The 72,089-nt window shown below is 37.0% G+C and overlaps 2 protein-coding genes and 1 pseudogene across 3 annotated transcripts; 1 reads left to right on the forward strand and 2 right to left on the reverse strand.

Moving 5' to 3' along the window:
• The first annotated feature begins 664 nt into the window (after positions 1-664).
• LOC143882310 (ribosomal RNA small subunit methyltransferase G) lies at positions 665-17,606 on the forward strand. 2 transcript variants are annotated; one of them, XM_077385837.1, is made up of 10 exons: positions 665-861; positions 980-1,060; positions 6,764-6,853; positions 7,271-7,437; positions 15,518-15,587; positions 16,102-16,181; positions 16,307-16,369; positions 16,497-16,573; positions 16,734-16,817; positions 17,312-17,606. In XM_077385837.1, the coding sequence occupies exons 1-10, from the start codon at positions 784-786 to the stop codon at positions 17,317-17,319; spliced, it is 798 nt and encodes a 265-aa protein (XP_077241952.1). In that variant the 5' UTR covers positions 665-783; the 3' UTR covers positions 17,320-17,606. The 2 variants fall into 2 exon arrangements, with proteins under 2 accessions (XP_077241952.1, XP_077241951.1); XM_077385836.1 differs by lacking the exon at positions 17,312-17,606 and having other exon boundaries at positions 16,734-17,084.
• A 2,811-nt stretch (positions 17,607-20,417) lies between these two features.
• Positions 20,418-23,645, reverse strand: LOC143881156 (LDL receptor wingless signaling/trafficking chaperone). Its single transcript, XM_077384145.1, has 3 exons — positions 23,303-23,645; positions 21,527-21,655; positions 20,418-20,789 (listed from the first exon to the last, which is right to left on the reverse strand). The coding sequence occupies exons 1-3, from the start codon at positions 23,579-23,581 to the stop codon at positions 20,610-20,612; spliced, it is 588 nt and encodes a 195-aa protein (XP_077240260.1). The 5' UTR covers positions 23,582-23,645; the 3' UTR covers positions 20,418-20,609.
• A 2,115-nt stretch (positions 23,646-25,760) lies between these two features.
• On the reverse strand, positions 25,761-35,510 carry LOC143880677 (AP2/ERF and B3 domain-containing transcription factor At1g50680 pseudogene; annotated as a pseudogene).
• Between the last annotated feature and the right edge of the window lie 36,579 nt (positions 35,511-72,089).

Raw genomic sequence — 72,089 nt, forward strand, 5'->3', positions numbered from 1 at the left:
TTGATACTTCCCATTCCATTTTACTAGGAATGTTATATTCTCCCATGTTGATATTTCCCATATCAAACATCAAATAACATCAACAGGGGCACATTATCCTCCCGGGGGGGGGGGGTGAAAAAATATCCTCGTTCGCTTCATTTTATTCTTTATTTTTCTTTGTTTTCCGTTCCCGTGCAACGCGCGTGTCTGCAATCAGTATAAGATAAAAACAGCATACATTCTTTTTGTCCTTGCTGGTCATTCTCCGCAAAGAAATAAAAGAATCATTCTTGAACGTGCGTTTGCCGAATTAGATTATGTTTTAAGGAATATTTAAAAAAATGCATTTTGATTTTTGAATCTAGAATGAGAATTAAGGGAATTGTTGCCGAACACAATCACTTAAAAAAAAGCTACCAATATTGGCACTACCATTTTTAATAATTGCTTTTTTTTTTTAAATTGGCTTATGAGAGTTTTTGGGAACTGAATTAACCTTTGACAGCTGTTCAAATAATAAAAGACAAGATGATTTAGTGTAATCATAAAAACATGGTAGTGCCAGTATCAGTACAGTAGCCTAAAAATGACTGGCTGGCCTGGGAGCTACTCTTTTAGAGATCCACGTGTCAGATGTTCATTAGCTGGTAATGTGAGACAACGTGTTCTCATTTCTCAATGATTTTCCATAAAAAAATCAGTGAAGAAGAAAAAGAAAGCAGAAGTGAAGGGAAAGAGATTCCCTGTTTTTTCTTTCTTCTGAAAAAGAGCAAAAAAACAGGAAGAATCCGTGGAAAAGGAATGGGAGAGTTGTATGCATTGGATTTTGATGGAGTTGTATGTGACAGCTGCGGAGAGAGCTCCCTCTCTGCACTCAAGGTCTGTTTAATGATTTAGAAATCAAAACCCTAATTACAGATTTAGATAAGAAAGTTCCCACTATTTGATACTGTTAATCTGAGTTCTTTTGATAAATATTCTCTCCTTCTATGTTTAGGCTTCTAAAATAAGATGGCCTGCCCTTTTCAACCAAGTGGATTCTGCCTTGGAAGAATGGATTATAGATCAAATGCATGTTGTAAGTTGTTAATATTTTTGTAAGTTTTATTTATTTACTATTACTGTTGTAGTTTTGTTGTTATTCTTCTTATTTTACTTGTTTTTATTAGGAAGTTATATCTGCACAGTTCTCTTTATTTGGCATTTGGGTGCCAGGTCTGCAAAACTCCCTGTTTGGTTTGGTTCGCAATATATAGCATTGAATTCCTGGAGACTCCTTGGGATGTCTCCTAGGTAATTATTGGATGTCGGCTTATGTGGCATTCTTGTCTCCTCCTTGTTGGGGGACCTGGGTAGAGGGTGCTCAAGTCCTTATAAGCCCATTCACATCTCTTTACTTTTCCAATATGGGATCTTAGCTTTTGCGAGGAACCCCCAACAATCTCCCCTTCCACGCAAAACCAACATTGACATTCTCGCCCCTACATGTAGGAGCAAAGTGGGAACTAGGAGATCTTCCCCGAGGGAATTTCACCGTCCTTGAGGGTACACAGGGTTATTGTGATCTTCCACGAGGGATTTTCCCCATCCTCAAGGGTACACCGGGGATACCACGCCCCAGCTCTCATACCAATTGTTTGGACCTGGGTAGAACTTACCCTTACAAGCTAGCATTTAGGGGCTGTTTGGATACGTGGATTTTAGAATCCAGGTTTTAGTTTGAAAGAGGTGTAAAATTCTTGATTTTACAATCCATTATCCTGGATTTTAAGTAAGAAATTCAGATTTTAGAAATCTCGGGTAAAACCTGGAAACATGGGATGATCTTCTACTATCTCGCTGGACGAAAAGAGGGGCGAGAAATCAGAAAACGACGGAAGGTCTCCTTCCTTCTCTCTCCTCCCATCCAAGATTTTGAGGAAAACCAATATTATCCAAACAGCCCCTTAAGGGGAGGGTGCCCAAGTCCTTATAAGCCCATCTACATCTCTTCACTTTTTCGATGTGGGATCCTTGCTTTTGTGTGGAACCCCCAACAATAACATCCAAGCTAGATATTGTACATTCCTAGCTTGCTACAAATATCATTCAACTTTGACTTAGGCAAGGGTTTCGTAAATATGTCAGCTAACTGGTCCACAGATCGAGTAAAAGAAACCTGTATCTCTCCTTTATGAATTTTCTGACGAATAAAGTGGCAATCCACCTCTATATGCTTGGTTCTCTCATGGAAAACAGGATTGGTGGCTATGTGAATTGCAGCTTTATTATCACAATAAAGCTGAGCTGACAAGGAAAACCAATCTCCGCCATGAGGGAACGCAACCAAAGGAGCTCCCCACTAGTATAGGACATAGCTTGATATTCTGCCTCAGCACTTGACTTCGAAACAACTTCTTGCTTTTTACTTTTCCACGACACCAGATTGCCCCCAACAAATGTACAGTAGCCAGTGGTTGATCTCCTATCTGCTAGAGATCCTGCCCAATCTGCATCACAATAGCTTTCTATTCTGACATGTCCATTTTTCTTGAATAGTACTCCTCTCCCTGGTGCTCCTTTCAAATAACGGAGAATTTGAACTATTGCTGCCCAGTGAGAAGTACGAGGAGCACTCACGAACTGACTGACTACTCCAACTGCATAGGAGATATCTGGGCGAGTAACTGTAAAATATATGAGCTTTCCAACTAGTCGTCTATATCTGCCAGGGTCTTCCAACATATCTCCTTCCTCTGGAATAAGCTTCACACTAGGATCCATAGGCACAGATATAGGCTTTACTCTAAGATTTTCTGTTTCTTCTAGTAGGTCTAACACATACTTTCTCTGTGATAGAGATATTCCTTGAGAAGAAAAGGCCACCTCTATCCCTAGAAAGTATCTAAGTCGACCCAAATCCTTTGTAGCAAACTCTGTCTGTAAGAACTCTTCAACCTTTGAATTCCTCCTGAGTTGTTTCCTGTAATAATGATGTCATCAACATACACAATCAGAAGGATGCACCCTGCAGATGATTTATGACTGAATACTTAATGGTCCACTGCTTGGGTTTGAGGGGGGGGCAAAACGTTGGACTGCTTGGGTTTGAGGGGGCGCGAGTGGGTTTGAGGGGGGGCAAAATGCGGAACGTGCTTGGGTTTCCAGGGGGCGCGAGTGGGTTTGACGTTTGTGGGGGGGGGGAGATGAAATCTGTTTTGGATATGGGGAAGGTTAGGGTTTAGGGCATGGGAGAGATGAAGATGAGAATGAGGAAGGGGTTAGGGAGAGATAAAGATGAGGATGAGGAAAGGGGTTAGGGTTAGGGTTGAGGAATGGAGAAGATGGAGGCTAAGGGGTTTTCCTAGGGATAAAACACCCTAGGGCTCTGATACCATGTTGAGAGAAATAATTAGAGAAGAGAAAGTGAGTTAGAGAGATGATCTCCCCCTCACTAATATATTTATTAATAATGGAGAAGCATAATTACATCTATGCCCTCAGGCTTATTACATTTATCCAACTATATCCAACAGTTTTAAATCTCCAATTTCCATCGAAACCGACACAAAATGACTGAAATGTTTCCATTTCCATCCCCACCAAAACCGAAATGACCGTGTTGACTTACCAACTTCTCCAAAAGCTAATAGTCGTATACTATATTAGTATTATAAATTTTAAAAATAAATAAATATTAGTATGTATTATATAATTATATTTATACGAAGTGAATGCAAAATGTGGTGCATGCACTATTTATAAATATATATATGAATTACAACTGAAATTTGGCAGGTACTAAATTGTCTAACATGAAAGACGGTGCATGTCATTAGGTGTTTGATGTTTTGAAACCATTATGGATGGTTGTCTTGCTTATATGATGATTTCTAAGTGTGTATTTGTGCTTATTCTAGCCTTTCCTGAAGTTTCATGTTTAAATTCTATCATTTGCATATGTTTTCATTCGTTTCCTTGATTTTACAGGATTTCCACCTAAAACAAAATGTTTCAGTTTCCGTAGCGACCGAAACCGAAACCGAAACCGAAACCGAAACCGAAACCAAAACCGAAACCGAAACCGAAACCAAAATTTAAAACCTTGTTGTCTCTTCATTTACTATGTGGAGATGTATTCTGGTTTCCTACTATTCAGTGGCCAATGTCTCCCCTTAGAACCAAGGTTAGAATCTTCTTAGAACCGTTACAACTTGTCTAAGTCATCAGTTTTGATCAAGAATAATCCAGAAACAAAGGGCTGCAACTGAATGGGGTCTTATTTTCATGGTTTAGGCGAAGTCAAACACCATTTTATTTTTTCCAGTCTAAACAGATAGAAAGGGAGATCTGAGAGCATAATCACCCATATTTTATTGATTATGATGGAAACCAAGGGATATCAACATTTGGACTCCATTGAGGATCAAAGATCAAAGTATCAAACACCAAAAGACCCAGACCATAGTGGATTAGTGGGGATCTATGTACTAGTAAGGGTACGAGTGTCAGAATCTGACCAGGGTATGAATTCGACAAACCTCAAAAAAGGAAGATTCGTGGATTCACTAAATTATTTTAATCAATTCTCAAATTTTAACTTTTTTACATAATAATATGGTTATAACTTATAACAACTAATATAATGAAAATTTTAATAGGTTAAGTAATATACTGTTTTATTTCCTTATAGAAACTTACTATTAGGATGGATAAAACCATAGTTACCAGGGTGGGAAACGGAAACGGGAAATGCATGAAAAAAATCAGGGTGACTATCACTTACCCAGTAATTCCATTGCATGTGGTACTTTTAGACCTGTTGATGAACAAATAGCAATGGAGACCTAACTTTGCATGGATTCTTATTGGGAAAGGTGACTTAGACGTGAATAATGACTACAATCAAGTTCAAAATCTCATGCAGCTTTGAAGTAGTGTTTACTTCACTCACGTCTTGGTCTTGTTGGTTAGTTAAGTCTTAACTTCTAGAACTACTAGTCTTGTCTCTTTTCTGAAAGCCCAAGGCCGAAGGCGATTCGGGATCAAGCCTTCCGATGCCTACTGAACCACCAGCTGTCCCACGACCTGCCAATTAAAGACACTCCCTTAAAAGCAGCTAATGCCCCACAGCGGGACTACCAGAGGAAAGCCCGACCCCACTAGCTAACATAGATATTTATTACCAATGATTATTAAATCTTGAATTCATGTCTATAAAAATTGATTAAATGCTACTTGATAGTTGATACTGGATAGTAGATATTTGAGGGTCGTTGTTTCCGACTTGCACCTTGTAAGTGTAGCCTAACCTGAATAACCTGCAATGTATAATCACTAGAAGAGACATACCCATATGTTTTTTCTTGAATGATAAAATATTAAGTGGACCGAGTTCGTCAAAAGATACGAAGAGAAAAACAGAGAGAGAGAGAGAGAGAGAGAGAGAGAGAGAGAGAGAGAGAGAGAGAGAGAGAGAGAGAGAGAGAGAGAGAGAGCTATATACAATCAAGAAAGGCGGACAGAAAAGTTAAGGAGGGAGAAAGTCATATTGCTCATGAGAATCCAAATGAACCCACGACTAGCTAACTTGTCCGCCTCTACATTTGCCGATCTCCTAATGTAGCGATAGGAGATACTGGAGAAGCCCACAATGTCTATAATCTCATTAAAGAAGTCCGCAAAGCGCCAAGGGAAAATCTGAGATCTGGATAGCCAACAAATAACATTGAGGGAATCGCCTTCCACCACCACTCGATTTAGGTCTTCCCCCACTAATAATTTGATACCTTGATGGGCCGCCCGAACTTCCGTCTCACTAGAGTCGGTAACTCCAATATGGCTCGCGAAAGCCCACCTCACCACTCCTTCCTTTTTTTTTTCTTGTTTTTGATGGGTACTCCTTCCTCATCCTTAAGTACTCCCCAAATACCGGCCTGGCCCGCATTACCAAGACTAGATCCATCAAAATTAAGCTTGAGACATACCCATATGTTGTAAATGCTAATATGACAAGTAGCACTCTAATGTTCACTAAAGAACAGAAATTGAAAATATTTTGTTTTTAAAAAATTACTGAAAATTTATTTTTTTATTGTTTCTGGTTTTTTTTCCATTTTTCCTATGATTTTCTTAAGCCCCTTAAAAATCACATGGTTCAGGGCCACATGATTTATATGCATAATCACTGTTATGAGTCTGAGTCCCTGTCTTCCAAGGACTTATAAATCTACTCGACCCCTAGAAAATCCCCACAAGAATATCAAGGATGCAACTTTCTTGCTCAAGTTGACTTGTTTAATTGTGATCCATTAATTGACCTTCTGTTGTTTTGCGTCGAACAGACTCCACTCTGATGGCATTTGTTACTCGGTACTCGATAATTGTTTAATTGAATTACTTAAATCACATCCGGTTCTTCTTCTCATTACTCTAACATGTCTTTCAACGACTTCTTAATCTTTTATTTCTTTATTAGTGACTCAATTACGACTGTATTTGTTCCCTATTTTGCATTTCAAATGAAAGCACATGTTGCTGTGTTTTGTTTAGAAATATTTGCATTCCTCAAATGAATTCTTGTACACATTTCCATCATGAAAAGCTACTGGAGTATTGCAGTGTCATTCTTGACTACCATGTTCAAGGATAATTTCAGTGTGCCACTGCTATTTGGTTGTAATATCTTCAATTAATTTTGAAAATGAAAGAACTCTAGACCGGTTCGGTACCTCCGGGTAAATAAATATGTTGGTGTATAACATAGTTTAATAGAACTAATTAAAGCCTTCTGCTGTTACAGCTCCGGCCAGTAGTGGAAACTGGATATGAAAATTTGTTGCTTGTGAGGTTACTCTTGGAGCTTCAGATACCATCCATTCAGAAGTCCTCTGTGAGTATTTTCACCTAATTTTGATAAAAATTTCCATGTATCTCTTTCTTTGCTTCCCCGTCTCCCATTTTAGAATTAGAAACCAAACCTATATTCATGGAGATCATTCCCATTACCAAAAGAAAGTTCATGTATTGATCTTAAATTGTTCATTAGTGTTTAAAAATTCGTACACAGACAAGAACCTGCCCAAGGTAAAACTGAGTTGGGTGAGAAAATAATTGACACACCTACATTTTTATTGACCTGAATGAGTCAAAGGATTTTTTATTTGACTCGGTGGTGCCGAAACTGAGTTGACTCGGTCGAGTCAATGATTGACATGTGTAGTTTCTAAACAGTGCTCTTCATGAGTCACGAACTTTTTCACTGCAGTTGAGATATGTGCACATCTGATGGCAAGGTTTACTGTGCAAGGTCGTGGCTGGGCTCACCATTGATGGGATATTGGAGAACTGGTCAAAGTTGAAGCCTGTTATTATGGAGGAATGGAATGAAAATAGGGATTCCCTAGTAGAACTTTTTGGAAAAGTCAGGGATGAATGGCTGGAGAATGATTTATCAGGTTGGATTGGTGCTAATAGGTAATATAATGGACATTTGCTTCAGTAGATGTATTCCAATGTCTAGTGACTCCTTAATGTGTATTAACTTTAGCATTCACGTATATCTTTATGTTGTGTTAATGATAATATATGAAGACCGAACTCAAGTGGAAACAATTGGTTTTCTTTCTGATTGTTAGCATTATTCATTTCTCAAATTGATTAATTAGACAAATGAGCCTAACGCTCTTACAATTAAACCAAAGACTTTGTAATGTTTAAGCTTATCTACCCTTCGTTTTTCATCACGATCCAACTGATTTTCTTCCCTTTTCACATGCAAAATTGTTACTGATTTGGAATAAAGTAAATGCAAATCTGTCAAATATAAAATAAGCACCAAGGATGGGGAGAGTTAGGCAGAGTTAGGCAACTGATTGGTTCATTTAATTACATTAAGGGGAAGGTTAAACTTTCCCCAGTAGCTTCGCTCTGGTAAGTGGGCTCACACATTGTGTAATAAAAAAAGAATAACTGAACATGTCTTGAACAATAAATGGTCAGACAAAGAACATGTCCTTGTTTTATATATTGTGCATTGTTCCATATCAAATTTTCGGGAGAATTCTAGCAATTGAGCACCTTTTCTATTAGCATTATGGTGCTAATCTCTTAGAATTTATAGCTTTCATTTATGCATGTGAGAAAGGTTTTGCTTAATGGGAGAGCACAGTTAAAATCGGTTTATACAAATACATGGACTGTTAAGGTGCAATAAACATAATTTTAAGGAACTAAGTGTGTTCCATTTACTCTTTTGTAGAGTTTTCTATACCCCTAGTTTTCCAACAGAAGGATTAGACCTGTCTTTAACACAATGCTGCACATTAACCCTCTCTGTCATGGGATACGTTGGAAATTATGTTATTATACCCTTTGTTGCCCAGGTACATCATCATTATGGCAGATGTGCATTGTTGATCTTGACATCTACTTTAAAACTGAAGTGTCACACGCAGACAAGTCATCTGTTTTGAACAGTTTGGGCAATATAGATTCTAACTTGGCATATAGGAAATGTAACTGTCATCAATAATAATGTGTGATGGAACAAGAGAGCCCTGCAATTACGATCTAGAGTTTAAAGAACCAAGGGAATATGATGGTAGATGGATAGGGAGTAAATAGGTGATGATTATATGTCAAGGAAAATGGATGTGAAGTTGAAAGGGTTTGGGGGCATAGTTTCAAAACTCCCTGGCTTCATCGTGGACTCCCCCGAGTTAACTCCCTTTTAACTTTGCCTCGTTCTTGTCTGAGTCTGCGTTTTGCCCTATAAAGTCGATCAAAACTCCTTTGTCCCTCCCCAGTTATGAGCGCGTCAACCAAGTATTTAGCCGCGTGAGTACTTGACCGTGTCGTGCCAAGTCGACTAGGATTTGCTTTGGCTGCATTTTGTTCCGCATCCACATTTTGAAACAGTGGTTTTTGGAGCCTTGGAGCTCAATAAAAATTCCTAGATGTTTAGAACCAGAAAGAAAGTTAAAAAGTGGGGATCTCCTTCTTGTTTATAGATGATTACTAGGCAGACATTGACATGGGCATAGATAAAGTGTTGGATATATGTTCACATATATAAGCCCATAGATAATGGACCAGGTGCTGGGCCCATATGGGCTGAAGCCCATAACCTCCTCTCTCCTTATCCCTTTAATATTTATATCCTTAAATAGGGGCTGGGGGCAGCTGTCCAAGCATTCCACTTTGATGCTTTGAGAGCAATGCTTCAAGCAACAAAAGAGCTTATCCGAACAATCCACCGACTCTCTGGTCTTCCCCATCGCCTTAACAATCTTGAAGCAAAATTGCTGTGGATGCTTGTGCTGCTGTCACAAAACCCACTTTGTGGATGTTCTGCCGTGGATGGATTTTCTGCCGTGGATTCCTCTCGCCGATTGAATTTCGGTTGAAGATCTCTACTCTGTTTGTGCGCCTATAATTTAGAGGGTTTTGACGTGATCTTTGTGACAAAGATTCTGAACGATTTTTCTCTGTGTGATATCTGTGTGATACCCAAAAGGGCTTTGCGAGCTCTGTGTGTGATATTCATCGATGGAGGCAAAGCAGCGGCAGAATAAAGGGTGAGAAATTTGGAGAATTATTTCTCACCAACTCATCTGGTCTGAGACAGAAAGCCTCGGTCTTCGCCTTGGCTGATTTTCTGCTGGTTGACCCGTAAACCCCAATAGCTGTTTGGGTTTAGGTTATTACCTTGGTGGTAATCTCTTGTGGCGGGTTTCATCTTAGCAATCTCGGATTCGGGTATTCGATTTGATTCGCGGTTTCTTGGCTTTGGGTTCTCGCGATTCACTAATCAGGTGCACTCTTTCTATTTTATTTTTATTTTGTGATTATAAAATGGAAAAGACTGCTATTCCCTTTGACATGGTCAAGCTTCAATCCTTTGGAGGATCTGAGTTTAGTTCCTGGAAGCGAAAGACTCAGTTCGGTTTGAAATATGTGAATGTTTTCTATACTGTTCTGAGTACCTTTGCTGATACGGGAGAAGATGTTGATGAATCTCAATGGAAAAAGGATGAGGATTTCTGCAAAGACTTCCTATTAAATTGTTTATCAGATCGTCTTGCAGAAACCTACAACAAATTTGGCACTGCTAAAGAAATCTGGGATCATTTAGATGCTCAATTCAAGAAAGAGGAAGAATTGTCCAAGACTCACCTTGTGGACAAATTCATGGATTTCAAGTTCCAAGAGAACCTGGAAATCACTCCTCAAGTATCTGATTTAGAAATTTTGAGATCTAAATTGGCCAATGAGAACATTCCTTTACCTGATGCTTTTCTGGTAGGTGCAATTATATACAAGTTACCATCTGCATGGCACTCTTTCAAAACAGAAATGTACAGAAAGAAAGTGCAAGTGGGACTGGATGATCTCAAACGGTTCATTCGAATCGAAGATGAGAATAAAGCTAGGAATAACTTGGAATTTGTTAGACAGCAACAGTCAGCTGCTAACACTGTGTTATATCCCAAGAAATTTCCTAAGTCATCCAAGTCAACCAAAAGTGATACCCTTAAGTTGGAGGCCAAAAAGCCTATCTTTAAGAAGAAGAAGGGCAAGTGTCACAACTGTGGGAAGTGGGGTCACTTTGCTGCAGATTGTAGGCAACCTAAAAAGATTAAATCTGACACACCACAGAAGCAAGCTACTATGATGGTAGATAAGACTGAGCCTAAAAGTTTTGTTGCCATGTTGGACAAAGGGAAGGCCAGTACTTCTTCTGAGTGGTGGTTAGATACAGGTGCCACTTGTCATGTTTGCAACTCAAAGAAACTTCTCACTGATATTACCCAAGTAAAGGAGACTGTTACAGTGGCTAGTGGAGCAGATGTAGAGGTCACTCACACTGGTACTGCGAACCTGGCCCTTTCTTCAGGTAAAATACTAACTTTAACAGCTGTTAAAGTAGTTCCTACTATTCAAAAGAATTTGATTTCCATTGGTTTGCTTGACAATGCTGGCATGTGTACATCCTTCTTGGGTGGTAGAGTAACTTTAACAGTTAACTCTTATTATTTTGGATGTGCTTTCTTGATAGATGGTATGTATAGATTGAGTTTAGCAAATGAGACTGTTAGTCAAGTGAGTTCACCTTTGATTGCTCCTAAGTTGTTACATAACAGACTGGGACATGTAAACTATAAGAAAATGGTCCAATTTGCTAAAACTTATGGTATACCTTTAGATATGTCAAATGATTTTGAAAAGTGTGAGGTTTGTGCTCAAACTAAGATCACTAGAAAACCTTTTCGTCAGGTTTCTAGGAGCACACAACTTCTTGAATTAATACATTCTGACCTCTGTGACTTTAAAAGTTTTACTACTAGAGGTGGTCGGAAGTATTTGATCACATTTATAGACGATATGTCAAGATATTGTCATATTTATTTGTTAAAATCAAAGGATGAAGCTTTTGCTAAGTTTAAAGTTTTCAAGAATCGAGTTGAATTGCAACTGAACCTGAAAATTAAGAGAGTTAGGAGTGATAGAGGAGGAGAATACACTTCGACAGAGTTCAAGGAATTCTGTGCCTCTCAGGGCATAATACTTGAAACTACGGCTCCTTACTCGCCTCAATCTAATGGTGTAGCTGAGCGTAAGAACAGGACGTTAACAGAAATGTTAAACTCCATGTTATTGACAGCCGGCATGCCTAATTGCTATTGGGGAGAAGCAACTTTGACTGCAAATCACATCCTGAATAAATTGCCACACTCAAACTGTTCCTCCACTCCTTATGAGTTATGGCATGGACATCCTTGTAGATATGATACTCTTAAGACTTGGGGCTGTATTGCTTATGTAAGGATACCAGATCCTAGGAGACCTAAAGTGGGATCTAAAACAAACACTTGTGTTTACCTAGGAGGTGCAGAAGATAGTGCTGCTGATCGATTTTTGGATCTATCAACCAATATGGTTATAGAATCTCGAGATGCAGTTTTCTTTGAGAATAAATTTCTCAGAGATCAGGGTTTGACCATACCAGGCGATATAGAGGTGGTTACAGAATTGCCAGTTGAGTCTGAACCAGTCACTTCTGACACTTGTCCCAAATTGATGTCTGAGTCAGTTCCTGTAAGAGTTTCTACAAGAATTAGAGTACCCAAAAATTTTGGTGAGGACTTTGTGACCTACCATTTGGAGAATGATCCATCATCCTATAAGGAAGCGATGAGATCTAGAGATTCTTTGTTGTGGGCAGAAGCCATTGATGATGAAATGAGCTCTCTGTTACAAAATCTAACTTGGCAGCTAGTCGATTTGCCAAAAGGGGCCACGACTGTGGGCTGTAGATGGATATTGAAGAAGAAACTTAATCCTGACGGATCTATAGCTCGATATAAAGCACGTTTAGTAGCTAAGGGCTATACTCAAGTGAGTGGGATAGACTACTTTGATGTCTACTCACCGGTCTATCATTTGGCTACGATAAGAATTCTTCTTGCTTTGACATCTATTGAGCATTTTGTTGTGCATCAAATGGATGTAAAGACAGCTTTTCTCAATGGAGAACTGTCGGAGGAAATCTACATGAATCAACCTGAAGGGTTTGTCATGAAAGGTTTTGAGAATAAAGTTTGTAAATTAAACAAATCTTTATATGGTCTTAAACAAGCACCTAAATTGTGGTATCAGAAATTTGACAAAGTAGTAAAGAGCCTTGGGTTTCTGTCAAGTGACTCAGATAAATGCCTTTATTATCGTTTTGTGTCGAATAAGGTCGCAATTATTTGCTTGTATGTCGATGACATGTTGATTCTTGGTTCCGATCTCTCTGTAGTGAGTGATGTGAAACTAACCTTGGGTAAAGAATTCGACATGAAAGACCTGGGTGTTGTTGACACCATTCTTGGTATGAAAGTAAGGTTTGAGAGGCAAGGAATTTCCCTTAGCCAAGCCCATTATATTGAAAAACTACTTTCTATATGGGGATGCAGTGAATGCAAACCGATTGAGACGCCATTTGATTATACCAAGAAGCCGATCTCTAATGAAGGAGACAGTGTGAATCAGTTAGATTATTCTAGACTGATTGGTAGTCTCATGTATGCTATGAGTTGCACTAGGCCAGACATAGCCTTTACAGTTGGCATGCTGAGTCGTTTTACTAGTAATCCTGGCCATGAGCATTGGGATGCCCTTATGAGACTGATGAAATACCTTAAGGGTACTCAAAATTATGCTCTTTGTTATGGTGGCCATCCTCCTGTTTTGGAAGGATATTCTGATGCATCATGGGGCTCAGAATTAAGAGACAGTAAGTCTACCAGTGGTTATGTATTTACCCTGAGTGGAGCTGCTGTAGCGTGGAAGTCGAAGAGACAGACTTGCATTGCCTTGTCGTCTATGGAATCAGAACTTTATGCTCTAGCTTCAGCTGCAGCTGAAGCCGAGTGGATAAAGAATCTGATTATGGACATTCCACTTACTAGATTAAGGATTCATTCCTTAAGTGTCTTCTGTGATAATTAAGCTACAATTACGATTGTAAAGAACTCACTCTTTAATGGTAAGAGGAGACATCTTAGGCTGAAACATGCCATGGTGAATTATCTCATTGAACACGGGATTATCACTTTGATTGATGTGAGATCAAAGGATAATATGGCTGATGCTCTCACAAAAGGATTGAATAAAGATCGAACATTCAAAACTGTAAAGGAAATGGGATTAAAGTCTGTAAAGACAGAAGGAACTTAAGTTAACGCCTTTGTAGAAAAGACTTAACTTACATTATCCATGTTATGGACACTAATCTACATTATCCATGTTCACTTGAATTTTCGAATACTCCTTGTATGGCCCTAGATAAGCACTTGATATGTTTTTCTTTATGTTTAAAGTTGTTGTATATCATTCCACACTTGATGATATACCCTCTTTTGAGATAGGTTGTACATTCCACATTTGATCATACAATTTAACTCAAACTTTGTTATCCTGTTTGGGAAGGGTTGGACATTCCACACCTGATGATTCAACTTGACTCAAATATGGATAAGATGACTTAACATTTTATGAAAACATGAAATGGTTGTTTGCAAAAGAAACCAGTTTGTTGGTCTTGTTCTTTATTGAAACTTGACAATTATGGTACAATAGTTCTTTGCAAAACAAGCTATTTTGGTCTTGTTCTTTATTGAAACTTGATAATGATGCTTATGGTGAGAGTGATACTGATACTTTTTCAGCCATTCATGTGTGTAATTTATGGTTTTACACAAATGGTTGGATTCATTCTCATGAAATCCATATTGTGGTAATTCACAGGGATTGGCGAAAAAGGAGGAGCGCATCTTGATTTTGACTTTGATGAAGATGACTTACTTGATGAGTAAATCTTCTAAAGTTGTAAAGAATGAGTGTTTTCTTTCAGTATGTATATAGAGTTCACTTATATGTGAAACTTTATTTTGGATCTTGATGAGAATCATACCCCATGAATGAATTCTTCTTAAGAGCAGTGGGGTCATGTATATATGAAACTTCATTTTGGTTGAGTTTATTGTATATAAAACTCTTGTTTTGTTCATAAAAGAATTTGTGTTTTTTCAGTTGGATTACAGATCTTTTATGATAATGTGATGTGGATAGTTCAATATATTGTTTGAACATCACACTTTCTATCTATGGATCGGGCTATATGCAGAACATAAGGAGGAGATTGTTGGATATATGTTCACATATATAAGCCCATAGATAATGGACCAGGTGCTGGGCCCATATGGGCTGAAGCCCATAACCTCCTCTCTCCTTATCCCTTTAATATTTATATCCTTAAATAGGGGCTGGGGGCAGCTGTCCAAGCATTCCACTTTGATGCTTTGAGAGCAATGCTTCAAGCAACAAAAGAGCTTATCCGAACAATCCACCGACTCTCTGGTCTTCCCCATCGCCTTAACATAAAGTTATAGTGAACAAGCTTCAAAATCTTCAAAAGAACCATACACAGAAATGGTCACAGACTCACAGGTAACCTATGAGAAAAATGGATATAAAGAAGCATTTTTGTATGATAATGATTCTAGGCTGTAACTATAAAAGTTTGCAAGATAAGACTAAACCAAGCCATTTTCAGCCATTGCCCATTCTCTCTTTGAAAATCCAAGCGTGGTCCCGAGACCATTGGGCTTACAATCTTTATCATTAATCATTACCACAGAAACATCAAACATACAAGAGCCCAAAAAACAATACAAAAAATAAAAAAAGATAGAAACATCAAACATGTATACTTTGTGCTTGTAAATATATGGCGATTTTAACACTCAGTTTTTTGTTTCGCGGATGTCATTGTTGTTTTTTTTTTGGTAGGTAAGCTTGGGATTGAACTTACATCCTCATGGTTGAGGCAGAACTATTTTCGGCTGAAATCCATTTTTATACTTCTGCAGAGCAGAAATATTTTCGGATAATATTAGATTGTCTTGTGATTAGTTTCCAGATAAACATGATATAATACAGCTTCACGACTTGAATTTTTAATTGAAAGGATAAGGCTTTACAATTGAATCGGAATGTTCCCATGCAGATTTTACCCTGGCATAACAGATGCACTGAGATTTGCAAGCTCAAAAGTATATATTGTCACTACAAAACAGGTAGCTCTTGCATAATCTTTGAGGAAGTCACTAGTTTCACTTTGTGATCTGCATATTTCCTTTACAATTCCCAAAATGGAAATGATATCTGCACTTCCTTGTTCTATTAATGTCTCTGCTCTCTTTATTTCACTTTTCTAACCAGCTATTGAAGTTTTTTACAATCTAAAAGGGAAGTGATATATTCGCCCCCTTTTCTTCCCCGGGCCGCCTCCGTCTAGTATATATGACTCCTCTTTTTATGCTACAAGGGGGGTAGCCCGGGGAAGAGATGGGGGAGAATATATCGTTTCCCTTCTTAAAAAGCTATTAACAGCCAATCAAAAAAGTGTTCAATAAAGTAAGGACTTCCATTATCGAAACAAGGGAGAGTGGACATCATTTCTCTTCACACATGCTTTTACAATTTTAAGCAGTTCTTTCTAAACAATCACAGATGTTTTGGGAGTTTGTTTACCTTTTTATGCAAACAACTGAAGCCATATGTCTTCTTCCTTGCATTTGTTTGCATCAGAGCAGATTTGCTGATGCATTACTAAGAGAGCTGGCTGGAGTAACAATCCCATCTGAAAGGATCTATGGTTTAGGAACTGGGTGAGTTTGTTTTGACCCAGTATAAAATTAGAATTTAGAACCAAAACTGTGTTCTCCATTTTCTTATCAATTTTTGCTAAAACTGTATTTTTGTCTATAACTTGCTTTCCTGAATTCTATTTCAGCCCCAAGGTAGAAGTGCTAAAGCAACTCCAAAATAAACCAGAAAATCAGGGATTGACTCTCCAGTAAGATTACTTCTCCAATAAAAACAAATTTTGTTTAAAGATTGTGCTAATAACTAATAAGCACTTATAAAAAAATAGCAATTCTCCAAAAATATTCAATCCTGTTGATATGTTCACTTTTGAGCAGCTTTGTGGAAGATCGACTAGCAACTCTTAAAAACGTCATTAAGGAGCCCGAATTAGACCAATGGAATTTATATCTAGGCAATTTTCCTCCTCTCTTCTCCTTTTCTGCTCATTCATTTTTTTTTTCTCCGGCCTTTTGTGAAATGCTTTGTTTTTTTTTTTTTGAAAGATAAGTAAAATGATTCGGTTATGTGGCTCATCTTGTAAGTCTTTTTTTAACCCAGATTTTTTTTTGCAGTGAAATGGGGATACAACACTCAGAAAGAGAGGGATGAAGCAGAATCAATTCCTAGGATTAAGATGCTGGAACTGTCTGACTTCAGTAAGAAACTGAAATAGTTTAATTTTTTATGGGAAATAATATCAGCACAACCATGTTTTAATAGCTGCACAGTCCCAGCTTGTCTTTTCTTATTTAATTGACTTGTGAGAGCATTTTGGGAACTGTAATAACCTTTTGACAGCTCTTTAATTACAAGAAAACAAGTTGCTTTAGTGGAAATATCAAAACATGGTATAGCTGTTATCATTTCCCTTTTTTTTGTACTTATTATTTGCAAATAATGTGATTCATTATCATGTTACTGTACTTAGTATTTAACTATTTATCATTCCATCATTATGTAATTCAAATTACAAAGTTCAATACCAGATTATTTTAATTCATATTAAAGAGTTCAATGCAAATTTATTCTATTCTCACAGGAACAGTGAGTTTTTTAATGTCTGTGACATAACAGTAATCTCTTTGGTATTTGTTTTCAAGTAGGCAATATCACAGTTACTGAAATTGATCTCTATTATTTTATGGTGCAGTAATTTGAATCAACTCAGTCTTGAGTCAGGAAGCATTGCAACCGAGTGAGTTGAGTTGATGTCCAAGTCCTGATGAATTATTAGGAAAAGACATTGCCATAAAAAATAACATTGTAGATACACCAAAAAATTCTTAATATAGTCAATAAAATGATTGGATTACTACCAATTTACTACTTTATTCTTTCAAATTAAGTGTTGTGTATTTATAGATCAAAGAATCCTAAAAAAAGGGAGTGGTGTATTGTAATGTTGATTCTTATATGGTGTCCACATGTAGATGTGCTTATTTTTATATGGTGTCCATACATATTTTTCAAAAAGGTACAGTGGGACCCACCTTGTTCAAAGATCCAAACCATTCATTTAAAAATAAAATAAAAATACACGCGGGTACTATTTAAGAACTTGGTATTATATAACCTGTTAATATCTATGTTTCTTCCAAGTATTTTTAAGATTACAGAAATAAAGGGGATTGAAATTTAAAAATGGCTATGGCCCTGTTTGGATTGCAAGAATTTTATGGAAAAGTTCGGAAATGAAAAATATTTCTAAAATTTCTACCTTTTTAAGACATGGAAAGATATAACTTTATCAAATTCAATTTGTTTTATATATTCGTCAAGGGAACAATTCAGGAGATAGGCATCCAGCAAGTAATATATTAATAATCCTATGTTAATAAGGGCGTTTAGGGGCCGCAACAACGACATCTTCTGAGACCCATTCTTCATCCTCATGTGGACGCTTGGCCACTTTTACTAGAACATTCTCAACCTTCAGGGCTTTCCTGTTTAGAAAAAGTCCTCCAGACCCTGCGGTTGCTCCTTCAGCGCATGGGCCCTCAGTGTCTCTGGCACGGCTTATGCAGATCCTAAGGGAACGAAGTAATTAGAAGGATTTTTTAAAATCCCCTCGTCTAGAGTGAATTCATCTAGAAAGTGAAATTCAATTTTTACTTAGAAAGGGACGATCGATTTATGATAACATCCCTCTAAATTAACCATAATCATGTCATTTCCTTCTAAATTGTGGAAATAAAAAAATCTCAACAAAAATGTTTTTCTTGCAACACAAACAGGGCCTAAACATGCATCTATCCGCCTACAATACTAATCTACATGTGCAAGCTTGTCCTATTATCTTGGGCAAAAGATAAAAGGTTTTTGGGGTGATACCCTCCGGTATCACCTTAAGCAACTGGAAGGTGATTATTTGAAAAACGAAATCCTCACCCATCTTGTAGAAATTGTTTGGATTGCAGTTTAGAGTCTCCTTGGTTACTCAATATCCCAGGTTTTGTAGGGTTTTTATGAGGTTTTTGACTGACATGCCGAACAGACTGTTTGGTTGCTTTGAGAGTTTCAAAGTGCCAGAACTCTACTTGGTTTGTCTCCTTGTCTCCTTATTTGGTGACATAGCATGCCAACAAACTACTAGCAAATCCAAGCTAAAACAATAAAAAGGATGGTTTTTTGCTTGTAGAATCTTGGGATTGAAGGTGAGTCTATTAATGTGATTTCTTGTGCAAAAGGTATCTCAGAGAGTCCATAGCAACTAGCTCCGATTTATGGATCATCATAAATAAAGAAGCAGACAATAATGTGATTTCAGACCAGCAAATGAAGAGGCAAATAAAGAATCAAACATTTTGGTTAGGGTTGCATTGATCAAAATGTTTTAGACTTTAGTAACCAATTCCCTATTATTTAGGCCTTGTTTGTTAAATTTGAGTCCAACAATCGGTTTTGACTTTCGACTCACAATCAATTCTCAAAATCCAAAAGGATCAGGGCCTTAATCTTTACTGTTTCTTGTATAGGTCCCGTTCATTTAAGATTATGTCAACCGATCGTGAGTGCCGAACCTATTATAAAATGCAAAATTACGTTTAAATTTGAGTCCAATAATCGGTTTAGTACTCATAATCGGTTTTCATAATCTAAAATGAATAGGGCCATATTTGGGCATCTTGTCCTCTCATTGAATTTTTTTCCAATCAGATTCCCATAGTCAATATCAAGAAATCCAACACTCATGCCTGATCATGTTTCTTTTATCAATTTGAGTCAGACACAAACATAAAGAAAAAGAATGAATCATACATAATTATACACATGAAGGCATTTAAAGGAATGTTCATTTGGAGATGAATCCATGGTCATACACACCATAAATACATAGTATGTGCATTTAAGTGTCAGGACCTTAACCGGGTAGAACTCACGCCTAAAAGCTAGCCGTTAAGGGGAGGGTGCCCAATCCCTTTTAAGCCCATCCACATCCATTCATTCTTCCGATGTGGGATCTTTGCTTTCACGTGGAACCCCCAACATTAAGTCCCTTGTTCATTATCTCTACTATCATACCATATACTTGTAGAGGTCCAACATATCTCTAGTATGATAGTCACATATTTGTAGAGGCCCAACATATTGTGTCGGACGCAGTACTCATCCAATACTTTATCAGTGCTTCAAAATGCGGATGTGGGTTAAAACACAGTCAAATTAAATCCTAGTCGACTCGCCACGGCGCAGTTGATTACTCGGTTGACATGGCTGAGTACTTGGTTGACATGTGGTTGAGTGCTTGGTTCACACGATCATAGCTCGGGAGAGTCAAAAGAGTTTTTGATTGACTTTGTAGGGTAAAATAAAGACTATGGGAGAGTCAAAAGAGAGTTTTTGATTGACTTTGTAGGGTAAAATGAAGACTATGACAAGAACATGGCCAATGTAAAATGAGGTCGACTCGGGAGTGGACGATGACGCGGAGGAGTTTTAAAAACTAGGCTTTATGTTTGAGTATGCGGGTTCTATAGATCCTATTTTAAGTTTATTCCATCTTCCAAGTTAAATCTATTTATGTTTGATGGTATTTTAATTATACATGTCTTGTATTTTATCTCAAGGTAAAGGATACATGTATGTATATCCATGTCCTACATTTTAAAAAACATTGACTCATATCCCAGTTCCTATATCTGTATAGCTGGGTATCATAGCTCTGAGTTCAATGGACCATGAGCATATATGGTCATGGAAATCTTACACTCCACTTATACATATTGATTCTTGAGTATTCCAAGAGGAACTTCAAATTGAGCAGGTGAAGTAGTTCCAATGTGTTATTTTTAGCTTCTTTTGCAAAGAGAAATAGTTTTGTGATGTCAAAACAAAACCCAATAAAACCCAACTTCTAAGGAACAACCATGAAACAAGAAACGTTATCTAAACATGATGCCTAATTGTACCCTATGGTTTTCAGGGAAAGAACAAGAATTTATCCACGCCTACAATTCTTCTTTTGGATTGTCTGGTTCCTCAATGGAATTAAGTCCACCAGCTTCACTTTTTTGCCTCCATATCGTCTCAATAAGTTCATCTAGAGGAGGATCTCCGGGTCTTCGGTACACTTGGTCCCCTATCTTGATTTCATATGCCTCAGGCTGGTTCAAGACGAAGTCTTTCAACTAGCAAAAGGAAAGATTAACAGAAATGAAAACAAAATGGTGTAAACTCCATCTATCCTCTGAATCATAAATTTCATCACCAGACATATAGAAAACCCGGTCAGGGGAACAAAAAAGAAACAGACTTGAAAAATAAATAAAAAAACCTTGAAGCCTGTGAGTTGTATTGTGAGTATCACATTGTACATCAATAAGGTGACACTTTATTGAAAATATTACTGTATTCATCAAATATTGCACTCAAGGGTTCTTAAATTGGAACATAGAGGTGCTATCCTTTCTTTGGGATTACAATCTACGGACTGGTCTGTTTATGCAAAAGAAAAACCATATCTAAGCTTGTAGTTTTTTCTTCTTCTTTTCTCGGAAGAGAGTACGTCTTGAGCTATCGATGGAATCCAATATCTATATAAATCTCAGAATTGTGAATAACCCTTTACTCATGTTTCAGGCATGAAAGATAAAGGACCTTCCATCCGATGCTCAAGAACTAGAAACTAAACACATACTACATCTGAGATGACTCAAAAGTGGGCAAATGCCAATGGAGTTTTTGTGCCTGTTTGTAGTCCAAGTTTTTAGATTTGTAATTCGAAACATCAATTATTTCAGAATTTAAAAGAAAATAGTTTCAACTGTGAGTTGATAGAGCTAGCTTAGAGATTTTCGACTTCTCTAATTACCAAAATTTAAGTCAAACAAAAGAGTAAGATCTTTAAGTACTCATGGAAGCATACCTCTTCTGTGTCCTGTCCCCTTTCCATGTTGAACATGATTGTATTTGTATCAACAGCCATGAACTTGGCCTCGACAGCTCCAGTTCTGAGAACTTTTGTCCATCTCATAGCAATCTCGGGCACGACCTTCTGGAAACAACTCAAAAAATCATCCAGAGTTTTAAATTCTGTAAGCAGAATTTTATAGATACTGATTCAGATCTTAACACACCTGAAGGCATTGAAAATAGTGGTTCAGATCTTATAAAGGCATTGCGTTTTTATTTATTTATTATTATTTCAAAAGATAACAGAAGCTTACTGCAAACTTAAGTTGATCAAGCGTAAAATTCTGCTAATTGATCAAATTTTCTATAATTCAAGAAATAAAATTCCACACCTAGACAAGTTTTCAGTATAACATGAAAAAATATTAAGAGAAAAATTTACTATATCAAACCACAAATCTGTTAAAAGAAGGGGAAAAAAAAGAACTAAACTAACAAAAGTGAAATTATATCTGCACTCCCATATTTTAAAATTAAGCACTTTTCTGATTGGATTCTAACGGCTTATGGGGGAATTGTAACAGCCTTGAAGAAACGAGTGCCGTTATCAATTATAAGATGAGCATTAAAAACCATTACATTCTCCACTCAGAGAATCCAGTATAACCTGAACTAAAAACCCATAAAGATTACAACAAAAACCAGAATTTCTGATTATGGTTTTAAATTTGCCCAAAACGACTGAAATGTTTCTGTTTTCATCCCTCAAAACGAAATCTACATGAACTCCATCCACGCCATTGTCTCCACCAAAATCCCCGAAATTCGTCTGAAATGGTGGGAATGACGAAAAAATTAAAAGGGGTCATGATTTACATCGTATAAAGCTATTTACATCATATTGATATACAATTGTTGTCCTTGGAGGGGAAACTGGTCACTGTACTTTCTTATACTTCATTACATTCTCAACTCAACTCAACTCAACTAAGCCTTTGTCCCAAACTAGTTGGGGGCGGCCTTATACTTCATTCCATTGAACTTCATTATTGACTTTGCTACTCCAGACATGTATTACAATGCATGTCACTAGGTGTTTGATGTGATTAAGCCATCATGGATGTCTTTCTTGCTTATGTGATGGTTTATAGGTACGTATTTGTGCTTATTTTAGCAATTCCCAAAGTTTCATCATAAATTTCATCATTGCCTATATTTTCCATAAGTTTTCGTGATTTTACAAGATTCCAACCAAAATTTCCACTGAAACTGAAATTTAAAACCTTGTTCCCAACACTCCGAATCATCACATGGGAAACCCATCAAACCATTAAAACCCAACAAAGGAAAAATGAAAAAAAAATTGCAAGAACAAAAAAAAAAGGAAGAACCTTTTCATCCTTTTTTGTTGTTGCAAGTTTTTCATTTTTTCTTTGTAGGGTTTTAATGGGGTCCTTGGAGGGGAGAATGGGGTCCTTCAAGGGGAGATTAGTCATTGTACTTTCTTATACTTCTACTATTCAAGACATGTGGGACAATGCATGTGATAGTTTTTTATTATTGACTTAATCCATGTGATTACGCCATTATAGATGTCTTTCTTGCTTACGTGATAGTTTCTAAGTATGCATTTGTGCTCATTCTAGCATTTCCCAAAGCTTCATCCTTAAATCTCATCATTTGTTTTGTGATTTTACAATCAAACGGGAAACCCATTAAAACCCAACAAAGAAAAAAATGAAAAAATTGCAAGAACAAAAAAAAAAAGGAAGAAAAAGGACCCACATACCGCGGATCGTGGAACGCCCAATTGGAGCTTAACAAAACCAAAGGAAGGTCCGAAATTTCGCTTCATAATCTCAGCCTGAATCTCAGAAATCTGCATTTGGGAGAAATCTGGAGGTGGGTCCAAATCTTTGGGCTTTGATTTTTTGCCCCATTCCTTCCAGGCCTCGTCTTCTTCATCATCGATCACATCATCCAGCTCATCTGGTATGTGAATGCTCTCAATTTCAGTAAGAATTGAGATTAAAAGGACGGAGAAGAAAACTAGAGAGCTCTTCTTCATGACCCTTTTTCTGTGTGGGGTTTGGAAGAAAGTAGGTGAAGAACAGGCTTTTCAAGTATCTTTTTTTAACTATATATATACACTTTTTGGGTGCTTATCCCACGCACATGGCGCACCTTGAAGGCAAAGAAGCTAAACGGCGCATACATGTGAAAAGACTAAACTGCCCTTGCCATCACACTAAACGTGATGGGCTCGACCCCATTTTGGCTCGGGTTGGGTTGGCATTTTCTTGGTTTGGGTTAGAGTTGAGGACTTGGCAACCCGAAAACTGAACCCAACTTGTACCCTCTAATTTTATCTTGATTTTCTTTGGATTACTGTATTTTTCTGTTTGGCCCTGAACCCAACCAACCCGACTCAACCGGACCCGATTTTGGGTTATCTGGGTTGAGTTGGGGATGAGAGATTTAGAGGCAGGTTGGGTTAGGGTTGGCCTCAACCCGATCCGAGTTGCAACCTTGAGTTTATGAAATTTTACAGGGAAATGATATTAGCACAATCATGTTTTAATAATTGCACTAACTCAGCTTGTCTTTGCCTTTTTAAAATCTCCTCACTCTATTTTGTTAGTAAAACATTTTGGGCAAAAGTGTAGGTAGGGTCTACTGGCTAGGTGATCCGAACCGTTCATCTAGTAGGCCCTACATATATACCAAAACTCTCTTAAATTTGAAGATCCTAACGGTATATCATTGTGATTTTTCTTATCTGCGGTCCCGATAGCCGCCATTTTCAATACCCTTGAGATCGAAAGGACCAATGTCTTTGGATGTGTTCAAGAACGTGGTAGTCCAATTGTAAGCCAGCAATTGTACGGCTAAGATGATTCAAATTGGGAAATTTTTGGGGAATGGCTCACCCCATCCAGAGTGAAGTCTAACCAATGAGTGGCTGACCACACACATTGGTTTACTAGTTTTCCACCCTTAAGCCATAAATAAGCCCATAACCGTAGCATTTCCGTCTCAATGGTGGAAACGAAAAAACATTTTCCTAAGAAAAAGTTTTTACAAGAAATGTTTTTCCTGCAATTCAAACAGGGCCTTAACTAATTGTTTGTCATTACAAACACAATCCTGTTAGACATAGCTAAAAACTTCTCTGGTTAAAAAATTAATGAAATTCAAGTTTTAAAAATCTCTCATGCATCTTGAGATTTTCAAAACCTGGAAATATGGAAGGATCTGCTACTCTCTTGTTGATGGAGAGAAGGGCGAGAAGTAAAAAACCTGGCCAACATCTTCTCTTGTCTCTTAGCTACAATTTTGAAGAAATTCCAGATGCTAAAATCTGCGTATCCAAACGGCCCTTTAGTAATATTTAATCATTTATACTTCAACACTCTCCCTCATATGTGGCCTATCTTTTAGGTTGGTCGTACACGTGGATTTTTAATATCGAGGAGTTGTTGGGGTTTTGAACCCAGGACATGCCGTGAGGCAATAGATCAGATACCATGTGAAACGACCAATTACCTTAACAACTTAAGTTTTTGGAGTAATTGGTTGTTTCACATTGGATACCTCCATCTCTCTCGATCAAACGGTTAGGATCTTTTGATCAATGTGATACTTAATTAGGTCAATAGGCCAAACTCCTTATGACCGTCAAGATTTCACAAACCCGATCACCATACCTATAAGCTGGGATTGAACCTCCGACCTCCAGGTTGAAGAACAAAGACTTGACAATTAAGCTAGAGCCTCAATCCCTTCCTTGACTAACAGTTGTCAATATTTCCAGCCCCTTTCAAGTTTTTTCCACCTGTTTGTTTGTATTTTTTTTTTTTTTTGAAATAAAATGTACCATGAAAAAGGATATGCTCACCACCATATGTTTGTCTTTTCCAAAAAATGACTGCATATATTTCCACCATCTTTCCGTCTTTCCCTAAAATTGAAGTTATTTTCAAGTAAAGACAAACTAAAGGAGGTGGGAAAATCATTGCCCTGCTTATTAGTAACAAAGACAAACCAGATATAGTAAGCAATATTCTAAACCCTAACAGAACAATGTAAATTAAAATTAAAAAAACCAGTCAACATAAAAGACAAACATAAAATCTGCACCAGGGTTGTCCATAACTGTTGCCATCTCTTCAAAACCCTAAAAAAAAGGCCAAGAAAAAAAAACCCCTACAAACCCTCCTGACCCAACACCACCCTTCTCCTCCTCATCAACTTATCTCTACTCCAAACAATCTGACCCCTCTTTTCTCTCCCACCACCACCCCCACCTCCTCCTCCTCTCCCTTCTTTTCCTCATGAGACCCACATCCTAAACACAGTCCCAAATCCAATTCAACCTCCAAATTCATCCCAGCACCACTTCTCTCACCTCTATATCCAACATCTATCATGCAAAACCCATTCACCTCCTTAAACCCTTGTCTATGCTCACACTTGTAAAAAATTACAACATCTTTCTCTTTCAGTCCCTTCTCCTTCACAAACCTATTCCACCCCCTTGTGAACACAAAACTCTGACTACTCTTCCAATAACAGTACCTAAACTTCCACGATCGCCGCTCCTTGTCCAAGAACACAAGTTGCACGTCCACATCAACGCCAGGCTTATCCCCTCCTTCTCCATCATAAACTTGTGGAAAAAATTTCAGTGCATGTTTCTTAGGGATCACAAGCCTATTTAGCTTCCCAACATCGCTCGGCGTTAGCTCCTTGTAAAATAGCTGTCTACAAAACACCCCACTTTCATTAACATAACCTTCCTTCATGTCTACATCTCGTAAATTATTGGAAGAATTTGTTTTGACAAATTCTATGAACTTGTTCTCGTAAGACCCGTCTTTGATCATCTCCATGACCGCTTTCGTGGTGTAACGATCTTGGAAATTGGGTTCCTGGATGGTGAGATCAGTCCAAGGGAAGTTGCGGTGAGAATCTCCGCTTCGAAGCTTGATCGCCGCACTGTCGTAAGCCATGGCTGCCGCCTCTTCGGATTTGAACGTTCCGAGCCATACCCGTTGGTGGTTCGCATAAATTTGTGCTCCCCAATTGCCATTTTGCTGCAATACTACCCCCTTGAATCTTGAGGAATTATTGGGTGCAATTGCGTTCCGTTGGCGCTTATTCGGGTTGCTAGGGTTGGTGGCACTATTTGAATCCGAACCTTCGCCGTTTGAAATCATACTCATTAGCTCTTCCTCAACTGAATTCCTAAGAAATTCGAAAAAAAAATATAAAAGTAAGAAGTCTAAAATTATTACTCAAACTGATACATCCATGATGGAAAAAAGGTACTAGATAATTTTTATCAGCATATGTATCTATGCCTGTTTGTTCTAAATCTTGCTCACTAGAAAAGAAAGGAGGGTTAAAATCCTAAGAAAAGAAAAATCCCATTGCAGAAAAGGAAGAAATCTAACATTATTAAAACAACTAGTCCGCCCAGATGGGAAGATATGTTAGAACTTTTACAAGCAGAGATATTGAAACAAACAAACAAAAGGGGATTAAAATGAAACATGAGACAAATTAATTGACTAAACAAGAATAACCCACAAAAGAGATTTCAAATTCTATGAAGAAGAGGAGGAGCTTTCTTACATTGAATAGGGGTGATGGAGTTTTTGATATTTAACCAAACAGATAGAAAGGAGAGGAAAAAGTATGGAGAAAGAGGAATTGAATTTAAAGGGAAAGATAAGAAAAAACAAGAATGCAAAGCTACAGATACGATATTTTAGAAGGGAATTTGCCCTATGAATCTGGAAAATACAAACTAGAGAGATTTTTTGTTGCATGGAAGGGAAAGGTTTCTAATTAAAAAAGAGGTGGGTTTTAGAAAGTAAACAATATTAGTTAGGGTGTATCTGTTAAAAATAGGTAATAAAAAGATAGAATCAAGTTGTTTTTGCTATCTCATTTTGTACGTTTATTTTGCTGTCTTTTCTTGCATTCTATCTCCGAAATTACAGTCTTTGATTTGTTCAAAATATAAAGAAAACTACCCTGGATTTTTCTTCTTCTTGCTGTTGTTGTTGTGCTATAAATAGTACTTTCTGAAAACTAATAAGGGTGTTTTGGGAATTTTCGGTAATTTGTTGTTTAGTTTAATTTGAAAATAAGATGATTTCTAAATCAAGTATATCAGGGCTTTGTGGTATAGTAGCCAGGTTCTGAAATTTTTTATTGGAAAGCTTTGCTATGTAAAATCAGTCTATGTAGCCATTTCAACGGTAACTTTTGCAAATTGAAACCCTCATTGAAAAAAAAAAAAAAATTTATGCCATTTTTACTTTATGGGCCGTGATAAATTCACCCCCTTATAGTATGAATTCACCCTGTATTTTTCAAAATGGACAGTACAGCCCACACCATAGGATGATCCAAACCGTCCATTTGATGAGCCACAATGTAAATAGGGTGTGCCCCAAAAATCATTTCCATAGGATGATACCAACCGTCCGATCTATAGAGGTTAGATTATGGAGTTTCTCTATAGATCGGAGGGCTAGGATCATCGTATGGAAATGATTTTTGGGGCACAACCTATTTACATAGTGGCCCATCAATTGGGCGGTTTGGATCATCGTATGGTGTGGGCTGTATAGTCCATTTTGAAAAATACGGGGTGAATTCATCCTAGAAGGGGGTGAATTTATATAGAATGAATTCACCCTCTTTCCATTTTTTATTTTTTTTTCAAGAAAAAAAAACCTAATTTTTTTTCCAATGCTTTGCCTTAAAAGAGTAAATACAACTTGGGATTTTGCCCTAAATTGTAGGGGCGTCAATGGATTCAGACGGTCCGATGGATCGTCCGAATTCGAACGTTAATGAACGGGATCTAAACATATTAATAGGATCCATGGGCATATTTCGGATCATCAAATCTAGGATCCGAAAAACTTTGGATTGTGTATGGGCACGCCATAGATGCCCATTGGATAGTCATGATCCGAAATGGTTTACAAAAATACCCTCCAATTTTGTTAATGCTAACCGTTCTATGAAGGGTATTTTGGTCAAAACCTCTCTTATCACTTAATGAATCAGATGGGAATGCGATTTCACTCATTTCAGTCATTTCATTTCATACTTTCACGAAGGAAAAGATAGAGGGGTTTTGTTCTTTATGCATCATATTCTTTGATAATAGATATACAGTATATTTGTGTATGTAATTTTGATTACTTTTATTGTTTGCAAGCATTATTATACACATAGATTAAACATAGATAAAATTTTAATTTAGTTGAAGAAAATGCACAGAGACACACTAATAGTGGACTGCCATTCTATCTCTTAAAAAAAATAATTAATTGTTTACTTAGCTTAGTGGGACATAATAGGACACTCCGATGGACGGTCTGAAATAAAATGGATCGTGATCATGATGTGGAATGTAAGAGATATATGGAATTCCGCATATCTGGTCATAAATTTGGATGATGATGATTAGAAATAAAATGGTATTCCGCATTCACCGTTGATGTTACATTTATTGGATACGACTCAAATAGCCCAATGGATGTTTCTTTGCAATGGTTTAAAAATTGAAAAATCGGACTGGTGATCGAATTGCAAAAGGAATGCCATTCATAAATTTATTTTAGAATTAAAAATAAATTTAGAAAATTAAAAAAAATAGAAAATACTCTAAAATAAAAAATATGAAGTAACCTAGTGATGAACATATAACAAATCTTAGATGTAAATATGGCGCTGCTAGGCAAATGGTTATGGAGATTTGGGTAAGAAAATAATCATCTATAGATAAGGATCATTGAGGAGAAATATGGAGCATTACCAAGGAAATTGATATCAGATGAAAAGTGACGTCAGGGAGGAGCTTCAATGTAGAGGGATATTCTAATCCAAAAATGCAAATTCAATGAATGTGTCAGGTTTACAGTGCATTTGGGAGATAGAATAAAGTTTCGGTATCACGCGTGGTGTGGAGAAGCCCCACTGGAAAAAGTATTCCCAGATCTATTTGATGTGATGGAAGATCAAGAGGCTTGGGTTAAAGATTGCTTTGAACAAAGTGAAGGGTTGATGTGGAGGCTTTTCTTCAGGAGTAACTTGTTTGATAGGGAGGAGGGTAGCGAGACTTCTTCATGTGCTAGTATCCTGTTACATAAAGAAATCGGGTGAAGACAAAGAGGGTTTGGATCCGGTGCTCCTCGGGTACTTTTAGCGTAAATCATATTATAATTTGGTGGCATCAAATTCTTTAGTCTCACCAGTGGCTGAAGTATGAAAAATTCTGGCACCTCCTGGGGTATGTGCCTTTGCCTGGATGGCTGTATTAGACAAGATCCTCTTTGCGTCTCCGTAATCGACACATGTGGAATATAGATCATTGTGCGCTATGTGTGGAGGCAGGAGAAATAGTTGACCACATGTTCATTCATTGCAAAACAGCCAGGTATGTGTGGAATAAAATCCTAGACAGGTTCAGAATATCATGGGTATTTTCATCCAAGCTGTCAGAGCTCATAAAAGGATGATTCTCGGCTCCATGGCGCAAAAAGAGGTAAAGTTTTATGGAATGTGATATTTTTAACTACAATGTGGGTGTTATGGAAAGAGAGAAATTCCGGGGTATTTAGAGGCTTAGTAAAGACCCTGCACTTCTTATATATCAAGATTATAGCTGAACCATCGCTTGGGTTAGAGCTCTGCCTAGCTTTCGATTTATGTCGAAGCATGATCTATGGCAAGGATGGACAAAGGTTTATATTAGTATGGAAATGAGGCTGGTCATAATAGAGGAGTTGGAGCCTCCTAGTAGCGGATTCATAATTAAAGTTGAACTTTGATGGTTCAAGCTTGGGTAATCCTACACCGGCAGTTGGTGGCCTTCTTGGAGATGAAAGTGGAGATATGATATGGGCTTTTTTGAGCCCCATTGGGATCGCCGACTCTAATGTGGCGGAAATTAGAGCGGTGCACCAAAAAATCAAAATGATAGATCAAGACATTCTGGATAAGGTCATAGTGAAGGGTGATTGTTTGAATGTCATAAAATGGTTGGAAGGTAGTGCATCCCATACTTGACGGTTTGCTCGATGGATTGATGTAATCTTGGTTCGAATGCCCAAATCCTCCATAACATTTCATCATTGAAGAAGAACGATGAATAGGGAGGCCGATAGGCTAGCGAGGGAAAATTCTTCAAGGGGGAGTTAGAAGTCTTTGATTTCCTCCCTTTGAATTATTTATGGATTGCATGTATTCTATTTCCCTTTTTCTGTATTTGTTTGATTTGCTCAATGGTTGGGTTTCTCCTCGTGTATCTTTTATCCATGAATATATTGCGTTGCCAATAAAAAACATTTAGCAAATCTTTAACTTCTAACTTAGAAAGTTAGAAGAAAATCATGAAATCAATAATAGCTCTACTTAGATTTTCTATTAATTAATATGACAGCTTGATAAATGATAGGTATTAAATATTTACTTTTTACATATTCACGCTTAAAGATAATGACGTATTAAATAATTAAGAGGCTAACTTTAGTATGTAAATAAACCGCCCGGTTTGCATCAATCCGACCTGTTCAAATGGGTTCCACAGTCTATAATTTGATAATTAAGGGTTCAATTGTTTTTTTTGAAACTTATGTCGGTTTTATCAAACCAAACTGAAAACATAACCGGTTTGACCCTAACCGGTTCTTTAAATTATGTCCCCATACATGGAATATATATGGAAACTCCAGGTCATCTTATGACATAATACAACGAATCTATCCGGGGAGATTGCAATCCACTGGAAACGAGCTCGAAATAGTAAAGAATTGTTATGTCGAACAAATGAGAGCCACAAATATTGAGATTTTTTCGTCTAATACTTGTTCTGATTTTTCTTTCTTCTCCATCTCCCTCTGTAATTCTTTTCCTAGATTTTGCTAGTACTACATACATGTTCACTTGTGGTTTGGATTTTGGCTATAGGGTGACTGACCCAACAAATGTTATAAATTTTTTTGCCTCCATTCATAAAAATTTTTACAAGAAAAAGTCATCGATGGAGCAAATTAGTTCAACATGGGTCCTGTTTATTTTTAATTAATTTTCCAATCTATAAATTTATTATGGAAGTAAATCCAATCTCATTCCTAAGAAGACTTCAAACATATGGGAGCAATGAAAAAAAAAAACAATGAAATAAAAATTTTCAATTTCTATAGTATAAAAGCCTGTGTGATCACATATTATTTGCAGTGTGTGTGTATATATATGAACCAATTAGAAAAATCTTAAATCATGCTTGAAGTAAACGAAGAACAGTTAAATAAAAGATTTTCAATCATTTGGAGACTATTTACCTCTTTTTTTAACGATAGGAGATTATTTACCTCTCACTTTGGGATTTAGATCTTGTTGCAGGCATAGTGCAAGCTTGATTTGCTCGATGATCTTGAAAGAATGGGCATGAATACTTAGAGAAAGCTACGATCTATAGTCCGGCTCTTTCTTCCCCTTTGAAGCTAATATAACCCTGAAAAAATGAGTTCTTTCTTAAGTACTCTTGTTGACACTAATATGGTAAGGAAGAGATATTAATTAGCCTTTGCCTTGCATTTTTTTCATGGGGAAATGATATTCACACCCCCTTTGTTTGATGATGACACTCTTCACTTTATTAAACACTTTCTGATTGGTTTGTTAATATAATTTTTTCATTTGGTGGCCTTGTAAAGGCCTTAAGGTGATTGGTTGGTGACCTTGCAAAGGCCTTAAGGTGATTGGTTGTGTTAGTTGGGATTTTGTGTCATTTATATAGCCTTGAAAGACTATCTCATTGTCACTAATCTAATTCTCACATGCTATACTCTAATATACATACATGATTGATGGAATCTTTGAAAATCATCTTAGCTGGTTTGGACTAATATTTCAACGATGAGGGGAGTGTCAGGAATGCAAACTAACCTAATTAGTGTCAGGACAAGGCCACAGAATACATCCGGTAGTAGTGATAGGACAATGAGATTGACTTGGGCATGGAATATCAGCACTTGACCTAGGTACTTTGAATGTTCTGCCAGGCTTTGTTCGAAGGGATTGGCTCATAAAGATTGATGGCCTTATTCGTTTGAGGAAATATTTGGATCATAGCCACTTCAGATGAATTAAATGAATATGACTAAATCTGCAGAAACTGAGCCTCTATGGTTGCTCTGTCGTAACCCGGGTAGAACTCATCCATAAAAGCTAGCCGTTGGGGGGGGGGGGGGTGTGCACAAGTCCTTATAAGCCCATCCACTTCCCATAACTTATCCAATGTGGGATCTTTTTATTTTGCATGGAACCCCCAACATTCTCCCTCTATGCGCGGAAGCAATGTGGATAATCTCGCTCCTCCACGCAGCGGCAACGTGGAGGCCCTGAGATCTTCTTTGAGAGAATTTCACATCCTCGAAGGTACACCAGGGTTAGCGAGATCTTCCCTGAGGGAATTTCACCATCCTCGAGGGCTCACCAAGGTTACCACGCCCATGCTCTAATACCACTTGTTGGGACCGGGTAGAACTCACCCTCAACATGTTCTCCCATGAAAAATCAGCTGCAAGATGGCTTTTCATGATATTGCCTACCAAATGCTATAGTAAATAAATGCATGATTCCATTTATATTTAGGAAACTAAAATAACCACCTATTTTTTTTACTACTTCCACCACTTTACTTTACGTTTCAAACCAGTAACCTAATTAAAATATGGAGAGCAAAATAGAATCTTTCTTGATGACGGAAAACCTTCTATGGGATCGATGACCTCATCATCTTGCACAGTCCATGCCAAATTTGGTTCTAACGGGTGGCGTCTCCTCCAGTGGAAGTAGATCCTTTGTCACGATCCCAAGTGGGGGCCTACTTAGGCATGGGACTAGGTGGGACCCATCCTTGTATGGGATAGTTTTAGAGGGCCTAGCCTAATTCGTTCCACCACCTCCGAGCTTTTTGGTGTATTTGTAAGGTACCTAACATTTGGTATCAGAGCATCTACCATGTCACGTATTCAGGTCACCGAAGGGGCAACTCATGGAGAGGACTACATGGAAAGTTCTACCTCGTAAAAATCCAAGATGAAGTTACCATACAGTGGGGCGATGCAGAAGGAGTAGCCTGTGGAAAGGCTACTTAGAAAAAAGGCTAGACTAAAGCCACCACAATATAGACTACCAAGGATGGAAGATTCATATGTTAGAGTGTATGTCCTTAAAGCCAATCATTGTTGTATTGAAATCGTTTATCATTAATAAAGTATTTTGTTTCATGAATCATGACATCTATTGGGTATTATATATGAGTGTATGATGTGCTTATTTACTTTTGACAAGCATTTATCCTTAAGTAGTATCTCAGGAATAGTCATGCTCGTGGATTCACAGATCTTAAGGAGTGGGGAGATATAACATTCTGATTCTTTACAGACCTAAAACGTTCTTGGTTGGGCTGAGACTGGACATCTCTGACTGGACACAACCAGCATCAGGTCCGCCTCCATATACGCATTAGGGTGGCTTATTTTGGACACTCGGGTAGTGGACCAAAAGCAGGTAGCATGAGTGCAATGAATAGTTCACATGCTAAACACGACCATTCCCAAAATAGCCTATGGACTAGGATATGGAAAAGGCTATTCTATCAGTCAAGACCCTTTATATGTTCTTTGACCTGAGGGGTCATATTGGTCCGTGGGGTCACCTTTATCTCAGAGTGGCCCCCAATTTGGGGTCACTTACAGTTAGTGCTAGGTCATATGGTAACCCATGATCAACATGGATGCCCATCAAAGAATCCTCCACCTCATTTTAGGTTCTACAGGATCTTCCGTCAGATCCCTGCATGCATCGATCCCACTCATAACTCGCTTTAGCCATTGTTATCCTTGGAGGATTAGGGGCTCCGATTTATTCATTGTACAAATGGATGAGATTCAATGTATGAGATATAGGGATGATTTACACCGTGTATATGGTTTATGCACTTTAATTCATATATGATGTATATTAGCTGATTAATTAATTAATATGATTAATTATTTATTTAAGAAAATTTGTAATTTCCTATTTATATAGATTTAAATGGAAGAGATAAGAGAATGAGAGAGGAAGTTTCTATCTGTGAAACTCTCTAAAAGATATAATTGTATTTTATTAAATTAAATAAAAGGAAATTCAGTTTTTAAGGGAAAGGTTGGTTGTGCAAGTCTCCTTGGACGTCCAGCACACTTTCCCCCTATATATTGGGGAGAGGGAAAGGTAGAAAAGCTGTTGGATGTTTTTGCAGACCTTCTTCTGTATCTCTACTTTCTAAACTCTCTCTCTTTCTTCTTCTAGTTTTCCATATTTCCTTTTTGGCATGGAGACAAGTAAGGGAAGAAAAAGACTTCTTCTTCAATCCTAAACTCTCTCTCTCTTTCTTCTTCTAGTTTTCCATATTTCCTTTTTGGCATGGAGACAAGTAAGGGAAGAAAAAGACTTCTTCTTCAATCCTTCGGTGTTCGTGTGATTAGAAAGAGCCATCACTCCAACTTCCGGGGCATTCGTGTTTGAGAAACACAGAAGCCAAGCAAGGAGTGGATCATCAGAGACTACTAGTTGGGTAGTCAAATGTGGTATAAAGTTCTATCCCTTTGTATGTTTCAATTTAATCATCATCTATAATTTAGTAATCTTGGAATTATGGGATAAAGAAAAAGAATTTTATTTTGTTTCCATAGCTTCCATGACCTCTTTTGCGGCATATGAATTCCTTGTTCGACTAACAACAGAACTTTCAGTTTTTCAAATGCTTCCTGAGCTTCTGGTGACCATTGGAAAGAATCTTTTTTAACAGGTTTGTGAAGGGAAATGCCACGCTCGCGTAATGCTGAAAGAACCGTCGATAATACCCCGTAAGGTTGAGAAATCCCCTTAGTTGCTTCAGATTGATCGGTGGGGGCCATTTCTGCGTAGTGTTTAATTTATCTAGATCTGGTTGAAATCCCCACCTAATACTATATGTCCTAAATTATCAATTTTAAGTTGGCAAAATTGGCATTTAGACATCCTAGCAAACAATTTGTTGGTAGACATGCAATGTAGAATAGAGACTAAGTGTTCAATGTGATCCTGCATACTTAGGCTATAAACGAGTATATCATCGAAGAAAACGATAACAAATTGGCGAAGAGATGGTTTAAAGATCATGGTCATGGTATTTTGGAAAGTAGATGGGGCATTGCTAAGACCAAAGGGCATGACCAAGAATTCATAGTGTCCTTCATGAGTTCGGAATGCTGTTTTAGGATAATCCCCTGTTTTCATTCGAATCTAATGATAGCCTGATCTTAGATCCAATTTGGAAAACACTTTGGCGCTATGGAGTTCGTCCATTAGCTCATCAATTGTAGGTATGGGGAACCTATCTTTAACTGTGATGGCATTAAGGGCCCTGTAATCAACACAGAACCGCCATGTGTGGTCCTTCTTTTTGACTAGGAGGACAGGGGATGAGTACGGACTATGACTCGGGACAATAATGCCAGAATTCAACATCTCCTGAACTAATCTTTCGATTTCGTTTTTTTGGAAGTGGGAGTATCTGTATGGCTTAACATTGATTGGATTGGAACCTGGAAGAAGGTGTATATGATGATCCCAATCACGGTGAGGATGAAGTTCCTTTGGGGATTGAAAGACATCATGAAACTATTGAAGAAGGTTTGAAATGGGAACTGGTAGCTTGGCTGGCATTTCCTTAGGTTGGAGCTCAGAATTATTAAAACTCTTAGAATTATCAGCAAGGCAAATCAAAGTGAAACATGAAGCAATTGAATTGGTTTTGGATAAGCTTTTGAGATGCGTGGCCTTGAGGGGAGAAGGGTTCCATTCCGCTTCCCCTACCAATTTCACAGGGTGGCCTTTCCACTGAAACTCCATAGTTGAAACTTTATAATTTGTTAGGATTGAACCCAATTCAGCTAGCCACTGAATGCCCAAGATGACATCGACACCTTTTATAGGTAAAAGGAAGAGATCAAATGGAAACTCATGGGTTTGAAGACAGTTTGAGATTAACACACTTTTTATTGCAAATTAAGGAATCTCCATTACTGATGAGGACTTTGAAAGGGGCTGTAGGTAGAATAGGCCAATTCAATGTATGGGCGATTTTTTCCTTGACAAAGTTATGCGTAGAGCCACTATCGATCAAAACATGAACAGAATGTTCAGCACTTACCCCAGTAATTTTGATTGAATTTGGGTTTTGTTGGTCCACCAGTGTGTAGAAACTAATTTCGGCAGGGTTCTCGTCATGTGTTGCCTCTGGACTTTCAGTTTGCTCAATAGGTAGATCCTCATCTAGCAACACATCTGTTTCATCATCAATGGCAGAGAGATGATATAGTCGTCGTCGACAATCGTGCCCTGTAACGTATTTCTCATCATAGAAGTAGCTGAGCCCTTTTTGCCTTTTTATTTTCATCTTTTCTTTAGATAATTGTCTTGTTCGGATTGGGATTTGTCACAGTGGTGTTGCTGCGATTGCTTTAACCGGAGGAGGTGAGGGTGTTGGTAACAAGCCCGGTCCACCCATGGGTTTAGACTATGCTGGCTTCCAATATTTTTTGCAATTCATCATATTTCTGTTCATACTTCCTTTCTAAAGAGAATGTTTGTAAAAGAGAAATAGGTTGTATGATGAGCAATTCTCTTTTCAAGTCAGGCTTAAGGCCGAAGATAAAAAACTAATGAGAAAAGCTTCCGAAAGGACGCTAACCTTGTTGGACATTGTTTCAAATCTGGTTTGGTAATTATCAACAGAAGAGGTTTGATGAAGTTTTGACAACTCGCCTTTGTGATCTTCATAAAGCGATGGACCGAAACACAATTGAACTGAATCAAGGAATCCTTTCCAGGAGTTCAGTAAATTATTCACATTAACCCATTGAAAGCATGAGAGAGCTGGTCCTTCCAAGTGAAAGGAGATAATTGTTAAACGTTGATCGTCAGGTATACTATAGTAATTGAAGAACTGCTCAACCTTGAATGCCCATCCAATCGGATCGGTGCCGTTAAATCACGGTACATCCATCCGGATGAATTTGCTAAAATTCGGTTGAAATGGAATGAGTCCGTCCTCTGCAGCATTTGAAGAGTGATCATCACTATTTGTTCTCGTCGAGGATGTCATCGGTTGCTTTGTCTGCAACTGTTTGATCATCGCGACTAATTCTTCATGTTGCAGAGTTTGAGTGAGACGGAGCTCATTTAGTTGTTGCTGATGGAGTTTGAGTTATTCGCCGATTTTGGATTGCGCTCGCGTGTTATCTGCCATTTGCGGAAGTGGAGAGTAGTCAATGAAAGCGCCAATGATAGGATTCTGATGATCCAACTAGTAGAGTTTTACAGAAAAAACAGGAAGAAGAAGAAGAAGAAGAAGAAGAAGAAGAAGAAGAAGAAGAAATCAGAGAAGGAATATTTCATTCGTTCCCTCTTTTTGACGACACTTACTTTTATAAGAGCATATTCTAACAGTCTGTCATATCTGTCAGACTCTATAACCAACTACGTATTCTACTACCTTTCTACCTTCTAGATCAATACAACCATTACATTGAGTATAATACTCCTCTCTACATACAGAATTACTAATACTAAATGAAATTAACAATTATCAGTTAATGACCATCTTATTAACCGACTAATCTTGGACTTAATCTGCCATCCACCCTGGTTCACGCCTTACTCTGCTTTCCTTGCTTTGAGTCTTGAACTCTGACTGAGTCTCTTCAAGCACATCAGCTTCCTCGACGTCAACCTCTGTGATTGAGTCATATTTCTTGGTCTCCTGCAACTCTGGGATGCTATCAGGGGTATTCTATTATTTTTCCTATTTAGGATTTTTCTATTTTTTATAAAAATTTTATTTTCTAATTTTCCATTAAATAAAGGTGTTTTGGTCATTTTCCACGTTAAATGGGTATTTTTGTCATTTTCATGATATATAGGTTTTTTAGGATTTTATTTGTTTTAAGAATATTTGCTATTTTTTCAAAATATTCTATTGTTTTCATTTTCCCATTAGATAACGGTATTTTGGTTATTTTTCAGGAGGAGAAGAGATGGCCGATTAGAACTTTAAAGTTCTACTTATTTGACAGGGATTTTCGAGTGGGTGTTCTAACAAGAGAATATGTTTTGAGGGAGTCTCCAGGAAAAATAAAAAACCTCTCGACTAACTCGGGTTTTGTCGAGTGAAAACGAAAAGTCAACTCAGACTAAGGCATTACTCCTTAAGTACCCTGGAGTTCTTCTAAGTCTCCTTACCCCTGCCCAAGAGCTAGGGGTGCAACTCGGGTTGGGTTGGATTTGGTTGAGGCCAACCCTATCCCAACCTGTGATTAGGGGTGCAACTCAGGTCGGGTTGGGTCGGGTTGAGGCCAACCCAACCCAACCCGAGGAGCTCAACCTCCAACCCTAACCCAACCCAACCCGACTTTCAACCCGGGATGGCTAACCCAACCCAACCCAAATTGGTTTTTCCCTAACCCGAACCCAACCCAACCCAACCCGAATTCCCAAGTTGGGTCGGGTTTAGACATTTCAGATGAGATATTTAGTAAGGGAAATGGCACCGAAGTTCAAAACCAAAGGAAAAAAAAACAGTAAAACACTACTTGAACACATGCTCATATTAAATAACTACAAATGATGCGAGGAAAACATGACAATCACAATCACAAGGATATGCGGGTGTTTAGTCCAGAAAAAAGAAGATTGAGATCATCAAATCAATCGATTTTTGCATGCTTCAATCTTGCGGTTGAGATCTCTTCTAGGTTAGGGTTTTTACTCTAGTGATAGGATGAATTCACCCTCCTTCCATTTTTTTTCTTGATTTTTTTTCTTCCAATGCTTTGCTTTAAAGAGTAAATACAACTTGGGATTTTGCCCTAAATTGGTGTTCTAGCGTGTGTAATAATAATAATAATAATAATAATAAGAGGTATGCTAAACTCAAGGGTGCCCTTGCAAAAATGGTCTAAAAGGGCGCCCCAATGGCTGCAAGTCCACCAATGGGGGCACCCTTTAGCCCATTTTCCAAGGGCGCCCTGAGTTTAGCATTCTTATAATAATAATAGTAATAATAATAATAATAATAATAATAATCTCATATTTACATGAATTCTAATCTCTTCCAACTTAAAGGTATCCTTTGTTCTTTGTAAATGATATGATATAGAAAGTTCCTTGTTTTTTTTTGCACTCCTTTCGTTATTATAATTTTCTGTGATTGGCTGGAGATTGTTTGTTGTGAATTGTAACCTGTCAAAAATATCTCTGATATTTTCAAAATTTCGCGTTTTTATCGCGACATTTTTATAAAACGACAAAATCCCGAAATGATCCCAAGATTTTAAAAATATAACTACATTTTCATTTTTATCATAAAATATCAAGATAATATCGTGATATTATCCCTATATTTTTTACGACATTTTTAATTTATATTTTTTCTTAAATTTTATATATATTTTAAATAATTTTATTTTTATTGGTTTTTCCTATATAAAACCGAAAAAATCATAAAAACATAATATACCCCGAAATTTTTCCTTGCCAAGAAGTTCCTGAGAACGATATTTGTGACAGAGATTGTAACACCTAATGAAAAAAGGCTAAAATAAAGAGAGTACCAATATAAAAAAAGGGAGTGAGGAAATCATCTCCTTTTGTATAATTCTTAGTAGATCAGTAGCTTTTGATTCTTATAAATCACCATGATATGAATTTGAAATTGTAAATAGATTATTTGAAGTCACTGAACTGAGAAGAAGAATAAGTGTTTCACCAAATATCCACAACAAATCTACCACACGATATTTCGGTGTGGGACGACATCACAACCATGATGTCGTGATCAGATTTGTAAGGGTGATTTAGAAACTCAGCAATGATCCCAAAGATGGGTTACTTATATTTTGATGATTTTATAATAATAATTACCACTAGATGACACTGAGTTATAATTTAAATTAGAATTTCTTTATTTTTTAGGGTTGATTATCTCCATTTATTTTAATTAATTTCATCATAGCAAGTAGAAGAAAAATCCCAATTGGTTCAGGCTTTGTTCTTCAACCTCGAAGTCGGAGGTTTGATCCCAACTTATCAATAAAAAAATGAGAAAAATAAAAAATATTTTTTTGGGGAAGAAATATATGGAAATTACAGTATGTATATTTATTTGTTAATGTTTGATGGAATGCACAAAGAAATAAATCCTTTAGCTTGAGCCCTGAATACAAGTATTATGATGAACTGAGATGGGTTCAATCCACATCAACATCACATATTTGGTCATAAATTTGGATGATGATTAGATATAAAATGGTATTCCGCATTCACCGTTGATGTTACATTTATTGGATACAGCTCAAATAGCCCGATGGATGTTTCTTTACAATGTTTTAAAAATCGGACTGGTGATCGAATTGCAAAAGGAATGCCATTAATAAATTTATTTTAGAATTAAAAAAATAAATTTAGAAAATTTTAAAAAATAGAAAATACTCTAAAATAAAAAATATTAAATAACCTAGTGATGAACATATAGCAAATCTTATATTTAAATATGGCACTGCTAGGCAAATGGTTATGGAGATTTGGGTAAGAAAATAATCATCTATAGATAAGGATCATTGAGGAGAAATATGGAGTATTACCATGGAAATGGATATCAGATGATAAGTGACGTCAGGGAGGAGCTTCAGTGTAGAGGGACATTCTAATCCAAAAATGCAAATTCAATGAAGGTGTTAGGTTTACAGTGCATTTGGGAGATAGGATAAAGTTTTGGTATCACACGTGGTGTGGAGAAGCCCCGTTGGAAAAAGTATTCCCACATCTGTTTGATGTGATGGAAGATCAGGAGGCTTGCGTTAAAGATTGCTTTGAGCGAAGCGAAGGGTTAATGTGGAGGCTTATCTTCAGGAGTAACTTGTTTGATAGGGAGATGAAGAGGGTCGAGAAACTTCTTCATGTGCAAGTGTCCTGTTACATAAAGAAATCGGGTGAAGACAAAGAGGGTTTCGATCCAATGCTCCTCGGGTACTTTTAGCGTTAAATCATATTATAATTTGATGGCATCAAACTATGCAATCTCACCAGTGGCTAAAGTATGAAAAATTCCGGCACCTCCCGGGCTATGTGCCTTTTCCAGGACGGCCGTATTAGACAAGATCCTCTTTGCGAAGCATCTCCATAATCGACACATGTGGAATATAGATCATTGTGCGCTATGTGTGGAGGCAGGAGAAATAGTTGACCACATGTTCATTCATTGCAAAACAGCCAGGTATGTGTGGAATAAAATCCTAGACAGGTTCAACATATCATGGGTATTTCCATCCAAGCTGTCAGAGCTCATAAAAGGATGATTCTCAGCTCCATGGCGCAAAAGAGATAAAGTCTTACAGAATGTGATATTTTTAACTACAATATGGGTGTTATGGAAAGAGAGAAATTTCAAGGTATGTAGAGGCTTAGTAAAGACCAAGCACTTCTTATATATAAAGATTATAGCTGTAACCATTGCTTGGGTTAGAGCTCTGCGTAGATTTCAATTTATCTCAAAGCATGATCTATGGCAAGGATGGACAGAGGTTTGCATTAGTATGGAAATGAGGCTGGTCATAATGGAGGAGTGGGAGCCTCCTAGTAGAATATTCATAATTAAAGTTGAACTTTGATGGTTCAAGCTTGGGTAATCCTACACCGGCAGTTGGTGGCCTTCTTGGAGATGAAAGTGGAGTTATGATATGGGCTTTCTTGAGCCCCATTGGGATCGCCGACTCTAATGTGGAAGAAATTAGAGCGGTGCACCAAGGTGAGTCTCGATTTGGCAACCTAGAGGGGGGTGAATAGGTTGTTTAGAAAACTTCTATATTTTAAAAACTTTTACCAAAATCACCCTAGTTTTATCCATTCTTAATTAAGTTCAATTAGTTGAGCTAAAAAAAAATTCCAATTTTTCAAGCTCAAAACACAAGTTGTTTAAAAAACTTAATTAACAAGCTTGATGGCTTAATTATCAAGGTTAAGATATTTAGGTTTAATGTCAATGCTAATTACTCTCGCAAGACAAGATATGAAAATGCAAGCACAAATAAGTGAGAGAGAGAGAGAGGGAGCGAGAGATATGTACCAACACAAGTGACACAAGGATTTTTAAGTGGTTCGATTTTAAACCAAGACCTACTCAACTCTTCTCAAGGTCGCACCTGAGGATTTCCACTAATGAAGTCCACACCACGCCCTGCTCCAAGGCTCTTTACAACCGAAGGGAATTAATGTAGGATGCCCTTGCCACCTTTACAATCCAAAGGGAATTAAATATGGATGCCCTTTCCACCGATCAACCGAAGGGAATTAAAAACGGATGCCCTTACCACCGATACAAATGAAGAAGAAGAAAATAGCTTTACCTCTAAGTAGACTAGAATGCAAGTTGAAGCTCCTAAAATACTGTTAGCCCAAGGGTTCCCCATGGGTTCACTCAATCACCTTGTTTTGATGATTAACAAACGCAAATTGATTAGTCTTTTATGGACTAATTGTTTGCCTTGAGTGTTGTGCTATGGACAGGAAATTCACAGGTTACTCCATGATAGCACCAACACACACAGATGGCCCATGCTTGAAGATGAACCAAACAAAGGACAAAGTATCTAGAGCATACTTGTACAAACCATACCTTGGAGGATCAACCAAGGAGAAGCTCAACACAATCATCTCAAAGCATTGAACAAACAAAGGAAGATCAATGAAGGCCAAAGCTTGTGGATCAACAACTTGTAAAGGAGCTTGAACCAAATGGTGGCATCATCCTTGGAAGGTGTCAAGTAAAGAAGCTCAACCTTGAAGATCCCAAAGCAAGCCATGCACTCAAAGAGAAGATCAAGTAATGGCTACCTCAAGAGTTCATTCAAGAGAGTGGTAAAAAGGGTAGATTGTATCACCTATCTCTCTTGGGTTTTCTCTAGTCAAGGCACGTCTTAAAACCCCTAAAATATATTTTTCAAAGAGACCAATAGGCTTAAACAAGGACTTAAATGGATAAGTGAATGGCCATGGTGGTGTACCAACATGTTGTGACCCATATGGCATTCCATCATATTTAAACAAAAACTGAGTTCCGAAGGCCAACCTGTACCAGCAACTAAATCCTATCAAAAATTATTTTAAATATTTTCAAATATTTTTAAAAATATTTTTAATAGATAGCTCTTATTTTTCTCATATCCGTAGAGTATAAGAACGTTGAAATCCGACAAGAAACGAAGGAGATATGAAATTTTCAAGTTGGACACTGATTGCTGAAAATCCAGTCTCGGAACTCCGAGAAAATTCTCGAAGCTCCGAGAAATGCACTAGGTTCAAAATAAAATAAAATAATATGTAATGGTCCACTCGGAGCTCTAAGCGCGGACTCCGAGAAGACCGTTGGGGAGTCTAAAAAAGGCATATTTGACTCCCCTCTATATTAATGAACCTTGGGGCCTTTGGGAAAGAACTCAATGACATAATCTAACATTCCTTGATCATTTACAAAGGTATTTACATCATTCTAACAAAGAAATCACTCTCCCCTTCTCTCTTGTGCCTTGACTTTAGATTGTTCTTGAGAGATCTTAGGACTTTTACTTGTTCATATTTTCTTGAGTGAGAGTGAGTGCTTTTTACTTGTAATCAGCCTATCTAGAGGCAAGTGAGCAACATCCTTCTGCTCTTATTTAGATTTTTGAACTTTAAAATTTCTTCAAGAGAAAAGATCTATATTGGCAACCTAATGGCTTCTAGACTTTCTTGTTTTGATGGAACCGACTATGAATCTTGGTCGATCCGTATGAGGTCTTATCTTAAAGAGTCTAGATAGTGAATTATTAAAAGTAATTGAAAATAGTTTTGTACTAAACTCTAAATCTAGAAAAATTACTGAATATGATAAAAGATTATATTGCTTGAACTCAAAAGCTATGAATGCCATATGTTGTGCCTTACCTTCTCATATGTTTGATAAAATAGCTAATTATAAAAATGCCAAAGAAATATGGACCTCACTTGAAAATGTGTTTAATGTTAAATGTTTTATGGCATTAGAAAACAACAATGAAGAAAATAATGATTTTGATAAGGATGAGCCTCTTACAATCGATGAACTTCTTGATGGATGTGAGAAACTAAATGATGCCTTAAATCTTGAAGTCTCCACGAATCAAAAACTTAAAAACTCCCTCAATTCAATTTCTAAGGAATTTGAAAACTTTGAAAATGACTATCAAAATTTGCTAAAAGAAGAAATGAAGTTAATTGAAAACAACAAAAAATTAGAAAAAAAATAGAGGAATTAAAAAAAGAAGAAGAGAAACTAAGGATAAACACATCTCATGAACTAAATATTCTAAAAGAAGAAATTGAAGAGATAAAATTGGAAAAAGAAAAACTAGAGTTGGAAAGCAAATCCCTACAAGTAATGAATGCCAAACATGTTTGTGTACCTATGCATTCTTGTAGTTGTTCATCTATATCCTCATCTGCCTATTCGTATGATTCATGTGATTATTGTGGTAGATTAGGTCATCACAAATCTATGTGTAGACTTAGGTTTGTGGCATCTTGCCAGTATGTGTGGACTAGAAAAAATGATTTATTTCGTAGAACAAACTTGCATGGACCCACGATGGTTTGGGTTCCAAAACACCCTACTTGATCTATTTATGACTTAGTAGATGTAGGGATGTGCTTCAATATTTATATCATATAAAAATGGTCGTTTGGATACAAAAATGTCTATCTTGCTTGAATGCCATGTATCCATATTTTGTGGTTAAATGTTTATCTTTTTTAAAATCCAAAGTCTATATGCTTAAAACTTGATTTGTATAAGACTTTGACATGCTCTACTTAATTGTAATATCTATTGGAAAAGGTTTCCTAGGTATCCCATGTTGACATCTAGTTTATGATTGTGCTTCAATGTGAAAATCATTTCAAAATATTTTTGCTAGATACTTTGGACTTAGTTTTGATTAAAAACACCATATCTAGCTATTTGTGCTAAAGTGTCAAATCTTATGAAAAATATACTTCTGTATACAATGTATACATCATAATCTATGTTTGTATCTAGTTTGTGCTTCATGATCACATCTTTTTAAAGAAGTAATTTATAGATACAATAGCCTTGTATTGTTTGATTCTTATGTTTCTATTTGTACTACTCTAAGTGCACACATTATGACTTGTATCACTTTGCACTTAGTAGTCATCCACAAATGATAGCCACATAGAAAACTTAAATGTGAAAACCATAATCGATCTTTCATGAAAATCCACCACACCATTGCCCATGAGTTCAAGTGAAATGTTTTAAACAAGTTTTGATATGATTTAGTTGCTGGTCCAGGTTGGCCTTCGGAACTCATGATTTACACTTTAAGTGTCGGTTTATCATGATAAGAATATGGCCTTAGTCTAGCTCATCATGATAAGCAACCTTAGCACAAAAGAATTGCATATATAAGTACTATGTCTAAGAGAGACATCCATGGCTCATGAGAGAGAGTATATACCTCATAAGGAAGATATGATCAACATAAAAAAATGCTGAAGGAATGTTAGATTATGTCATTGAGTTCTTTCCCAAAGGCCTCAAGGTCTATTTATATAGAGGGGAGTCAAATTTGCCTTTTTTAGACTTCCCAACGGTCTTCTCGGAGTCCGCGCTCGGAGCTCCGAGTGAACCATTACAGATTATTATTTCTTTTTTGAACCCGGTGCATTTCTCGGAGCTCCGAGAATAATTCTCGGAGTTCCGAGACTGGATTTCCAACAATCAGTGTCCAACTTGAAAAATTCATATCTCCTTCGTTTCTTGTCGGATTTCGACATTCTTATACTCTACGGATATGAGAAAAATGAGAGATATCTGTTAAAAATATTTTTAAAAATATTTAAAAATGTTTTAAATAATTTTTGATCCCATGAGTTCAAGTTAAACTAATAAGTGCATTTCTTTTAAAAATTTGAACTCCTGTTTGGACAAGTTTGGCATTTGCTAGATTGTTAAGTACTTGAATTGATATATATGTCATCTCTAACAAAACTAAGTAGCTAAATACCATATCTAAGAAAATTTAATCTATTCTTAGACATGTTTATATACCCTAGGTGTGTAAGCGTAGTTACATATTGCCTTGCACCTAGTTGTGCTTTATACCATCTCTCTCTAGACTTTCCTATTATACACTAAATGGTTATCATTAAATATGAAGTCTATAATGGGTTTTATGTGTGTGTGTGTTTCAAAGGCTTTATTGTATATCTTCTCATGACTAACTTGAACCTTGAACCTAATAGGCAATATTATATGTATTTCGTTCAAAGAGTCATGAAATTTTCTATATTGGAATACATGTGTCCAAGGTGGTTTGTATTACTTGAATATATATATATATATATATATATATATAGAGAGAGAGAGAGAGAGAGAGAGAGAGAGAGAAAACGGTTCCTACACATATGTATAGAGAGTTCTCTACACACTAGCTTAAAATACAGTGGGGGCCCACATTGTTTGGGTGATCCAAGCCATCCATTTTAAAGGCCCTCACACAGATAGGGTGTCTACAAAAAATCAGATCCATAGGATCATCCCAACCCTACGATTTGTGGAGGTAAAATGGATGTCATTAAACCTTCACAAATTAGTCCATTTTTTGCCTCCACAGATCGAATGGTTAGGATGATCCTATGGATCTGATTTTTTGTGGACACCCTATCTATGTGAGGGCCTTAAAAATGAATGGTTTGGATCACCCAAATAATGTGGCCCCCACTGTATTTTAAGCTAGTGTGTAGATAACTTATCTACACATATGTGTAGGAACCGTTCTCTCATATATATATATATATATATATATATATATATAGAGAGAGAGAGAGAGAGAGAGAGAGAGAGAGAGAGAGAGAGAGAGAGTAGCTACACATACGTGTAGCTAACTTAGCTACACCGACGGCTTAAAATACAGTGGGCCCCACATTGTTTGGGTGATGCAAACCATTCATTTGATGGGCCCTCACATAGATAGGGTGTGCCCAAAAAATCAGCTCCATAGGATCATCCCAACCCTACGATTTGTGGAGGCAAAAATGGACGTGTAAAAACCTTCACAAATCTGTCCATTTTTGCCTCCACATTTTGAAGGGTTGAGATCATCCAATGGAGCTGATTTTTTGGGCACACCCTATCAATGTGAGGTCCTATCAAATGAATGGTTTGGATCACCCAAATAATGTGGGCCCACTGTATTTTAAGCCGTCGGTGTAGCTAAGTTAGCTACACGTATGTGTAGCTTCACTTAACTCATATATATATATATATATATATATATATATATATATATATATATATTCTAAAATCCTTATATCTCTCCCTCAATACATAAAAGAGTATATTATGTAGAGAAGTTAAAGATTTTGTCTAGGTTCAATGTATGAATCAAATTGAAAATATCTTTTGAATCTAGAATCATACTTGGGCATTTATTCACTTTTGTGGTTGATATACATACTTTGTGATGGGAACACTTAGCTCTCATACACTTTGGTTTTTCATGGGCTTATGCACCTTCCGCTTATGCCTTATCTGTGTATATGTGGTTTGTGAATATAGAAAATAGATGTTTGGACCTTGTACTTCATGTATCATGATCACCTTGTCCAAACATGTTAGACTATCCATTGGATCTTTGATGTTGATCATATCTTCCTCATAAGGTATAAACTCCCTCTCATGAGCCATGTATGTCTCTCTTAGACATAATACTTAAATATGCAATTCTTTTGTGCTAAGATTGCTTATCATGATGAGCTAGACTAAGGCCATATTCTTATCATGATAAACCGACACTTAAAGTGTAAGTGTCATTGTAGCCCAAGGGCTAAGTCTTATTTGGTATCAATAGAAAAATATCCAAAATCCCTTGTAGTCTATGTGTTGAAAACCCTTTGGATTCATGCATTGCATGATTCTTTTTCAAAGGAGGAGCTTTAAAGTTATTCTCATCCTTTATGTCTTATCATTTGATTCTACATGTGTATATCATTCCTCATATGATAAGTATACTCATTTGAAGCATGGTTGCTCCATGTGTGTTGCTTTGGGCTTGTCTTGTGTTCTTGTTTTGGTATCATTTTCTTTTTGTATAGACAAAGAGCCCATAGCCTAGACCTTAGTGTTATATCCTTTAGGCCTTTGACTTATCTTGGATGATCATATATGTTATCATATATTCCAAGCATAAGTATTCTCATTCTAGAGTTTTATGTTGCATAGTCTCTAGAATTCCTTTCATAGGGCCTCTCTTATAGATGATTATCCTATTTCCTATGAAAACCTCTTCTTATCATGTGCTTATAATGTGAGTCATTCTATATATCCATGATAAGTTTTTTTGGCCATGTATTCACTTTCACATCTTTGGCCTATTGTGTCATGTCATGTCTTAAATCATAGGTCTATATAAGGCCAATGACAAATGCCAGGGGGAGAGCTAATTCTTGCTATATTTATGTTTATATGGATTATTGTGAGATGCTCACATTGTCCATTATAACATTTCCCCATTAGTGGTGCTTTAATTTGCTTATCTCTCAAAAAAAAATGGGAGCTTATCATGCTATAATTTGAACTTGATTTATTTCTTTCATGATAAGTATAAAGTAAGCTTTAACTTGCTAAATTTGTGTAATTGATTAGATCCATAATCATATGCACTCTTATACTATAATTTGTTAAATAGAACTTATGCATATGTTGAGGGGGAGTAGTCACACTCATCTTACTTTTCTAGTCTTCATAAGAGGATCCTCCCACATCTCTAATCAATTTGGTTTGTCATCATAAAAAAAGGAGAGATTGTTAGCCCAAGGGTTCACTCAATCACCTTGTTTTGATGATTAACAAACGCAAATTGATTAGTCTTTTATGGACTAATTGTTTGCCTTGAGTGTTGTGCTATGGACAGGAAATTCACAGGTTAATCCATGATAGCACCAACACACACAAATGGCCCATGCTTGAAGATGAACCAAATAAAGGACAAAGGAGCTAGAGCATACTTGGACAAACCATACCTTGGAGGATCAACCAAGGAGAAGCTCAACACAATCATCTCAAAGCATTGAACAAACAAAGAAAGATCAATGAAGGCCAAAGCTTGTGGATCAACAACTTGCAAAGGAGCTTGAACCAAATGGCGGCATCATCATTGGAAGGTGTCAAGCAAAGAAGCTCAACCTTGAAGATCCCAAAGCAAGCCATGCACTCAAAGAGAAGATCAAGCAATGACTACCTCAAGAGTTCATTCAAGAGAGTGGTAAAAATGGTAGATTGTATCACCTATCTCTCTTGTGTTTTCTCTAGTCAAGGCACATCTTAAAACCCCTAAAATATATTTTTCAAAGAGACCAATAGGCTTAAAGAATGACTTAAATGGATAAGTGAATGGCCATGGTGGTGTACCAACATGTTGTGACCCATATGGCATTCCATCATATTTGAACAAAAACCGAGTTCCGAAGGCCAACCCGGACCAGCAACTAAATCCTATCAAAACTTATTTAGAATATTTTCAAATATTTTTAACAGATAGTTCTCATTTTTCTCATATCCGTAGGGTATAAGAACGTCGAGATCCGACAAGAAACGAAGGAGATATGGATTTTTCAAGTTGGACACTGATTGTTGGAAATCCAGTCTCGGAACTCCAAGAATTATTCTTGGAGCTCCGAGCTCGGAACTCCGAAAAATGCACCAGGTTCAAAAAATAATAATAATCTATATTGGTCCACTCGAAGCTCTGAGTGCGGACTTCGAGAAGACCGTTGGGGAGTCTAAAAAAGGCATATTTGACTCCCCTCTATATAAATGGACCTTAGGGCCTTTGGGAAAGAACTCAATGACATAATCTAACATTCCTTGAGCATTTACAAAGGTATTTACATCATTCTAACAAGGAAATCACTCTCCCCTTCTCTCTTGTGCCTTGACTTTAGATTGTTCTTGAAATATCTTAGGGCTTTTACTTGTTCATCTTTTCTTGAGTGAGAGTGAGTGCTTTTTACATGTAATCAGCCTATCTAGAGGCAAGTGGGTGTAGACATCCCATTTTGACCGGACCCTAAACTCCCAAAATTAAGTGAAATCCAAAAATCAAATGGAGGTCTTGAGATATGAATCCCAAAATCGAGCCCCGAGTGAAAAGAGCCTAAACCCGAAAAGTGTCCCTTTGCAGAATATTTGAAAGCCTTCATAGAGCCTAAGTGATCCCCAGAACCCTGTTAGAAACCTCCATTTCGATGTCCCATCCTTTTCTCTCTTTTGTTTTCTCTAAAATTTGCGAAAAATCATGAAATGCCCTTGTATTCTTGGTATTGGCACTCCTAATTTGTACCCCTAAGCTTCAATGCTTGATCGCAACCACATATTGATATTTTCGCTAACTCGTCTTGTGCATTCGCGTGCCAAGTATTACCAAGGTGTTCTTACTACTCCCAGGAATATGCTCACAAAATTTTAGAGGGAACGGGCGAGAAATGACAGTAAAGACGAGGCTGGTTAGTGCAATAATCAAAACATCATTGTACAAATATTATTTTGCAAAGGGGAGGGCTGAATATATTATTTCCCTAATCAAAAGAAGTAGGAGGGAGGTGAATTAGAAAAGGTGGTGTAGTTATCATTTGCAAGATAGAAGAAAGAAATGGAGAAAGGACAGCAAGGTTATGAGTGTCATGATCAACACAAGGTTGTATCCATATCATTTCCCACGTCAATAAAGGTGGAAGAAAAGACAAGTTAAGTTGGTGTTGTTATTAAAATAGGATTGTGTAAGCATCATCCCCACTGTATTTGCTAATCAAAAGGAGCTAGAGCAAGCTGGGTTCATTCCAACGTTAAAACATAGTGGGGCCAATTTCATTTCCCTTCTAATAAATAATAATAATAATAAAGCATTTTTATTTTATTTGAACCACTCCTTTAATGTATTAAATACACTAAAGGGTGTTGTCCAGGTGTATAAAAGGGGGGCAAAAATTTCATTTTCTTCATTTGGGGTTGTTTTACTTGAGTCACCCCTGTGATGTAAAAAGAGTAGTCATTATTCACTACTAGAGGTGTTGTCCAAGGAATGTGGGGGGGTTATAATTTTTTGCACTTTCTCTTTAAATAGCCAAGAGAGTTCGTTTGAGGAAGGGGGGAGGGCTCATTTTCATTTTACAAAGAAAAGGGAGAGAGAAAGGGGATCCCGTCTTGCCTGAAATCCAACCGTCGGAATTCTCCATTATCATCCTAGCTTTTTCTTGTCATCATCTCCTTCATTAATTTCACCTTTATTATCATTAAACCCTAGATTCAAGCCATTTCTACCTAGATTTAGCCCTTCCATATAAGATCTGATCTCATACTCCATTAATTTCGAGAGAGAGATTTGCATGGAGTGAAAAATGAGATAGAGAGAGTGAGATTTTCTTTTCCAGTGGCCTTTCTCCGGCAAGTCAAAGTTCTGGCCAGTCGTTGCATACACTTCGTTATTGCTGCCATTGTTGATTCCATTTTTACCTTGATCAAAGAAGACTTCAGGTTTGGAGGAAGAGTCCTCTATTGAGATCTGTAAGGGAAGGAAGAAAGATTGAATAGGGGTACCTTATCCCCTGGTGACCACAAATTGGTTAACACTCAGCCCAATCTTAGAGAAGAAAGAAGGTAATCATCTCCACCATTTTCTCAATGTTTTGGTTAAATTTTCAGGTTAAAAATCTCTAATTTTTCATGTGGCATGTACCCCGGTTTGTCTGTGATTGTTTTGCTCTGGATTTCTTATCTGTCTGTCTTTTTCCCTTAAAAAAAGGAACATAAGGATTTTTTTTATCATATTTTTATGCACTTGCATGAATTTATGAGTTTTTTTTTAAAAAAAAAGTAGTACTCGCAATTGGTAGTGGTTTATTGTGTTAATTGTTAGGAAAAATGGAGTGGATGTAAGTATCAAAACAGAGTATATGTGGCTGTCGATGCTTACACTACTATATATATATATATATATATATATATATATATATATATATTTTTTTTTTTTAATTATACAAATTCGGCTTGTCTTCTCCGCTTCAGTTGGCTTTCTAATTTCATGATTCAGGAAGAAAATTTTGACTGAAAGAGTTGAAATGGGCTAGGTATAACCATTTTAAAATGGGAATGCAGATGTCTATATTCACTCATGAGCACTATCATATTTTATTAACCAAATTATCCTAGTTTATTGTCTCTTTCTCTTACCTGATTTGTGAGGACTTTATGGGTTATAAGAATGTCTAGTGTTCATATGATTAAGGAAATATGGTTTTGCCAGTGTTGATCCCTCAAGCAGTTATGGTTATTGATATTGACACTACCCAATTTTGATATTTGTACAAATTGGCTTGCTTGATCTGCTCTAATTGAGACTCGATAATTTCTTTTGAGCAAGTTAAATGGCCCTTGATCAAAACCTTAATAATGAGGGACAAGCAAATCTAGTATAATTATTAAGGTTGGTTAGTTCTTTTCTTTTCCTACATTTGATGCCTTATCTTTGTCGATTTTGGCCTTCTTATTTCTAATTCCAAAACCCTTAGTTTTCTCTTGATTTTGCTGATGGTCGTTGCTTTGGCATTTTTGGTCATTTTGAAAAATATTTCTTGCCTTTATTAGTGCCTTGCATATACTTTCCTTTGTATATGCCATGGACATGTCCGCTTTCATGTTTTCAATGATTAGACAGACTCTATCTTCATTATCTAACTGCTTGTCAAAGGTTTTATACATATTGATGTGCTTTCAAAGACCAACTAAGGAGGAGGAGATAAGTTGAGTTTGGACGATTGAGAAAATGTGGTATTGTGAGTGTCAGTAGCATTCCCTGTATCATTCCATTTCTTGCATCTTCGAGATCACACTCTTAGTCAATGTTGTCATCACCCAGATTTTCATCTCATTTTATATATATATATATATATATATATACATATTTCTTCATATCCATTTAATAATAAAAAATGGAAAAAGAGGCAGATGTGGTAGGGTATGGGATTAGCTTTGCTCTCATGATTAATTTTGCCCATTGATTGAAAAGAGACAAAGATTAGAATCTGAGAACATTTTATTTTTTATTCTGCTCAAGCTTTTGTTATCCATTGAAAGGCAGGGATTAAAATTTGATCATAGTTTTGAGTACAATCGATTCTGAGTCTTAAATGTATGTATTTCGATGATATGTAAAGAGAGTCTAAGGTTTTACCTATTTTAATCCGATCTTGTGGTTTCCAAAGTGTGTAATCTGGTAACATAGATATTGGGTCAGGCCCTTATAGTTTCTTCTCTACCATGCTTTGCTCTTGATATGTGTGTTCAAAAGGCGATGAAGGCGTTAGCCCAAGCCCATCATTAGGGGACTTGCACGGTCCAAGTTGCGCTCCCCTCTTTTATTTTTAGACTTGTCCGCTCTTTAAAACCCTTAAAATTTGTCCTCTCATTGCAAGGGCAATGAAAGAGTCATTGAAAGCCCTTTGAGGAGACAAGCTATGCCTCAACAGGAAAAGTTGTACCCTTTTGAGACAGGCTTTGTCTCATTGGCCCTACTTATCCTTTTGTTTTAGGAGACATGTCATGTCTCATTAAAGCCCATTCTCAGAGTCACTAACATAGAAGTCTGTCCTTAACTAGAAAGTCCTTCCATTAGCACAGGAGTTTGTCCTTAGCTAGAGAGTCAATCCTTCTTTCAGGAGTCTGTCCTATCATCATAGGGGTTAGGATTCTGTCCAGCCTCTCATCAAGTCATGTGATTTTTATCCACTTCTGCAAGGTATATGATGCTGTCCAACCCTTGCAGAGATGTGATTCCATCCAGCCCTCCCCGCAAAGCATAGGATGCTGTCCAATCTTTGTGGGATATCAGGAGTCTGTCTTACCCTTATGTTGATAGGATTCTGTCCTCTTGTGTCAAAAATTCCAAAAACATCAAACCATCTGAAATTTTCAAAAATCTCAAAAATCTTGAGCAATTAGGAGTGTAGTTAAGAAAATCTGTTCCGAACTACGTTGGCTTGATCCCTTTCCACAGGGTACGTAGTGCAGCTTGGGATCCATATCCCAAGTCCAGCCAAACCTTTCAAAATAAACATTTTAAATCTTTCAAAAATACAAAAATTCTCTAAAATCTTTTCAAAAAGATCTTCCCCTAGAGTTAGGAGTCTGTCTTAGATATTTGGGGTATTTTAGAGTTTGGAGTCTGTCTTGATTGTGTTGATATGGTGTGTTTTGTCATGTGAGTGTCCCTAGAGTTAGGAGGCCTCGAGTCGTGGTCGGTTAGACATTTATTCGAACCGATGGCTAGACTAGGAAATATTTAGTTAGCCCATGGTTTTTCTTAGGATGCATAGCCTAGTTACACATAAGATGTAGGGCCCACCTGCATTAGCTTAAGGCTAACCAACTTGCATTAGTTAGGGCATATAGAGAGTCCTAAAAATTACAATTCACTTGAACTTATGCAATCGTACAAGAAGCTTTAAAAACTAGTCAAGTCTAGTTGATTGAGTCTAGGATAACGGTTCTAGAAGGTTAGGCATCGTAGTTTAGAATAGGTCATCGAACTACGTTGATTCTGATTCTTCCCGAGGCCGGGATACGTAGAGCAGCAGGATGGATGGCCATCTTGGTCCGAGTCAAGTATTGCATTAGAGTTTTAGGGTTTGTTGTGTGGAGTCTGGTGTGGAGTCAAGTTGTGATGTGTGTTTTGTTGTGTTTTCTTACTTTTATGTATAGACCTTATACCTTTAGCTGTAGCATGCATGTGTTCGTCCATCAGAATTTAGACACAAATTAGGCATGACACTCATAACCTAGCTATTCTTAGGTGACATTTATTTTATTTCTTTTGCGTGTGCTTATTATTTTCATCTCCTAGACATGCATGATTAGATAGACGTCTTCTCGGAGATATATGTTCCCATTTCATATGATTTTCGTCCAAAACTCTTCAAAATCAATAAGTAAATGGCATAAGAGACCATGTGCTTACACTTGGGCGGATGAGGTGCTCTTCAGACCTTCCAAATTCGTAACCAGGCACGAACATTTTTGCATCTCTGGTTATTCATTGCAACAGAGCATAGTATGGGATCCAGGGCCCACTTCCTTGGATGGCGACTCTTCTTTGTTTAAGGTACGTCTCGAATCCGGGCTAGTCCCCGAATCGAGAGGTATCTCACCTTATATCGCCACTCATGCTGTGAGAGGCACTTCTTTCGAGAGTTCCTTGGTAGAGCTCTCCTTCACGTAGATGATCTAGAGAGACTTTCTGGGGAACTCGTCCCCCGCCTCTCTCGGATCGGGGTCCACAGTGGGCAACATCCTTCTTCTCTTCATTGTATTTGGTAACAAAGGGCGCCGTATTTAAGACCCTTGGAGCTTGGACGCTCGGATTATACTTGGCGGAAGGAACACCGTATTTAAGTTCCTTCGAAGAAGATAGTGGATTCCTCAAGGAGACAAAACTTGAGAAGAGTAGAGTAGGTCTTCGGGTTAAGACCGAACCACTATAAATCATTGTGTCTCTTGTACGGTACTTATCTCTCTCTCTCCCTCACTCCTATTTGTGCTTGCATTTATACACTTATAGGTATAAATGTGCCTTTATTTTAAGTTCCATAATTTACACTCCAATTCGAACCATAATTTACACTCCTATTTGAACTAAGTTGTGGTTCCAAGTTCGAAATAATGGTTCCTTGTGTATTAAACGACTTTTACAAATCATGAATCCCTATTTACCCTCTTGGAACCATAATGTACACTCTTGGAAGCACTTATAAAGTGCATGCAAATCTATTTACACTCTTCGAACCATAATTTACACTCTTGAAACCACTAATTACACTCTTGGAACCACTATATTATGGTCCAAGGTCTAAATAATGGTTCCCAGTGTATTAAACCACTTTTACAAAGCATGAACCCCTATTTACTCTCTTGGAACCACACTTTACACACTTGGAAGCACTATTTATACTGTTGGAACCAATAAATTGTGGTTCCGAGGTGTTCATAATGGTTCTGATTATATACATACTGAGTATGAGTACCTTAACCACTATCAATACACTCATGATCACTTATAAAGTGAATGGATGTCTATTTACATTCTTGGAACCACTAATTACACTCTTGGAACCACTACTTACTCTCTCGGAACCACTAAACTATGGTTCCAAGGTCTAAATAATGGTTCCCAGTGTTTAAACCACTTTTACAAAGGATGAGCCCCTATTTACTCTCTTAGAACCATAATTTACACTCTTGGAAGCTGTATTTACACTCTTGGAACCAATATATTGTGGTTCCGAGGTGTTCATAATGGTTCCGATTATATACATACTGAGTATGAGTACCATAACCACTATCAATACACTCATGATCACTTATAAAGTGCATGAAAGTCTATTTACACTCTTCGAACCATAATTTACACTCTTCGAACCTTTATTTTAAATAAGTTTAAAAACTTAAAATATTTTAAAATATTCTCTTAAAACTTGTTTACAATAAGGCTTTGATGCATTGCACTTAATTGAATATCATTATGGAATCTTTGTGTCTAAGTACTCACATTTACTCTAAAATCATCTTGCACTTAGTACTCATCCACATGACAACTACAAATAAGAATTCATTGTAAAAACCATGACTGTGCCCTCTTGAAAAATCAACCACTTCATTGCCCATGAGTTCAAGTTAAACCAATTTGTACATTTCTTTCATATTTGAACTCTCTTTTGGACAAACTTATTTTTTGCTAGATCATAAAGTACTTAAATTGCTTTGTATATCTTTTCTAGCAAAATTAAGGGATTAAATGCCATGTCTAGGAAAACTTATTCAAATCCTTTCTTAGACATCTCTTTTGCCCTAGGTGAGCTAGTATGTTTACAAATTATTATGCACCTAGTTGTCCTTCAAACCCATTCACAAGACTTTCCTATTATGTGCTAAATGGTTATTATTAAATGTAATAAGAAATCTTAATGAGTTAAAGTAGATGTGTTCCAAAAGCTTAAAGTAGATGTCCTCTCATGACTATGATGAACTTTGAAATTTAGATGAAATTATTTAGTCATGGTAGTTCATCTTAGAATACATGTATCCAAGGTGTTATCTCTTTATGAATATTCTCTAAGTCCTTGGATCATTCCCTAAATTCATTTTGTTTGTGGTAGTGGATGTACGTGTAGATGTTTGGACCATATACCTTATGTGTCATGTTTTTTGTGTCCAAACATAGTAGACTATCCATGGATGTTTTGATATGAATCTTCTTGCTTACCTATATCATTAATATTCATGTGATCTACATGATGTTCACATAGAATGTTTAAACTTGAAAAATGCAAGTATATGTGAACCTATAATTAAAGAGAGAACATTAGAAGTAATACTAATTAAAACTCTTTAATTAAAGGCATTTGGATCTAATTGACATATTCCTTGCCTATTATGTATATTTGATCTATGTACTCTCAAGATAAATCACTATACATATTTTATGAGTTTGAGTAATTTGAAACTTTGAACATATCTAAAAGCTCTCAAACTTGTATCTCATGAGATCATTTGATTTAAATTGAAATTTTCATCTAAAATCATGAGATTATGGTCATATAGCCCAAGCTATGCTTAAAAGTGAAGATATATAGCTTAAAAATATTTAAGTGACCTTAAATTAAATCTTTATACCTTGGGCGAGGATGTGTTTTATTGTTACAAACTTTTCAACTTAAAATTCATAAAAACACAAAATGAACATTAGTCTTATCATACTTATACGATGATGATATATTGTATAAGACTAAATGACTTAATATTGTGAGGGTAATAAAACTAAAACTTGAAAGTGTTTGACTTTTCCCTCATTGTATAACTAATTTGCTTCTATAGGAAATTTAAAAATGACTAGTTACTTTCACACTATGATAGAGTTGCTTACTCTAGACATGCTCCTTAAATTATAATCATCTTAAGTAAGCTTGTTATTTGAGTCTATTATTTTGATCTCTATTCATATAGTGTATCACCCCTGTTTGTTAGTATCTATATTTTTGAGATGTCAAATCTTAATGTTAAAAGCTATTCAATCGGTACTTATGCCCTCTTGAGGGAACGGTACCTTCACATTAATTAAGATACTTAATCATTTGGCCTTGTGCTAGCATCTCAATCATGAATAGGTGTATGTATTTGTGTGATCTCCCTAGCTTATTTGTATTCTATATACTTAGGGAAGTAAATTTAAAATTGTAGAAAATGATCATACTTAGGGGGAGCATGAGCCAAAATTTGCCTATCATTTGTGCTATGCTTGTTTATCATGTAGAGCTAGACTATGGTTATTATTTTAATCATGATAAACAGTCACTTAGAGTGTAAGTGTCATTGAAGCCCAATGGTTGAACCTAAAATGCTATCTTATAACCTTTTGGGGAAATCACTTTGGACAACCCTTTGAACACACTAGTTGTATAATTCTTTTTCAAAGGGGGAGCTTAAAGTTAAATTTGTTCATTGTTGCTTCTCATATGATTCTCAATGTGTGTATCATTCCACACATGTTTGTACACCACCATGGCCATTCACTTATCCATTTAAGTCATTTTTAAGCTTGTTGGTCTCTTTGAAAAATATATTTTTAAGGGGTTTTTAAGTGTGCATTGATCAAGAGAAAACACAAGAGAGAGAGAGAGAAATACATTCTACAATTTTGACCACTCTCTTGAATGAACTCTTGAGGTAGCAATTGCTTAATATTCTCTTTGAGTGCATGGCTTGCTTTGGGATCTTCAAGGTTGAGATTCTTTGCTTGCCACTATTTGATTCAAGCTCCTTTGCAAGTTGTTGATCCACAAGCTTTGACCTTCATTGATCTTCCTTTGTTTGTTCAATGCTTTGAGATGACTAATGTTGAGCTTCTCCTTGGTTGATCCTCCAAGGTATGATTGATCAAAGTATGCTTTAGCTCATTTGCATTGTGTTGGTCCATCTTCAAGCATAGGCCATCAATGGTGTGTGCTAGCATGGATTGACCTGCGAATTACATATTTATAGCACAACAATCGAGGCAAACCATCAGTCCATAAAAAACTAATCAATTTGAGTTTGTTAATCATCAAAACAAGGTGATTGAATGAACCCATGAGAACCCATGAGAACCCTTGGGCTAACACAAGGAATCAAAATGATACATCAAGACATTTTGGATAAGGTCATAGTGAAGAGTGATTGATGAAATCTTGGTTCGAGTGCCCAAATCCTCCATAACATTTCATCATGTAAGAAGAATGACGAATAGGGAGGCTGATACGCTAGTGAGGGAAAATTCTTCAAGGGGGAGTTAGAAGTACTTGCTTTCCTCCTCTTGAATTATTTATGGATTGTATGTATTCTATTTCCATTTTTCTGTATTTCTTTGATCTGCTCAATGGTTGGGTTTCTCCTCGTGTATCTTTTATCAATGAATATATTGCATTGCCAATAAAAAACATTTAGCAACTCTTTCACTTCTAACTTAGAAAGTTAGAAGAAAATCATGAAATCAATAATAGCCCTACTTAGATTTTTTTATTAATTAATATGACAGCTTGATAAATGATAGGTATTAAATATTTACTTTTTACATATTCGCGCTTAAAGATAATGACATATTAAATAATTAAGAGTCTAACTTTAGTATGTAAATAAACCGCCCGGTTTGCATCAATCCGACATGTTCAAATGGGTTCCATAGTCCATAATTTGATAACTAAGGGTACAATTGTTTTTTTAAAACTTATGTCGGTTTTGTCAAACCAAATTGAAAATATAACCGGTTTGACCCTAACTGGTTCTTTAAATTAAGTCCCCATACATGGAATATATATGGAAACTCAGGTCATCTTACGACATAATACAACAAACCTATCCGAGGAGATTGCAATCCACTGGAAACGAGCTGGGAATAGTAAAGAATTGTTATGTTGGACAAATGAGAGCCACAAATATCAAGATTTTTCTGTCTAGTACTTGTTCTGATTTTTCTTTCTTCTCCATCTCCCTCTATAATTCTTCTCCGAGATTTCGCTAGTACTACATACATGTTCACGTGTGGTTTGGATTTCGGCTATATGGTGACTCACCCAACAAATGTTATAAATTTTTTTGCCTCCATTCATAAAAAAATTTACAAGAAAAAGTCATCAATGGAGCAAATCAATTCAACCTGGGTCCTATTTATTTTTAATTAATTTTCCAATCTGTAAATTTATTTACGAAGAAAATCCAATCTCATTCCTAAGAAGACTTCAAACATATGGAAGCAATGGAATAAAAATTTCCAATTTCTATAGTATAAAAGCATGTGTGATCACATATTATTTGCACTATGTGTGTGTATATACGGACCAATTAGAAAAATCTTAAATCATGCTTGAAGTAAACGAAGAATAGTTAAATAAAAGATTTTCAATCATTTGGAGATTGTTTACCTCTTTTTTTTTTGAACGATAGGAGATTATTTACCTTTTACTTTGGGATTTAGATCTTGTTGCATGCATAGTGCATGCTTGATTTGCTCGATGATCTTCAAAGAATGGGCATGATTACTTAGAGAAAGCTACGATCTATAGTGTGTCTCTTTCTTCCCCTTTGAAGCTAATATAACCCTGGAAAAAATGAGTTTGTTTCTTAAGTACTCTTATTGATACTAATTTGTTAAGGAAGGGATATTAATTAGCCTTTTCCTTGCATGTTTTCACTGGGAAATGATATTCACACCCCCTTTGTTTGATGATGACACTCTTCACTTTATTAAACATATTTCTGATTGGTTTGTTGATGTAATTTTTTTGTTTGGTGGCCTTGCAAAGGCCTTAAGGTGATTGGTTATGTTACTTGGGATTTTGTGGCATTTACATGGCCTTGAAAGATTATTTCATTGTCACTAATCTAATTCTCCCATGTTATACTCTAATATACATCACATGATTGATGGAATCTTTGAAAATCATCTTACCTGGTTTGGACTAATATTTCAACGATGAGGGGACTGTCAGGAATGCAAACTAACCTAATTAGTGTCAAGACAAGACCACAGAATACATCCTGTAGTAGTGATAGGACAATGAGATTGACTTGGGCATGGAATATCAGCACTTGACCTAGGTACTTTTAATGTTCCGTCAGGCTTTGTCTAAAGGGATTGGTTCATAAAGATTGATGGTCATATGTGTTTGAGGTAATACTTGGATCGTTGCCACCTCAGATGAATTAAATGAATATGAAAAAATCTGTCGAAACTGAACCTCTATGGTTGCTCTGTTGGAACCTAGGTAGAACTCACGCTTAAAAGCTTAAGGGGAGGGTGCACAAGCTCTTAAAAGCCGATCGACATCTCATAACTTATCCGATGTGGGATCTTCTTCTTTTGCACAGAACCCCCAACAATCTCCCTCTCTGCGCGGAAGCAATGTGGATAATCCCACCCCTCCATGCGGTGGCAACGTGGAGACCATGTGATCTTCTCCGAGGGAAATTCTCCATCCTTGAAGGTACACCGATGTTAGCAAGATCTTCCCTGAGGGAATTTCACCATCCACGAGGGCTCACCGGGGTTACCACACCCATGCTTTGATACCACTTGTTGGGAGCCGGGTAAAACTCGCCCTTAATATTTGGTAATTTGTATCAGAGCACAATATAGAGCACCTCCCATGTCACGTGTTTAGGTCACCGTAGGGGCAACTCAAGGAGAGGATTACTTGGAATGGGCTACCTGGTAAAACTCCAGGATGAAGTTACCATACAGTGGGCCGACACATGAGTGGCCTGTGGAAAGGGCTACTTAGAAAAAAGGATAGACTGAAGCCGCCACAATATAGACTATCAAGGATGGCGGATGCAGATGTTAGAGTGTATGTCCATAAAGCCAGTCATTGTTGTATTGGAATCATTTATCATTAATAAAGGATTTTGTTTCATGATATCTATTGGGTATTATATAGGAGTGTATGATGTGCTTATTTACTTTTGACAAGCATTTATCCTTAGGTAGCATCTCAGGAATGGTCATGCCAGTGGATTCATAGATCTTAAGGGATGGGAAGATATGACATTATGATTCTTTACAGACTTAAAATGTTCTTGGTTGGGGTTGAGACTGGACATCTCTTACTGGACACAACCAGCATCAAACCTGCGTCCATACACGCAATGGGGTGGCTTATCTTAGACACTTGAGTAGTGGACCCGAAGCAGGTAACATGGGTGCAATGAATAATTCACATACTAAACAAGACCATTTCCAAAATACCCTGTGGACAACTATGGATAAGGCTATTCTATCAATCAAGACCCTTTATATGTCCTTTGACCTGAGGGGTTATATTGGTGTATGGGGCCACCTTTTATCTCAGAGTGGCCCATAGTTCGCGGTCACTTACAATTAGTGCTGGGTCATAAGGTAAATTATGGGATCAATAAGGATGCCCATCAAGGAATCCTCCACCTCAATCAAAGAGGAAAGTCATTTACAATTTCGATCTTAGCAAAAGCCTTTTAACATATGACTGGCCATTTGATTTGATAAAGTGTTTATCGAAAGAGTTTAAACAATTATTATTATTTTTCGAAGTGATTTGTAAATTCATTTGTTGGGCCCACGCTGATAGATCGAAAGACATACCACATGGTAGGCTTAGGGGTAGTTAGTGTCCACCTCCCGTAGGGCCTAGCCCAGTAGATGAGGATTGGGGGAAGGACATCCACATTGGATGTGATTAGGGGTATCAGATGATCTGAAGATCATCTTCAAGGTAATGTCCTACTGGGAGACACTTGCCCAATGCGATTGTAGTGTGACTACAGTGCGCGAGGTCGTAGTGGGGCTTATTTTTGGGTTCTACATGATCTTCCGTCACATCCCTGTATCGATCCCGCTCATAACTCGCTTGACCCGTTGCGATCCTTGAAGGATCAGGGTCTCGGAATTATACATTGCACAGACGGATGAGATGTGATGTATGAGATATAGGGAGGATTAACACCGTGTATATGGTTTATGCACTTTAATACATATACGATGTATACTAGCTGATTAATTATTTATTTAACGGAAGTTGGAATTTCCTATTTATATAGATTTAAATGGAAGAGATAAGAGAGAGAAAGAGGAAGTTTTCGTTTGTTAAACTCTCTAAAAGATATAATTGTATTTTATTAAATTAAATAAAAGGAAAGTAAGATTTTTAGGGAAAGTTTGGTTGTCTAAGTCTCCTTGAAAGTCCAACACACTTTCCCCCTAAATGTTGGGAAGAGGGAAAGGTTGTTGGATGTTTTTGCACACCTTCCTCTCTCTCTCTCTCTCTCTCTCTCTCTCTCTCTCCTTCTACTTCTAGTTTTCCATATTTCCTTAGCTTGGAGCCAAGTAAGAGAAGAAGAAGAAGAAGACTTCTTCTTCAATCCTCCGGTATTCGTGTGATCAGAAGGAGCAATCACTACAGCTTCCGGGGGGTTCGTGTTTGAGAAAACACAAAAGCCAAGTAGGGAGTGGATCAAGCAGAGACTACTAGTTCGGTAGTCAAATCTACTATAAAGTTTTATCCCTTTGTATGTTTCAATTTAATCACCATCGATAATCTAGCAGTCTAGGAATTCTGGGATAAAGAAAAAGAATTTTATTTTGTTTTCATAGTTTCCATGACCTCTTCCACTGCATATGGATTCCTTGTTCGACTAACAGCAGAAGCGTGGTAGAATGTTATTGTCCTAAGTGGGGGGCTGCTTAGGTATGATACTAGGTGAAGCTCATCTTAGTATGTGACATGTATAATAGGCCTAATCTAATGTGTTCCATATTGGTTAGGTACTAAACATCCACTACCAACAATTGACTGCGTTACCTTTTAAATCGAATATAAAACAACTGTTATTTTGTAATAATTTTTGGGAGATGATAAATTTACAACCCTTATATTGTGAATTGTGGCAGACTTAAACCTTTTTTTGTGTCAAATCACGTTAAAGGGGTGTGAATTATCCTACAGGGGTGAGAATTTATCATCACACTAATATTTTTAGGGATTGGCTAGGGAGCATCGCAGAAAAGGCTTTTCACGGCCTCTGTTGCAGCTGAGAGGAGACACACAGGCTCACTTTTCAACAGATTTTGAACATATTTAATTTTTTTTAAAACTAAACGGTTTTCTATTGAGACACTTTTATGGTACTTCCTAAAAGAGACCTGACCAGTTCTGCAACTCTAAACCGCAACCATAAATCCGGCCAAATGTGGTATGATCTTGGCCCTTGCTTTTAGAGCGCCAACCATAAGTCCAGCCAAATGTCGGATGATTTAGACCCTTAATTTATCAAGCCTCTATCAGGGTTTCACCAAGGGAAGCTAAATTGTTGATTGTTGATTTTTGCAGTTATTTATCTTACACATGAGACGTTCATACCGGATGGGACTGAGGTTACATCGGTTGCTTATTATGTTCTACGAGATCAATTGTCTTGATTTCCCGTGCATGAGTCCCTATGCCTCTTTGGGGAACCCAAGATTTTCCTATCTTATCTTATATATATAAGTAAAGCGGAATCCTCTAAGCCGTGGTGGTGCCATGTGTCAGCCCCTCCTCTATCCCGCAATTTTATAAAACCCTAATTTCCAAAAGACTTGCGATTCTCTCTCTCTTCGTATTCCCTATCTAATAGATTTGGTAGCTATATTCCGTAATTATCTCTATTTGTATTCCCAATCTAATAATAGCTGTATTTCGTATTTTTGGCCATTTTCTCTCCTCCCGGAATTCCGAAAGTCAATACTAGATATTAAATTTGGAAAAACTGGGTTATTAATATTGATTTCCAAAACGCCTGCCATCCTTAAACTGTTATAAATGACGTTTTCCAAACATGTCAATTTTCTTATTCCAAATATTCAATCGAACCTAACGCATGTACTACAGACCCTTCATCTCCTCTATCGCAAAACCATATATCTCTCTCTCTCTCTCTCTCTCTCTCTCTCTCTCTCTCTCTCTCTCTCTCTTCGCCATCGCTGCCCTTTGTCATCCCTAACTTCTTCTCTCCGCTTCTCACACAGAACCTCCATCTCTCTCATCCCCACCGCTGCCCTTTCTCTGACCCCAACTCTCTATTGACCCATTCCCTCCAAACCCTAATCCGAAATTCCATTTTTTTCCTTTCTGATTTAGATAGCTTTGGGTTAGTTTTCTTCTATATTTTAACTATGGATGGTTTTGTTTCAGCAACAACAGCAAATTAGATTAGAGAGCAAAGGATCAGTCATTTCGAAGAAAACAAAAAAGAGCTCCCTGTATATAATCATGCAAGTTTTTTTTTTTAAATACGGAAAATTGTTAAAAAATGCAAAGATTTAGTGAAATTGTCAATCAAGGGTAGAGTTGGAGAAATTGTAAAAGAGGGGCTGCCAGGTACGGTCAGACAGTGAATTTGATGAAAATACCCCTCTTTAGTTTCTTACTTTTAATCCATTGTTTTTCACCGTTTTCTCACTTCTACCCTTCTCTCTTCCCAAACGAGCCTTTCATCGCGCCGGAGAAATGAGCTTTCTCACCGTCGACCTCGTACGTCACGCCCGAAGCACGACTACTCCCCGGAAGCACGACCATCGCCGGAAGCACAACCTACGAAGGTTATTTTGAAACATTTCATCTAGGGTTTTGTTTATTTTGGGTTTTTTTCTTGAGAGGTTGGATCTCACACACTTCCAACAATGTTTGTTGCTCTCTGAACCTCTTTTAAGTGCCTCTTTGCTAGTGTGAAACGGATTTGCATTAGTATGTATTTTTGAAGGCTTTGAAATGCTTTGCAAGGGGTTTCATTTGGATGGTTTTCGAATTTTTAGGGTTTCAATGGGCTGGAACCATTAATTGTTAGAAACAAAATATTTTGATATAGGGTTTCTAGGTTTTCAATGGTTGGGCTTTGATTTTGGGTTTGAAAGGGTTTCATTTATGGCTTTAAATGGTTTCAATGATCTCATTTAGGGTTTCAATGGGTTTGAATCGTTTAGGATTTCATGTAGGGTTTTTCAATGCTTTAATTTAGGATTTCACTAGTTTCAGTGGTTTGAATGGGTTAATTTAGGGTTTGGTTTTCAATGGTTTCAATGGTTTCAAAGGGTTTCAAAGGGTTTCATTTAGGGTTTCAATAGTTTTATTTAGGGTTTGAAACGGCATTTTGGGATTGAAAGGGTTTCATGTAGAGTTTTATTGTTTTCATTTAGGGTTTCAAAGTATTTCAATGGTTTAGGGTTTAATTTAGGGTTTATTTGGGATTTCAATAGTTATCAATGGTTTCAGTTAGGGTTTCAATGGTTTCAGTTGGGGTTTCAATTCTTTCATTTAGGGTTTCAATGGTTGCAATGGTTTAAGGGGTTTCAGTTAGGATTTCAATGGGTTTCAATGGTTTCAAAAGGTTTCATTTAGGTTTTCAATGGTTTCGGCATATTCCATGTTGGATTTCACTCTAGTTCATAGGGTTTCATTTAAGGTTTGAAAGGGTTTCAATGGTTTATGGTTGCATTTATGGTTTCATTTAGTGTTTCATATAGGGTTTTAATGGATGTAATGGTTTGAAGGATTCATTTAGGGTTTCAATGGTTGCATTGGTTTGTTAGGGTTTGAAAGGGTTTCATTTAGGGCTTAGAAAGTTGGAACCAATATTCCATTGAAGTCCTATCCATGGAACCACATATTAGAAAGTTGGAAGCAATATTCGATGGATCCTCTATCCAGTAATATTGGTTCCAACTGTCTAATTTAAGATTCCCTGGATCCTCTAATCAGTAATATTGGTTCCAATAGTCTAATATGTGGTTCCAACTATCGAATTTGTTGTTCCAAAGGGTTTCATTTATACTTGGTATTTCAGCATTTTTCATTTTCGGTGTGAAAGGGTTTCATTCAATGCTTTGAAGGCTTCACTTGGGGTTTCAATGGTTTTGAGTGGTTTCAATGGTATGAATAGATCCTCTCTGCAGTAAATACTGATTCCAATTTGTAATATGTGATTCCAAATGTTGTATTAGTGGTTCCGAGGATCCTCTAACAGTGGTTTGAAGTGGTTCGAAGTCTGTAAAGAATAGTTTTGTTCGAAGTCTGTAGATGTTTTCAAATTGAAGTATCTATATAGTGTTCCATGTGTCTAATAGTAATTAAATGTGGTTTGAAGTGTGTTATACTGCATCGTAGTTTTGTGAATGAAATAATAGTGTGTTTAAGATTCTTTTCCTTCAAGTATCTTATCCTGGTTTCTGCAGATAAGAAGTCGAAGTGGTTCCATTTTTCGTATTTGCAACCCCCTAACAACCTAAAGCCGAAACCCCATATAGAGATCATGCCGCGCGCGAAGAATGCGAAGAAGACTGTCACTGTTTCCGAAGGCTCTTTCAGCGGCAAACGGCATGGGAAGGCTGTCCGTGAGCCCTCCCCTCCCACACCTCCCTCCGAGGAAGCTGAATATATGGGCGAAGGAGAGGAGGATGTCGAGGTCGGCTCCGTAAAGGCGCCATCCTCCGTCCGTCGTATAGAAAGGAATGACATATTGCGAGGTAGGAAAATCGTCTTTGAAGATCTTGCCGCATATGATGTTCGATCCCTTTTTGTGGCCTTTGGATGGGTCAATTTCTCGGAGTACACTGCGATTCATACCCGACTCTTGTCAAACAATTCTATGCCAATTATAGATTCGACGAAGATTATAAGTTCTTCCACTCCACAGTCAATAATAAAACCTTTCGCATGACCATGGAGAAGTTTTGTGAAGTCGCCTCTCTTCCCACCAGAGGCGACGAGATTTTTTTCTGGCCCGGTAGCATGGATGACTTTGATCGTTATATGGTTGATCCTGGCACCGCTTATGAGGAGCTTGGTTGCAGACCCCCACCTAATGACGGGCCAACCAATGTGTCCTACAATTCCTTAGCCATAGGTGCAAAGTCCTACAAAAGATTCTGACCAGTAATATCACGCCTCGAGAAGATAATGGTGACATGGTCCGGCCTTTTCGCACACCTTGTTTCGATAAGAACCATTATTAGTACAATGATCACTTTTGGACCAAAACAATACCATTACACTTTTGGAACCATAATTTACACTCTTGGAACCCCTATTTACTCTCTTGGAAGCAGTATTTACACTCTTGGAACCAATAAATTGTGGTTCCGAGGTGTTCATAATGGTTCTGATTATATACATACTGAGTATGAGTACCTTAACCACTATCAATACACTCATGATCACTTATAAAGTGCATGGATGTCCATTTACACTCTTGGAACAACTACTTACACTCTTGGAACCACTAAATTATGGTTCCAAGGTCTAAATAATGGTTCCCAGTGTATTAAACCACTTTTACAAAGCATGAACCCCTATTTACTCTCTTGGAACCATACTTTACACTCTTGGAAGCAATATTTACACTCTTGGAATCAATAAATTGTGGTTCCAAGGTGTTCATAATGGTTCCGATTATATACATACTGAGTATGAGTACCTTAAGCACTATCAATACACTCATGATCACTTATAAAGTGCATGAAAGTCTATTTACACTCTTAGAACCATAATTTACACTCTTGGAACCACTACTTACACTCTTGAAAACCACTAAATTATGGTTCCAAGGTCTAAATAATGGTTCCCAGTGTATTAAACCACTCTTACAAAGCATGAACCCCTATTTACTCTCTTCGAACCATAATTTACACTCTTGGAAGCACTATTTACACTCTTGGAACTAATAAATTATGGTTCTAAGGTGCTCATAATGGTCCCAATTATATACATTCTGAGTATGAGTACCTTAACCACTATCAATACACTGATGATCACTTATAAAGCGCACGAAAGTCTATTTACACTCTTGGAACCACTAAGTTGTGGTTCCAAGTTCGAAATAATGGTTCCCAGTGTATTAAACCACTTTTACAAATCATGAACCCCTATTTACCCTGTTGGAACCATAATGTACACTCTTGGAAGCACTTACAAAATGCATGAAAGTCTATTTATAGTCTTCGAACCATAATTTACACTCTTGGAACCACTGCTTATACTCTTGGAACCACTAAATTATGGTCCAAGGTCTAAATAATGGTTCCCAGTGTATTAAACCACTTTTACAACGCATGAACCCCTATTTACTCTCTTCAAACCACATTTTACACTCTTGGAAGCACTATTTACACTGTTGAAACCAATAAATTGTGGTTCCGAGGTGTTCATAATGGTTCTGATTATATACATACTGAGTATGAGTACCTTAACCACTATCAATACACTTATGATCACTTATAAAGTGAATGGATGTCTATTTACACTCTTGGAACCACTACTTACACTGTTGGAACCACTAAATTATGGTTCCAAGGTCTAAATAATGGTTCCTAGTGTATTAAACCACTTTTACAAAACATGAACCCCTATTTACTCTCTTATAACCATACTTTACACTCTTGGAAGCACTATTTACACTCTTGGAACCAATAAATTGTGGGTCCAAGGTGTTTATAATGGTTCCGATTATATACATACTGAGTATGAGTACCTTAACCCCTATCAATACACTCATGATCACTTATAAAGTGCATGAAAGTGTATTTACACTCTTCGAACCACTACTTACACTCTTGGAATCACTAAATTATGGGTCCAAGGTCTAAATAATGGTTCCAAGTGTGTTAAACCACTCTTACAAAGCATAAACCCCTATTTACTCTCTTCGAACCATAATTTACACTCTTGGAAGCACTATTTACACTCTTGGAACTAATAAATTGTGGTTTCAAGGTGCTCATAATGGTTCTGATTATATACATACTGAGTATGAGTACCTTAACCACTATCAATACACTCATAATCACTTATAAAGTGCATGAAAGTCTATTTACACTCTTGGAACCACTATTTACACTCTTGGAACCACTAAGTTGTGGTTCCAAGTTCGAAATAATGGTTCCCAGTGTATTAAACCACTTTTCCAAATCATGAACCCCCTATTTACCCTCTTGGAACCATAATGTACACTCTTGGAAGCACTTATAAAGTGCTTGAAAGTCTATTTACACTCTTCGAACCATAATTTACACTCTTGGAACCACTACTTACACTCTTGAAACCACTAAATTATGGTCCAAGGTCTAAATAATGGTTCCCAGTGTATTAAACCACTTTTACAAAGCATGAACCCCTATTTACTCTCTTCGAACCACACTTTACACTCTTGCAAGTACTATTTACACTGTTGGAACCAATAAATTGTGGTTCCGAGGTGTTCATAATGGTTCTGATTATATACATACTGAGTATGAGTACCTTAACCGCTATTAATACACTCATGATCACTTATAAAGTGAATGGATGTCTATTTACACTCTTGGAACCACTACTTACACTCCTGGAACTACTACTTACACTCTCGGAACTGCTAAATTACGGTTCCAAGGTCTAAATAATGGTTCCCAGTGTTTAAAACACTTTTACAAAGCATGAACCCCTATTTACTCTCTTAGAACCATACTTTACACTCTTGGAAGCTGTATTTACACTCTTGGAACCAATAAATTGTGGTTCCGAGGTGTTCATAATAGTTCCGATTATATACATACTGAGTATGAGTACCTTAACCACTATCAATACACTCATGATCACTTATAAAGTGCATGGATGTCCATTTACACTTTTGGAACTACTACTTACACTGTTGGAACCACTAAATTATGGTTCCAAGGTCTAAATAATGGTTCCAAGTGTATTAAACCACTTTTACAAATCATGAACCCCTATTTACTCTCTTGAAACCATAATGTACACTCTTGGAAGCACTTATAAAGTGCATGAAAGTCTATTTACACTCTTCGAACCATAATTTACACTTTTGGAACCACTACTTACACTCTTGGAACCATTAAATTATGGTCCAAGGTCTAAATAATGGTTCCCAGTATATTAAACCACTTTTATAAAGCATGAACCCCTATTTACTCTCTTGGAACTACACTTTACACTCTTGGAAGAACTATTTACACTCTTGGAACCAATAAATTGTAGTTCCGAGGTGTTCATAATGGTTCTGATTATATACATACTGAGTATGAGTACCTTAACCACTATCAATACACTCATGATCACTTATAAAGTGCATGAATGTCTATTTACACTCTTGAAACCACTACTTACACTCTTCGAACCACTACTTACACTCTTCGAACCACTAAATTATGGTTCCAAGGTCTAAATAATGTTTCCCAGTGTATTAAACCACTTTTACAATGCATGAACCCCTATTTAGTCTCTTG

Source organism: Tasmannia lanceolata, unplaced genomic scaffold (genome assembly GCF_043159265.1).
Source record: "Tasmannia lanceolata isolate RefF3 unplaced genomic scaffold, GAP_Taslan_0.1 ptg000007l, whole genome shotgun sequence".
Classification (NCBI taxonomy): domain Eukaryota; kingdom Viridiplantae; phylum Streptophyta; class Magnoliopsida; order Canellales; family Winteraceae; genus Tasmannia; species Tasmannia lanceolata.

Excerpts from the sequence above, each read along its gene's own strand:
- LOC143882310 (XM_077385836.1), top strand. The coding sequence starts at position 784 with ATGGGAGAGTTGTATGCATTGGATTTTGATGGAGTTGTATGTGACAGC. Across the intron at positions 16,182-16,306 it reads ATCTATGGTTTAGGAACTGG|CCCCAAGGTAGAAGTGCTAA; the intron begins GTGAGTTTGTTT and ends ATTCTATTTCAG. Across the intron at positions 16,370-16,496 it reads AATCAGGGATTGACTCTCCA|CTTTGTGGAAGATCGACTAG; the intron begins GTAAGATTACTT and ends ACTTTTGAGCAG.
- LOC143881156 (XM_077384145.1), bottom strand. The coding sequence starts at position 23,581 with ATGAAGAAGAGCTCTCTAGTTTTCTTCTCCGTCCTTTTAATCTCAATT. Across the intron at positions 21,656-23,302 it reads TGGGCGTTCCACGATCCGCG|AAGGTCGTGCCCGAGATTGC; the intron begins GTATGTGGGTCC and ends AGTTGTTTCCAG. Across the intron at positions 20,790-21,526 it reads GGGGACAGGACACAGAAGAG|TTGAAAGACTTCGTCTTGAA; the intron begins GTATGCTTCCAT and ends TCCTTTTGCTAG.